The sequence below is a fragment of the Nesoenas mayeri genome, assembly GCF_963082525.1.
Source record: "Nesoenas mayeri genome assembly, chromosome: 16".
NCBI lineage: Eukaryota > Metazoa > Chordata > Aves > Columbiformes > Columbidae > Nesoenas > Nesoenas mayeri.
In genome coordinates, this window is record NC_137562.1 from 16,599,921 (window position 1) to 16,670,517 (window position 70,597).

General features: G+C 48.2%; 1 protein-coding gene and 2 long non-coding RNA genes across 5 annotated transcripts; 2 read left to right on the forward strand and 1 right to left on the reverse strand.

Annotated features, from left to right (window-relative positions):
* Positions 1 to 6,000: 6,000 nt before the first annotated feature.
* On the reverse strand, positions 6,001 to 17,631 carry LOC308046722 (protein-glutamine gamma-glutamyltransferase E-like; the record flags this gene model as incomplete). The annotated part of the gene is made up of 13 exons (XM_080354722.1): positions 6,001 to 6,148; positions 8,030 to 8,163; positions 8,373 to 8,530; positions 10,180 to 10,485; positions 11,766 to 12,011; positions 12,483 to 12,586; positions 13,463 to 13,598; positions 13,763 to 13,940; positions 15,410 to 15,538; positions 16,036 to 16,154; positions 16,707 to 16,949; positions 17,256 to 17,460; positions 17,626 to 17,631. The coding sequence occupies 13 exons, from the start codon at positions 17,629 to 17,631 to the stop codon at positions 6,001 to 6,003; spliced, it is 2,112 nt and encodes a 703-aa protein (XP_080210848.1).
* Positions 17,632 to 35,554: 17,923 nt separating this feature from the next.
* Positions 35,555 to 35,873, forward strand: LOC308046518. The gene is made up of 3 exons (XR_013922903.1): positions 35,555 to 35,615; positions 35,693 to 35,744; positions 35,836 to 35,873. It is a non-coding gene; the product is annotated as an uncharacterized lncRNA (long non-coding RNA).
* Positions 35,874 to 42,238: 6,365 nt separating this feature from the next.
* On the forward strand, positions 42,239 to 49,677 carry LOC308046668. 3 transcript variants are annotated; one of them, XR_013922913.1, is made up of 6 exons: positions 42,239 to 43,513; positions 44,981 to 45,587; positions 45,986 to 46,171; positions 46,734 to 46,900; positions 47,200 to 47,320; positions 47,736 to 49,677. It is a non-coding gene; the product is annotated as an uncharacterized lncRNA (long non-coding RNA). The 3 variants fall into 3 exon arrangements; XR_013922911.1 differs by having other exon boundaries at positions 45,986 to 46,900; XR_013922912.1 differs by having other exon boundaries at positions 45,986 to 46,900; positions 47,866 to 49,677.
* Positions 49,678 to 70,597: the final 20,920 nt, after the last annotated feature.

Here is a 70,597-nt window from a genome sequence, read left to right on the forward strand (position 1 = left end):
CTGCAGTGTAGTTTCCATCAGTTACACCTCAGGTGATCTTTCAGGAGGTTTTGGGAAGGGTTTTCTCTCAGGACTATCTATGCAGAGATAGTCTGAGTTTCTGGACATGCTTCTGTAATTATTCCTGTTTTCTGAGACAGCCTGAGCTAATTAGCAGCTTTTTTTCATCTTGGTTCTTGAGATATTTGTTGGTGACCCTTGACTAATGTATGTTCACAGAAGAAAACAGTGGATTATTTTGGTTACTTTCCTTCATAAACTGTTTAGTCACTTGGCTGGCTAAGAGCTCCCTTAACTCTAGAGTGGTATATTTTAAGGCTAATCTAGGTTTACGGATATTGCTTACTTGCACAATCTGTGCTTAGGAAATTGCATTTCTCCTACAATGTGCTGAGGCTGCGAAAATAAAAAATGGAGCAGCAAGAGATGCCCTTTTTCACCCGTGGTGAAAGATAAGGGAAATGCCCACTAGCCCTCCATCAGTTTTTATTAAGTTGAGCTGTTGTCTGCAGTTAACATCTACAAGAGTGGTCTTGCTTTGATTTAGGTGTGTCAAGGGTTTAGATTGGAGGGTGACGATAAAACCCTGGCAGATGTATTGTTAACCTCCTCTCCCCTCCCTTCCCCCTCTTACCTCTCCTTCTCCCCGCTTCCCACTCAGGAGAGGCAATTTGGAGGGTCCAGGGCTGTCATACACTGAGGACTTACATATTTCCTATACAATGCTGGATGCTGTTTTATCACTGGACAGGTGCAAATCAGTCATTTAATTGTCAGCACCAAATAAAGTGGCCTGTAGCCCCTCTACATTTTCAACATACATATTTTTTAGTATCCCAGAAATGGCTATTAAGACATCTTACTTTTCCTGCTTACCTCCTGATGCCATTTGGCCTACAGTAGGGAAGGATGCTTAGTGAGAGATCATCCGTCTTACATAAATGAACAAGAGGTATTTCAGGACATCAGTTGGAGCTTCTGGCAAAGAAATCAGTCTGACTGAATTTAGCTTGATTGAAAGTGACAACTGGACTACTGGGATTCTTGTTCTAGTGGGCACTACCCTCATGTCATAGAAGAATTCTGGTGACTTAGTGTGCTTGGAGTTCTCTGATGTCAAGTGACCTCCTGCACACATACTGTTATTATGGTCTGAGGTTTAAAACCTGTAAAGTGGCTCTTGCCACCTTAAATGCTAAACTACCTTTTTAGCAAGAAAATGTGGATGTGACCTTTGCAAGATTGTTTTTCCCTTCTATAGTTTGTGTTTATCACCACACTCGAACTTGAGCAATTACACCGTCTTTGGGAGCTCTGAGAGGCCCCGTCCTGTGCGGTTGTATCTGCCAAGGAGACTCCACAGAGAACACCCTGAGCGTTGCAGCCCAGGTTTTGGCAAATGCTCAGGGCAAGTATGTTGGTGAAGATTCTTCCAAGTCACCTTCATTAATGCTGGTATCATCAATACAATGAGACTGGGGGAAGTGTGGGACAGGATTGGGGGGTGTGACCACCACCATTAATGGTAATTTGAAAGAAAACAACAACAACAACAAAGAGTGGCATGGAAGAGGTGGACGAAGGCCTGTGACACCATGCACTCTTCTAGAATGGATCTTCAGACAGGCTTCTGTATAGCATAGCAATAAAATACTACGTCAGATCTGAAACAGTACAGCTGCATATTAAACTATTATTTACATATAACCTTTGGAGAAGAAACAAAAGTAAAATATAACTTACACAAAAAGGTGCCATAATTAAATTCCAGGAAGAAGAAATTGTTTGGTTGTAGTTTAAGACCACAAAGAAGTAATGTAAGCAAGCATTGATGGGCTGGATGAAAGAGAATCTTTAGCAGGAATACGGGACAGCAGTGAACCGCAGTAGGCTGCTGCTTTCCCTGCAAAGCAACATTTTAAGAACTGATTTGGAAGTGTTTGTTTCGTCACCAAATGAGAGAGAACCCTGCTTTGCAATTTCCCACTTCAATAGTCATCTTAATTTTAAACTTCAAAATGCAGAGATATTGCCATTACTGTTTTCCTTTGGTAGGGTTTTAATGCGTGTTTGGATTCCCATCTATAGGCTCCATGCTCACAGCTCCATTAGGATGGATTACATTAATTTTGTTAATGCAAAGCATAACACATCTCTGAAATAGCGTTTTAGAAGTTTTTAACAAGGGTTCAGGTGGACTGCTGCATGGTGCCTTTTGAAGTCGTGGGAATTTTGCTTTTTCTCTCTCCCCCGCCTCCAAGTGTCCTCTGCTGTGCTCAGAAGTTCATCTCAAACAGGTCTTAATACTGGCAACAATAAATCTTCAAAAATGAAGTGCAAGAACAAACTACAATATAAACTTTCCTTCAGATAAGAAATCTGAGCAGATAACTACAGGGCATGTATCTTAAGGCAACAGTCCTGAATAAAGTGCCTGCTGAAGGGAAGCAAATGATATGCAGAACTCACTTGCCATTCCCTCAGCTTATAAGAACTGTATACACCTCCTACTTTGCTCTTCAGGGATGTCCAGATGATATTAATCACAAAAAGAAAAAACCCAGCGATCTTTTTGTGCTGTCAGCTGAAATTTGAAAAAAGGGAGAGGTAGTTAGCAGTTGTTATTAATACCCTTAGACTTGTCAAATGAAGTAACTAGTTCCTATAATGTATGTATGTCTAATGCTAATGTTCCTACTCAATGTGGGTGTAATTATGGGAGGAGATACCAAAATTACTTACTCAGAGGAAATGGGTTCTCTTGAATCCCAAGAGAACAAGAACTTCCTACAAAGGAAAACAGGTGTGCCACGAATAACTTATCTTTAAGTATGAGGAAGTGGGGAGTGTGGCAGGATGTAAAAGCCTTATGAAGGAAAAGGGAGCATTTCCTGATTGTTTAACTTCCAGATTGGTCAATGTCACTTCAGGTTTTATTTAACAACTGTGAGTTGGCTTTATCTCCAATGTCCCCGACTTATGTGAAACTATAAACTCCCACCAGAAACAAGTATCCGTTTACCTGTTTTGTTAGCAGCTCCATACTCCTATTTCAGCAAAAGTTTTATTTAAAAAAAAAACCCAACCAAACTGTTAACCATGACTAGTTTTTATCAGGGCAAACTCCAAGCCAGTCTACAACTGATCATGTTTTAACACTCAGTAAAGACTTAAGAAAAAATTAGTCTGAATTTTAAGTTACAAAGAAAAATAAAAACTGAAAAAGGAGAAATTACACTCCAACAGCTGTTTCTAAGGTGGATGCCCCACCCCTGGAGACATCCCAGGCCAGGCTGGATGGGGCTCTGAGCAACCTGGTCTGGGTGAAGATGTCCCTGCCCATGGCAGCGGCTGGGCTGGATGGCTTTTAAAGGTCCCTTCCAACCCACACTGTTCCATTATTTTACAAAAAAACCCCAAACCAATGCTTCTTGTACCATTTTTAGAAACTTTGTTTTGATACCACAAAGACTAAGAGAGTGCTTACATGACATTCATGCTAGCCCTGTCCTGAAAGAGAAACACTAGAACTTTTCATGCTTGGCAGCAGTATATCTGGTATGGTATATCTCCACTTACATTGTAATTCAAAGGTCCTTCCTCCTCTTGGAAGTTTCCGGGATGTTCAGGCTGTTGAAACTTGTTCTGGGAATCGCCTCAAATGGATTTGGCTGCTGTTCAGAGCTGCTTTAGTTGGTCTTTTTCTCTTTTCCTTAAATCATATTCCTTGGAAACCATAAGAGCCACAAGCCTCTGATGTTACCTGATCTTCACACACAACCCTAGTGACAAACCGCATCAACCAGTTCTCAAGTTCAGGCATTCAGTACTTACAGTGATTGCTTCAGGCGTTACACGTTGCTCCCTCTGGAGCATGACTATTTCTTTTCTTCTTCCTTGCTACTCATGTAAGTAATTAAATCTCAGAACATTTTTCTGTGTGGGCTGCAGTCACCTCCTTTACCTACGTGTACCACATCCACAGTGGTGCTCACCAAGCCACCAGAACCTCTCAGACTGGCCTACGTCCTGAACTGGCACCCGCCAGTCCACACCTTCACCACGGCCAGGCGTCAGCAGCTGCTTTTGTAACCCCTTTGGAATGAAGCAGTTATGGTTCCTAAGTGACTAATGACTTCATATTGTCGTGGGTGTTTTTCCTAGCTCAGTTCTACCCACTCATTGTCCAAAATGATTCAAAATATTTTGTTCCTCCTTTTCCCTTGCTTCAGAGACTTGTAGTGCTGGTTGCTAACTTTCAGAGGAAAACATACTTTTATTTCATTCATCTGCTTAATAATTTTGCCTGTTGTTCAAGTATTGCACTGTCCTATCCTCAGGGTAACCCTCTTGCACTTTGCACTTTGCTGCTGCTCTTTACTAGAAAGAGATCAGTGTAACTTCCACAAAAAATGTTGCAGAATTCCTTTTGTGAGTCTATTTCCAAGTAGGGACACATTTAATTAGACACCCTAACTTCCTGCGCTCTGAAGTGTTGCAGGGGAAGGGTGTTGCCGTCCTTTTAGTTCCCCTAGAGGTGCAATTTACAAGCTTCTCTCATTTCTGTTCCTGCAGTTCGCTTGACTTTAGTGTAGTCTTGGTGGTTTTCACGCATACATGAGATGTAAAAGCGAGTCATTAAGGGCATATCCACATTCTAAATCCAAGGCTATGCTTGAGCTTCTGTTGTTTGGTCTCTGTGATAAGAGCTTTTGGCTTTTGTGACCCTTGAGGAACATCAGAAGAAAAAGAGAGGGTTCCACTGTGGGCTACTTGTGTGGCCTGTCTGTAGCTCATCTCGTTGTATGTCCAGTACGGTCTCGTTCTGCGACACCATGTGACTGGCAGTGGAAAACTGGGTGGCTGCGAGCGCCCTCCTAAAGCGACTTTGCACACTATAAAGACAAAAGGAGTTTATAGCCCCTGAGCTTGGGCTGCTCTTGTCACAGTGAGGAGTCCCTGGGGCAAGTCACAGGTACCCTGTGCTGGAAGCGGGGGCGCAGAGTGGACTCCGGACACTTGTTAAGATTTTAATGTCTTCCTGGCCCAGCAGTCCAAAGTTCAGTAGATCAGTAGCTGACTTTCCATTCACTTCATCTACACTGATCATTTTCAGTCGGAGATTGACCTACTGCTGTACAAGTATTGGCCATAAACCAAGTCACTCACTGGACTACACCTAGTTCACTTGTTTTTGGAACTCAGCTTTTGGCCTGTACCTATCCCCCTGTAAAGGGTTTAAGTAAGATTTACTAAATTTGAACTCTGAAAGATGATTCCTGACATAAAATCTATAGTGAGGAATTCCTAACTCTTCTCAAGTTAAAATACCCTTAGAGTTGAGATTACCTTCACTTCGATTCCCAAAGACGACTTTCAGCAAGTACAAAGTACCAGCATGGAAAAATACAATGTCTGTTGAGCTGAGCAGTTATCTCAACGCGTTTGTCAAATGGCTCTCAAACCGGACACTACTAAAATTCCTTTTGGAAGGTTTGTATGTCTCATTTGCTCACTGTGATTTACTAAAAGAGAAAAATGTCAAGACAGACTTTGCAGCAAAAAAGACAAAGTTAAATTCTATAAATCCTGCAACTCATCCTGGCAGCTTTCTAGTATATATGGTTGTGTAACAAGAAACACCGCTTTGAAAGTCTGCTGTATAAGGCTTCAAATGTGTAAAAATCAGTTCATTAATGTTTGTGTAGAGACAGAAAGAAAGATTTCCAAAGAAAACCAGATGAAAGTCAGTCTCTGAATAGAAGGTAAGATGCTCTTTTTAATAACATGGACATGCACAACAGTAAATGAAGAATCAACTATTCCTCAGTTTGTTTAAAATTACAACGTAAAACATTAATGATATGATGTTGATAACCCCTTATTACAGGAAGTGAGGATTTTGTTTTGCTGATTTTCTCATTGTCTTCCTATACAAGATTTCTTACGACGATTTGTTCAATTTGTACATGCACAGAACAATAATTGTATATCTTCCTGTTAGTCAATCACGTTTACCATCTTAAAGGCCTTGATATCTGCAAATTTATCACAGGAGAAATTAACAAGTAGATGTTTGGGACCCGTCTCAAAAGGGATGAGTTTAAACTTCGTACTGGATTTCTCGCTGGCTTTCAGCGGTGGCACACTAGAAATAGGAAACAAAAGGAAAAACACAAGCTGAAAACAGGTTTACGCATCATGCTTGAGTTTCACTAACCATCTCCCATCTTAAGGAAGAATTCTTATCAGCTCAGTGTAGGATGACCATGAAAAGACCATACAGGACCTGGCTATCTGCTAGGTATTTAGTCAAACCCGTGCGTTGAGATCCCTTATAAATACATTGTGCCGTGATCCAGATGAGCACACAAAATGGGACACACTAGTGTCATACAAGTTAAGACTTCATGCAGAACAAATGGTGTAAAACACATAAGTGAATTATTAAAAAAGAATAATCTGAGACCATGAAGAATGTTAATACATACTTCTGAATTACAATAGATTATAGCACCATTAAAACCAGTGTTTACACAGCAGGAAATGCCAAATGGAAATGAAAATATTTCATATCAGTATATTTTGTAATTCTTGGAAACTCATATTTATGGTTTTCCCAAACAGCCTTACTGTGTCATATTGTCTTGTCTTGCCTGAGGATAAAGTTGTAAGCAATAGACAGCATGGGGTTGCTAAATTCTCTCAGGAGGGCCTATGAATTATGGCGCAGATCATTCCTAGTTGCTCAAGTGCAAATGGCAATGTTAAGTTGCTGTGTATGTTTCTTTGTGTGTATGCATTCAGTTAAAGATCACGCTCCCATATCCAGAAATAACGGCATATGTCGAAATTCGTGTGCAATTTTGTATATGTACAAAGTAGGGGGCAGCCTGAAAATATAAGCTTTCTGTTTCACTTGTGAAGGAAAAATAGCAGGACAAGATACAATATCATCAAAGCATAAAAATAGGAACCTGGGATCTGTAGTGAAAGGAACCTACTTTATTCCAGTCTTCCCATTCACCAGCTCAATACCTTTTAATACTTTTTTGACTCTGTTTATTAATCTCATAATTATTTTGTAGACTTCTGAAAGTAGAGCTTGAAAATCAGTGGGCTTGTTGGTTGTTGTTTGTTTTTGTGTTTGGTTTTGTTTTGTTTTTTTAATTAAAAAACTCAAACAAAACCAAACTTTTACTGTAATATTCACCATTTTTCCTGTTCTCTTCCTGCCTGCCTCATGGATTTCAGCTCTGTTCAAGTTCCAGGCCTTAGTAAGGTAAATTCAGTCATCTAAGCAGTAGCTGTTGGTCATGGTTTAGTCTGTTCTTTAAAAGCTGTCCTCCTTAGTCGTGCTTTACTGTGTCTGGAATAGCTATGCATGGAGCATACTTGGGATTGTACTTCTCAGAGGTACCACCCTTTGAGATCACAACCCGTGTCTAAACGATCTGTGTTCATTTTTGTTCCCAAAGCTAGGACACTGATACATCTTCTTTTTACATTTATCTCTGTCCGTTTGATGTAAACGCAAATTGTTTGAACATCCAGATTGGTACCCACAGTCCATTGAATAAAGTGAAAAAAAAAATCCCAGTCAATATATGCTATAATTCGGGAATAGTATGGACAGAAACAGTCATGTATCCTGTTGTTAGCCCTGTGATTAGAACAAGAAGGTTCGACCCATCTGGCAGCATAGACAGCCTCAGCAAAATTTACTGCATGGGTAAGCATATATTTTTTGCTGGAACTGTGGGCTCCTGCTAGATAGGCAGGAAAACAGGTTCTGTCCAATTATAACAGCAATTATTTGCCGTCCCAAACTATGGAGCCCAAGCCTAGGTTAGATGAAAAGCTGTTTCAAAGCTGTGTGCTTCATTGTGAGATGTTACATTGACTGGCTTCCCAAGCTACAGCAAGAAGAAAATGCTCTCTTATGCCGCTCTTTGGTTCTGGGTCATCCATGCCTACATTCTTGCTCATGTATCTTTAATAGCAGGAAGGAGACATTTCTTGTACTTACTCTATCTCAAGGATTCCTCTGAGCAAGTCATTGCCTTCTACCTGCAGCACACAGTCCGTCACTTCCGTTTCAATAGGATTGGTAAATATCACTTCTACATCTACTTCTTTATTCACTTTTGCTTCACCAAGTACCTGTGCAAAGAAAATGCTTGAAAGGTCAGGTTCTCCGTATTCTTTTCTATCCAAGCCTTCTCAGTAATCAGAACAGGAGATTTTATGAGATGCTATGATGGATCATGGCAGGATATGAACAGAACGTCTTTCAGGGAAGAAAGTGCTTATAAGAGCTCATTTTCCTCTTTCTCTGCCACTGCAGTTAGAGCAAAGAGACAGCAATTTACCTGTATATCAATGGCAGGGTTGTCCAGGGTGATGTCTCTTTGTACTAGCACTTGAATTCCACCTTCTACGTGACATAAAGCTGTTACCTGGATTGTGTTGTCTGTAGTTAACTGCTGTTGATATTCAGTATATGGTATCCTAATGGGAAATTGTTTCTCTGTAGAAAAAAAAGGGAATTGATACATGTTTGTATAAGCCCACTGAGTTTCATACCTAACATTAGTATTTTCCTTTTATGCTGTGTCTGGGACTAGGAACGTCTTCAACCGTTCCTCCCAAGCTCAATTCATGCAAATCTCTCAGTTTGCTATAGAGAGAAAGTGATTACTTCTGTGTTAGCCCTTTACCACTCCCTACTACTGTATTGCCTGGCATGTTTTCTTCCCAGTTGCTCTGAAAGATGAGACAGCTGGAGTCTAAGGAGTTTACCAGTGCCACTCCATTTGTTGTGGGACATGCTCTGATAGGCCTCATCACTCCTGTTTGCTCATGATTTACTGGAGGAGCTGAATGACTTCTTTACATTTCTTTTATCTTTCTTGTCCTGTCTGCTTTCTATTACTGTGTGCTTTTACAGTGGTTTCCATGCTGTAACACAAATCTGGATGGGAAGGGATCTCATCTGTCTCTGAATCCAGGCAATTCCACATTTGTGGCCATTTGTACAATAAACATGAAGTTCAGAAGAACTGTAGAGTAGTTATGCTGTGTGAAACACTGTAAGCCATAAAGTGCTTTCCAGCATTATACAGCAGATGGAAAACCCAAGAAAAGATGACGAGTCACCAGTGCAAAGTCCCACAAAAGTAAGCAATAAAATAGGGGCAAAGTGGATTTCCTGGATTCCTTCAGTAGCAATAGATTTGTTAACTACAAATCCTGGCAAATCGAGCATACCTCCAGAAGAGGGCAAAAACCTCTTCACATGGTCCCTGCCATCAAACGTGGCGAGGAACCTCCGTGCTGACTATAAGTTCAGCCGGTGGTTTAGCACAGGCTGTGTGAGCCTGACGCACCGCGGAGTGCCGCTGTGACTGCAGTGCCATTAGGCAGGCAAACTTGTCTTCTCTGAGAGCCCAATTCCTAATGCTTTAGAGGAAGCTGCGAGATCCCAACTCCAGAAGTCAAATTACAGATTAAACAAATGAAACGTTATTTGTGCTTCTCACTAGTGACTCAAAGCCTAAGTTTAATACAATATAGTATCAGTTGTGAATCAGTGATCTTTCTGTTCACTTTAGAGATGCTGATATATCTATTTTCCCAAGCTCCTGACAATAACGTAGTTTCATCTTTCCAACAATATTCAGATTTAGGTAGAGAATTTCTTCTATAAGGCTATCAAACTCCATCTGAAAAAAAAAATTGAAAATCATAGATCCTTGCTCCTCAGCTGTTCTTCAATACACACTTTCTTTTCTGTGCAGCTTAGCAGGCTATTTCAACTGTTTCCATTCTTCACACTTTAATTCCATCCTAATGTGCTGATGGATTAGATTTCTTGTTTTCTGCTGTTAGCCGTGTCCTGTTACCTTTCAGTAAGGCCCCTTGTAATTGACCAGAATACATTTAGTTGGAGTTGATTTCTATGCTTGTATGTTGTCCTTTTTTAAATGCAAATTTTGTTAAATGAAACTTCATGTTTACTCACCATCTTCTTTTCAATCTTGAGATACATTTTCCAAAATGTGAATGGTACTTAAGGAAATGATGGTGTTAAACATGCCTTTTAAATACCAGCTTCAAGTGCCTGTTTACTGATAACAGAGTTGTACAATTATTATTACAACTTATTTGAAAAATTACCTTCCTTAGGAGACAGAGTGACAGATATAGAGTCCTTCCAGATCTCATGAATCGGTCTTCTAGTGTACACAGTGCTCCAAGCAGTCATATTTACATTAACAGCCTTAGCATCAGACTGTAAGTTTGCAAGAATCAGAATTAGATTGAGATCTTTGCCAACTTCTAAAAGGCCATCCACCTTGAACTTCCCTGAGATATCAGGCTTTTGATCAGTTTCCTGAGGTGTTGGTGCTGTAGGATCAAATTTGTCCTCAAGTCCCAGCTTCTTACGGGCTTTTTTAAAAATTTCTCTTTCTTTTCTAGAGCCTGTCAGAGAGAACCATGAAAATTATCCTCAACAGTTAACATGCATCTCTTATTGTACGTGACTGCCAGAGACAAGCCAGCAGAACATAGTGACTCTGCCTGTAGATGAACAGAGCCTCAGTTTTCCACAGCCATGCCTGATTTTCTGCATCTGTACTCAGTAATGTCACTGCCCTTCTATGGCATTTTTTCTAACACAAAAATCATAAGTCCAAAGTTTCTCACTCTTCTTATTCCTATCCCTTTTTGCGGTTGTAATATTTAGAACTACAAATTCTAACTAATACACATAAGGCCCCTAATATAAGGGACGGCTGACAGCACCATGCGGTGGGTGACTCTGGCTAGCAGCCAAGCAGCCCCCCAGCCTCTCACTCTCAGTTCCTGCAAGACGGTAGAAAACAGAAAGAAGATGAGAAGACTCATGGGTCAGGGTAATAATGGAATGGCAGTTCAACCAGGTAAGCAAAACCTGCGCACGAACAACACAAAAAGAGACGTGCATTCACATCGGCAGGCAGATGTCTGGCCGCTTCCTGGAAGGCGGGGCCTCAACACGTGTGGCAGTTGCTTGGGAACACATACGCCAAAACCAGAAACATCCCTCGCCCCTTTCCTCTGCCTTTTGCTGAGCTTCTATTGCTGAGCACAAAGTCACAGAATCATAGAATCGTTTTGGATGGAAAAGACCTTTAAGATCGAGTCCCACCATGAAGCTGACATTGCCAAGTCCACCCAACACTGCCATGGTGTGCAATATCCATTTGGTCAGTTTGTAATTTTTGGTCAGTTTGTAATTTTTGGTCAGATTGTAATTTTTTTTTCTGCATTATCAGACTCGAAAGTCTGATGAGTTTACATGCTGTTTGACTGCTTGAAAGAGTAGCTTTTCTTGGACCTAAGTGTTGATTTAGCTCATGTGTCTGTAATAGGCCTTTTGTCCGACTGTCAAACAGCCAGGCTGCGGACTCTCCCTGAGCGGCGGCGGTCAGTGTGCATTAGCAGTAGGCAGGCAGAATGGCGAATGCTTTTCTCGGAGATACTTGGACTTGCCATATTTAGGTCCCACAAAGCGGGTCCATATTAGAAAGGGCAAGGCAGTATATTTTACTCTTTGCATTCTCTTCCCTTTTCTGTTAGAGCCGAATAAACCAAGTATAAGTTTTACTCCTACCTTGTAGATGCCCAAAGTTGCCTACTAGGAGACTCATATTCTGAAGTTTATATACCTTTTGGAATGAAGCAGCTATGTAACCAGGAGAACCAGTGTTTTTATTTACCTTCTTCATATTTATAATCATTGGTGATATCCACACGATCATCTCTACCAACTGCCTTTGTGCTGATGAATTGGCCAATTGTGGTAGACTTAGAGAATATCAATGTTTTCTTTCCAGTTGTGAGGTCATAATTCCAGTACATACAGTCAGCATTCACTTCTGCAAATACGAATGGGCAGTCGTAGTCCAGATCTACATCTCCTTCTTTGATGGCGTTCCGTGAGGCAGGACCACACTGATAAATTCCTACGGCATCAAGAAAAAATAATTTAGACCTCATCAGCTCTTTGACGTTAAGCAGATTATTAGACAGATCTTTATCAATGACTCCCAAATTGCCTAGTGCTCTTGTCCCACTCTGGCCCTTTTTTCCACGCAGCCCCTCATACCAGGCCAATTGTCAATGTATCTTGTGCATTTTCTGAAGGTACACTTTATTTATTTTACACTATCCCTTGATTTTCAATAGCTCTGGATACCTACATTGGAAATAAAAGAATTGCCGCAAAAGACTGCTCCTGGAATTCTAGTTTTGTTTCTTGGCATCTGCAGCTTATCTGAGGCTTTTCTAATACGATGAAGTATTTTCTTCTGCCACTCTATTTCTGAGCAGGATGAAAAAGCACTTTTACAATAGTTTTACCTTTTTTCCTCTCTCTCTGAAAATGACTGACTTTATAATTTTTCAACATTATTCCTGAAATAAAATCTGTGTACCTCCACTTTCTTCTTGGGGAGTTGCATCCAGAACTTGCCATCCACTATATGAGGGGCCCAAGTCACTGCGGGAAAACCAGCTTTCATTCCAGACGTGGAAATTCCTGCATGCAGGAGTGAACAAAGTGAGCTACTATTATGTGTTTCTAAATTCCTTATATCCAGTAATCAGCCGTGTTAGTTAAATGCATTAAATGCCTCAATTTGAATAGGTTCTTACCTGAGACTGACCATTTTCGCTCTGATACTGACTATATTATCTAGGTGGGAGCTGAGGTTTGCATTGTGGAACAGACATAAATGCTCAAGGACAGAAAGCAAATTTGTAAAATAATATTTTTCTGGTTGTCTCCAGAAGTTCTGAGTGCGTGCACTGCCTTAGTTTTAGCTGTTTACCTTATAGCACAATGCTACAGTTATCGCTTGTTTTTAGAATGGGTCCAGAACAAGCAGGGGAGTAAAGAAGGCAACAAGTGAAGCACTGCATCTATTTTTTGCTGAATGCAGGCTTGTCTGAATTGCGTTTGATGCTTAATAGTGGCAACAGTTGAACTGTTTTCACTGCAAATGATGTCTCTGCAAAAAACGAGAAAAGGCAGGGAAGCTGGTTCTGTTGAACTTTTACAGTTTAACGTGATCTGGTTTTGAAGAATCATTCCAAATTAAGTCAAGTCTCGCTGTTTGATATTTCCAGTGTAATATCACAAATTTTCAGTCATCTGTGGCATCGTAACTGTAACTTTGCCTGCCCTGGCTTCAATTTGCTGTTGTAACTCACATCATCATTCTCTGTGAGAAAGAGCCAAATTACCAACTTTTGTAGTATTCTGCAGTATTTTTTAATTGCTCCTGTGTGTGTAGTTGTTTTTAAGGCATTTTTTAAGAAGGTAACAAAGCATTTGTCATTAGAATCTATACTGTGCACCTGAAAACTCTCTAGGCATCGGTAGGTCCCGCTATTCAATGTCGTAGAGCCTTACCATATGCTGTCAGCCGCCCTGTCCAAGTGATTTCCAGAAGCATCATAAAACTCATCCACACGCAGATTTCCGTCTGCATCGTGGGCAGAGCTGAAGTTCGTAATTGTACGAGTGGGAATTCCCAGACATCTAAGCACTGAAGAGCAAATAGAGAACCATAGTTAGGAAGCAGTATTTCTAGAATATGAAATTTCATATAAGATACTAATATCTTGATAGACTTTCATGTAGGAAGTAGTATTCGTACTTCTTTTAACAGAATCTGCACAGTGTCAGTTAAGTGCATGACATAAAACATACCTGTAGTCAATACAGCTGCAAAAACCCAGCATTGTCCATATCTGACTGGTTTGAATCCTGATTTCTTCCAGTTTTGCAGGATTTCACCACTTCCGGTCCAGCTGCTCGGACTTTTCCCACCCTCATAATTTCCACTCCAGTTTCCTAGCAGCACCCCTTGATCGTCATTGGCGTTGACCTGTAAAAATATTGACTAAATTTACGAGGAGATAAATTAACAGTTTACAGCAGATGTAGTAGTGGCAGGGGTTTGGGCAGGAGAAAATCCTTGAATGACATTCTAGTGGATGAAAGTCACTGCTTCATGCAGGTGGCCTTCAGGAAGAAGCCTTAGCTTTTCAGGGAAGTGAAATATGAGTCCTCTTAATAAATGGAGAACATTTAAACACTGTTTCTCCCACCCAAGCACAGTAGCACCAGGCAAGAAGGGAAATGCCAGTTTTCAGTGAACCTTCCTGACATGAGGTGACAACTTCACCACTCTATGATTGAATGGCATCATGAAAGCATATAATGCGGCTGAACTTTCGGAATGTGCCCGGATCATGATGTAGCGAGCCCTCACCAATTTTACATTGAATTAGGGGAAGTGGCTAACACATAAAATGGGGCACAGTCACCCTGAAAATCTTGCGTACTGTGTCAACAGAAACCTCATAAAGTTCAGGAAGAAAAGGTGTAGATTTCAGAACCTGGGACAGAATAACCCTGTGCGTTGGAGCAGGCTGGGAAGCAGCTGGCTGAGCAGCAGCTTGTCTGAAAGAGGAGTTACAGCAAATGCCAGATTGAATTTGAGCCAGCTATGCACTCCCATCATAAAGGAAGAGCCCATGCTAGGCTACATTGGGAAAAGTGGGATCAGGAGGTTGAGGGAAGCTGTTAACACTCTTTAATTGTCCTTAGCAAGGCTGTGCCAGGAATCCTGTCTCTAGTTTCAAGTCCCTCAGTTCAAGAGGATGTTGGGACACTGAAGAGGGCCCAGGAGGGACCACCAAGATGGTCAGGGGCCCTGGAGCTCACAGTCTACAAGCAGAAGTTGAGAGTGCTCAGCTAGTTCAGTCTGGTTAAGAAATGGATAAGTGGAATGTAGTAGCAGCTTACAACTACTTGAATGGAATATACTAACTTGTCAGAGTCCAACTTTGTTCTGACAGGTTATATAATGATGCAACAGCAGAAACTTGTAGCTTGGGAAAATCGTATTTGACATAAGAGAAAAATTCCTCACTAAGAGGGTAGTGCAGATCTGGACTCGTCACCCAGAGAGCCAGTGGAGCCTCCATCCGTGGGGATTTTCAAGGCAGTCTGACAAATCCGTGGCAGAGCTGACCTAGTGCCACCATAGTTCCACTTCAAATGGGAGGCTGGGCTAAAGACCTCCAAGGAACTGGTCCTCAGCATGCCACCCCATGTTCTGTACTTTCAGTTTGACTGCTGGATATCAAAGTAGTAAGTATCAGAGATACCACAGATGAGATAAATCTAGCAAGCTCAAATCAGATGGGCACCTAGGTGTTTCTCTGGCCCAGGTTTCTGGTGCATGCGAGCGGTGGCCTAAAATTTTCGGAGAAGTGTCTTCGTGCTTACTATCAATAACTGCTTTAAAAGAACAGTTAGTAGTTTGGACTTTTTGAACGTGTTGCTTACCATTGCACTGAGAACGCGGCCCAGATATTTGGGGTCATTGCGGTGAGATACATCTGTGGCAGGATCCTGACGATAGTTTAAGCTTCGATCCAGCATGGAAAGGCAAATATTGAGAATATCTCCTTGAAACTGTGTTACAGAAATAAGTTAGTGTTTGGAAACACAGATTACCAAAAATCAGTAGGGCCATGTTAGGTGTTTTTTGTTTATTTGTTTGAATCACCAAACTAAGCGCTGCAGCTCAACCAGGAATTACCATATAAAAATGCAGTGTCAACAAACTGAAGATTAGAACTCAAAATGCTTTTCAAAGCTTGGCATCTGTGGACTTAAGGCCAGGATTTTGCCTCTGAGCATCACTACGGTACTTCACTACCCAGCAGACACTACAGTTTCTGCTGGCTGCACCTCGGAGTCCTAGGTCATATCACTGACTAGCCAATTACAAATCCTCGTATTAATCAGTATAACAGGGCTTGGCACAAGTTGTGATTTCAGTATCAGACTCATGCTCTACAGAGGTATATGACTGCAATGAGCTGGAAAAAGCAAACAATCCCTAGTCATCCAGTTCATACGACAGCCAGAGCACAAAACACTGTGTGGTGTTTCAGTGCCGCATTTACCTGGCCGAAATTCCATCCAAAGCTGCTGATACGATTTTTATTGCCCGCAAAAATGATGCCAAATTCTTCTAGCACATATTCTTCACACTCAGCCTTGTTAGGCATGAACACGTCATCACCTGAAAAGTCAAAACAGGTATGTACAACCACAGCAGGCAAAATAAAACCAAACCTCAGGAGTCTTGGTCTCCATCAGTAAGAATGCTTCCAGATATCCACCCTTTGCTGTTCTTGCTGCTATAAACAGATCCTGAAACTTGGGATTTCCTATAATTAGAGAAAGAGGTGGGGAGTGTCTAAGTGAAAACAGAGGTATGACACTGTCAGATCTGGGAGAAGAGGGCAGCTGGTAGATACGTGTCTTTCCTTGGTTCTGCAGAGACCAGACATTCTTCTAAACTCGTGCAGAAGTAGGGAAGCTTTGGCAAAAGCGAATCTTAATCTGTTTAAGCAGAACTTAATCTTTTAGGGCAAGGAACTGTCCAGAAAGTACATGATACAGAACTGATTTTATGCACCAGAAGGTCCTAAGAAAGTTAAACCCTTTTCTGACTGTTACATTATGTGGTGAATGCTCAGCCCCTGTGTTAAAAAAGTACAGATCAAATGGAGAAGCTTCAAATGCTAATGAAGCTACAAGCAACTTAGTTCTTTCAGAACTAATTTCATACCTGAAGACCAAGGGTTAAAGAGCAAAACAAAAGTGCCGAGGCTTGCTGGAGAGGAGGTACCACTCAGAGTACTTTGAACACTCAGCTTGTAACGTCCAATGACAGCATCAGGTGGGCTGGAAATGGAGATGCTCACGGAGTTGGAACTGGTGGACTGTAGAACTGCACTCCAGCTGTCCTTGCTCAATGTGCTGGAGATACCAAATGTAGCCTGGGTCTTAGCCAGCTTTGAGGGTTTTGGACCTTTTAAGGAAAATAACAATTTTTTCCCAAGCTTGCTAAAATACAGATTTATTTGTCAACAAACTCAGCAGAGATATAATCCTCCCCTCAGTTGGATTTGTGCCATATGTTGGAAACTGACCGAAGCTATCATTGCTAGCAAAGACGGGAGCAGTACAACAAACGCATCAAATGGTTCCATGGCTGTGTGAACCAGCATGTTGACTCTGAGGTATTATCTTGCTGCCCTGACATCAATGCATATCAGGCCAAAAGAATGCTACATGGCAGCATTACTCTTTGTGTGAAAGAAGTTGGGAGCCATACCTGTTTCTGCGATGAATATTAAGTTTTGCTCAGGCTGTTCTGTTCCATTGAAGGAGACAATGAAGGCCTGTCCTCTCCTCACAATCAACTCTTTGCTAGAAAATTTACTTGTGTGGTGATCTCTTGCATTTTCTTTCAGGTGCCAGTTGGTACTTGACCGCGTTGCAGCTATGAAGAAGTGAAAAGAGGAAGAAAACTTGAGGGTCTGTCCAAGGAGGAAGGATCGCAGACACACTCTCAAGAACTGTGTGTTACTTTCTACAGGTAACTAGTACCCATATGAGGTTTCCACCAAATCTAGAAATAATTTATTTGTGAGCTTTGTTTTGTTTTGAGAGACTCCACCTTGCATAGACTGTTAAGAGATTACCTGCATGATTAGATATAGAAGGATTAGTATATCTGGTACTAAAGAAAAATCAGAAAGGCGTCGAAAAGGAGGGAACCCTGAGCAAATTGAATCTTTTTGAGTTCCTTGGGTAAAGAATCTGTCTGAACTCCGTTAATTCTTTCAGGGTGTCATCCATTCCAAGAGATGGTGTTATACTAAGAGAAGCAGAGCCTCACTGCTTCTGGATAAGAAATAAAGAAACCTGACTGAGCTGAGAAACACTTCTGGATTTCAAACCATGACGTGTGATCTCTAGCCCCATTTACATGTCCGATATAACTGAAAGGTGCTATCTTTTGGGGGCACCTAGGAAAAATATGTTGATGGACACTGAGCTATCATTTGGCATTGAGAGACATGGCAGAATTGGAGAGACATCATTACTAAAATCATATATGTGAAATAATATATTGCAGAAAGCTCTTGCATGTGAGCTATGGCTTCACTCAGAGGCGAAAGAATAAGCATCTGATATTGGTTTGGCTCTGGCACCAGAGCCTACGGAGTGTTCTCTAGTAGAAGACAGCTTGGTGGTTTAAATTAAGTGCAGAAGTAACAGAGGTTGGGTTTTTTTTGGTTTTTTTTTTTGTTTTTGTTTTTTTTTTTGTTTTTGTTTTTTTTTGTTTTTGTTTTTTTCCCCCTAAGGACACTGTGAGCTTTTTGAAGATATTTTTATTATTCTCTATTGCCCACTCCCCAAAGAGGGAGAATAGGAAAGAGTAAGAGTGTAGTCCTTAGTAGTGGAACACAGCTACCAAAAAATCACTATTCCATGTTCAACCAGATTTATTAGTGTTAAGATTTTTTTACAGCATTATCTTAAGCTTATCAAGCTTAGGTAAGGCTTGAAATAACTACATTAAGAGTTTTAGCGATGTTCAAATCAGGAGAATGTTTTATTACGGTATTGAGGTGAGCAGCAAGTACTTTGATTTTTCAAAAACATACTTTAAAAAACATTTTCTGAAACTTAGCAATGAAGCATATCTATTGTAGGACAAGCTGAGGGGTGGGGGAGATTTGTCTTCAGAAAGGTAGGCTGTAAGGTTGGAAAAAGCAGCATGGGACTGTTTATAATAATTATTAAACTGGTCAGTTTGCATATGTATAAATATTAGCATGTAAGCAAAAGATACCCCACTGCAACATACAAACTGCAAAAAAAAATCCCCTAATTTTTTGTATCCTCTCTGCCTTAACTTCAGGTTTCAACCTTCTCTGCTTATTGTAGCCTCCCTCGGTCTTTGCAATGATACCAAGTTCTGCTTTGCTTCTTTCTCTTACGTCAGACTTGCCAGTCTCTCATTTGCACCTGTCTGACAACTTCAAATAGCTGCAGATGTTCCCCTTCTTCCCATTTGCAAAATACATTTTTACATCAGATAATATATGTGTTCTCCCAGATCTCATTCAGATAAGCTTGCTTCTTGTATGCGCACCGTAAGTGGAAAAAAATGCAATTCCTGGGAAAATCCTTCTCCTAACTCTTGATGGAATAATTTTCTCTTCCTTTTTTTTCTTGGATCAAAACTCCTTAGAGAAGTAGTGATCTTTCAGTGTCCATTACAGATCTGAAGAGGAGGTATGGATGTAAGAAAATAACAAACAGCACCACAGAAGGGGCTTCCCCCTTGCTCACCTTGGCCCATATCTGCTCAGTACGTCCTGTATAAGCAGCTGCTGGAGCTTTCCTCTGAATGGCCTTCTCTGCTTCAGTGGACTCGAGAAATGGCTGGTGCCTTTCACTTCTCTTTAAAAGTCTAGATGTAAAGTTGGCTATTTGAAATCTTTCCTGTTGGGGTGGAGCTTGAATGGCCGCCTTTGCTCCCCAGCCTTCATCTCACCAATGGAGCTCAGGGATTAATTTGATTCACTTTTTTCTCTCTTAGTCTCCACATCCTGATCTCATTTCCTTGGAACTTAACATCTGAAGATTGGACAATATTTATCTCTAATAGGTCAGGCCACTTTTTAAGAGTTTCTTCATGTACTTACATCTATAAGAATCTCAGCATTTGGTTGCTTTTCTTTATGTTATAAAGATGAAATTATAGGAATAGCATAGTGCCTTCTTGCACCACACTTTTTAATTTTGAATACTTCATGAGCAATGTTTACAGTGACTTTTTCTTTAAGTTAATTCACCGAATCCATTATTTTCCTGGACCTGACTTTTTTTTTTTTTTCCTGCTGCATTGTAGTAATTGCAAAATAATGAGCAAGGTATTGCCTCTGCCCCACATTTAAGCAGGCCAAATTTAAAGAACCAATTTTTCATTTATCACGTCATTACTGTTTGACAACATTAAATAGACAAAGACTCCGTGCTATGTTTGCATGACGTGCTACAGACATGATAGTACATTTGTGACTTGGGATAAAATAGTGATAATTGTTTTCAGCTGGTACACTACTGTTTTTTATAGGATATCTCTGAACATGCAGCTGGCAATGCCAGTTTGTGCGCAAAAATCTTGCACTTAATTTCAAGGAGAGTTATCTTTGCTTGTGTTTTGCAGATGGCTCCACTTTCTGATACTTTCATGAAACGACCTGTAAAATGTGATGGACTCAGTGGGCAGTCAAGCACCCTTCTGCGTAATGCCCGTTATGCTGGACTGGCCACAGCCAGTTGCCTTCCCAAATGGCGTTTTAATTTGCTGGGCTCAGTATTCAGCAGCCCAAATTGTTCTGCTTGGATCATGTTTGGAAATTCTAGAACTGGAACTTGCTCAACCCATTTCACATACAGACATATTTTATTCATATTTCCTATCAAAAGGTGTTACTAGAAGAAACAGTTTTTTTCTGGGTGTAATTCAGATGGCTGCTTTGAATCTCTGTTCATTAGTAATATTTAACTTAGGAGGGACCATAGTTTTATTACATGCAAAGTCCAATCGTGTTTTTTAAATTATAAGACTTTAATTCTTACATTTAAAATTTCTTAGAATTTTATTTTAAAATGTTAAGTCCAGACTTTAGAGGCTTCAGATGTTAAGCCATGCTCTCCTGCCCATACTTTTAAATTCTTTTAAATGACATCTTGAATTTTCAGAATAAATTTGCTTTAAGATTTCAGCCTGTCCTTGGATATATAGCAAACCATTTATCTTTGATAGAAAGATTAGTTACTGTTGGAAGAAAATAAAAAGTCAGTGATTATTCACCACATAGCTGCTAACGATTATTTGGTCACGTGTTTCACCTTTTTTGTGTGACAGAAATAGTGTGCTGGATGGAATAATTGGTTTTGGTATTTGGGGATATGATAGTACGTTCCAAAAGAAAGGTACAGTCCGTTTATTCTGAAAGGCAGTACAGCAGGGAGAAAAAGTTGCGTCTGTTGCATCAGCTTCCGGCGTTTATTCCCAGCTCTGGCTGAGCTGCCTTGCAGGCCCCTGCGTGCTTTGTTTGTAAAACAGATGAATGATACATACCAGACCTTTGGATTAAAGATTATGGGCGAAGCTTGAGAATGAGGGTTGAATTAATGAGAAATATGAACACTAGTCAGAATACCAGTCAAGCAGAATGCTTCTGACCCAGGCAGCTTCCTGTAAGCTAAGTCATATTTGCAGAGGCTGTATGGTGGTTGTACATGTAAGGATGAAAGCTCTGAGCCATCTTAGTATTTTGTTTCATGTACCCAGAATAAGCAATATCAGAATAATTTTTTGCAAACCGGTTCAGTCATATAACTCATGACATCCTTTTCCAGCGATACCCTGATTTCTTCACTCATTCCAGTAGCTGTGTTAAAGAAGTGAATATATAGGAGGCAGAGTTCAGCACTGAACAGTGAAGGACATCTTTTGTAGTAGACTAATTACCCTTAGTATTATTTCTCTTTCTTTGCGTTGTGGTTCTCTTCCCTACCAACTCTGTATTAGTTTGCAGTGACAGTTGAATTCTGTTACATGTCACCTATTATTAATAGTGCCTCTGTTTCAGGATGGGAAATAGCCTATGTGCTCCTTTATTCTTTCTGAGCGTAGGTCTTCCTTACATACCCCCAAAGCACCGTGCTGCGACCGTGTGGCCGTGACTCATTGGAGACCACCTCAGTACCGTCAGAAGTTTGGGCCGTTCTGTCTCCCCTCCCGTTCCCTCTCTGGACAGCAGAGCAAGGAATTCCATGAGCAAAACCCACTCCTGCTATTCTCAGTACAGAAAGTCAGGCGATTTTCTACAGCGATACTGTATTTGTGAACCACGTTGAGGGGAGACCTGGGCCCCTGAAGCAGTGGTACAGACTGACTCGCATCAACACTCCTCAGGACTGGAACTCCCTGAGGTAGGTTAGTCAAGTCCATATGGAAAAGCGCCTGACTGAGATCTCTTCTGGGCCCTAGAGGCTGTCCAAGACATACTTATTTTCTGTGTGCCTCTTCCATTCACGTGCCCCAAATAGCAGGAACATTTTGAATGGAAACCTGCAGGCTGAAGCATTCCTGAAGTTCCTCAACAGCCAGACTTTGAGGTAGCCAAACTTGGCACCCACTTGGGCCCTGGGTATTTCACAAGCAAGTACTGACTATGATCAGCGAATACCAGTTTGTCCGTTAAATATTGCTATTGCTTCTTGCAGTGAGAAAATTGTGGTTAAGAAGGATAGACTAGTGTATGACACTTGAAGAGGAAGTTTTTAGGGATCACCTTGCTAAAATGTCTTGGCTAAGTTATTGGCAAATTGTTGCTTAAGAGGAAGTGTTACAATACAGAAACAATTGGTTTGTGTTTTTTTCCCCATTGCTATAGATGAAGGTTTTTACTGTCCACTTTACCGCATTGTTCTTTTGTTACAAAAGAAGGATTTTTCTACCGAGTCCAATCTTTCAGCTTGACCTACCAAATTGTGTTTTGCCATTTATTTAAACTCCACTTGGCGAAGGAGATTTATGAGGGAATCAACAGCTTTATGCCCACGTTATGCCCCTTATTCCCTTCCAGCCTGTGTTTGGCTCTTAAACAGGTAAACGTTTAGATGGTATTGCACTTAGCAGGTGTATTGACACAGTCATTAACTGGGCACCATCAGGCCAAGCGAACGGCAGACGCTGTTGAGGGATGCTAGCACAAGTAGATCAGGTCATTAACATGAATTATTTCAGATGAAAGTATATAGATAAATGCTTGTGTCCTAAGAGTTCATGCAGTGAGTTCTCCTAAAACTGTGAGTGGGATAACCGTGCCTCTTTTAACCTTCCTGAGGGGAAAACAATGCCTATCATTTCTGCACTCAAGCCTCTCGTTGTTTTTTATTAGTTTCCTGAGTTTTTCAAGCCTGTGTCACATAAAACCAGCACAGCATCAGCTCTATGCCTGGAAGAGGTAAAGTGGCATCATCTGCACCCAGGCCTCATTATACATTTTTACAGAGGTCCCAGCAAGTCAGGTCTAAGCGAGAACATGGCCAACCTTGCTAAAATGTATTGATTCAATATCTTTCCTCCTAAGCCCTCACTGCTGGACATCTGCTTGCTTTGTCTGCATTTTGAAGTGCCTTTGCCTTTCAGACTAATTTTAACAAACACTTAAAGTGGCATTGTAGTTTACTGACTCAGAATTTACAGGAAGGTAGATATCTAGCCCAGAGACTATTCTTGGCAAAATATTCCCATTAACACAAGATTCATTCGTATCTGAACTGCTCTCCAATTAATTAAGTTTCATACTAAAAGATAGTTTGCAGTTTGCCATAACTACTTCTTCTCCATTCACAATTTTATAATATTCAGCTCCAGTATGGTAATAGATATATTATCTTCTTTTCCTGTTTGTGTCTTTGGAAAATTCAGGAAAGAAAAATGTTGAAACAATCTATTAATAATCTCAAATTGTAGTGTACTCCAACAATTCAGAGTCCTTTACAAAACATTAACATTAACAGCTAACATTATTCAGTTGCCTGTTCCTTATGCACAGACTTTTTTTGACTTACCAGCCATGCGTCCTTGTTCGTCTTTGCCTTGGACTTTGTATTTCTGTGAGCAACTGTAGGCCTATACAATAAGGTTTCAAGTTCTGGTTCTGTGGCAGCATTTATAGAGAAAACTTAAGGCCTCTCCTTATGTCCAAACCAATTATAATTCACATTAGGTGGGTGAGGCAGGTAAGTCATACCAGTGGTCATGTAAACTTCCTAGTGACCATATATTAGCTCATGGGTTTTAACACATTGCACTTATGCAATTCAGGCTATTTATCCAGAGGGCTGACTGAGATGCTTAGAAAAGTTGAGCATTTAATTGCATACGTGGAATCCAGAATTTCACATACAATTAATTATGTGTCACTTGGGAAGGGATATTTTTTGAGTCAGTATGAATTAATATATTTTTGCTGTATGATCCACAGATGAGTATTCATGTAATAAAAGTATATATTAATAATAAAATTGTTAGGGTTCCCTCTTTGTACTCATAAGCCTGAAAAAAAACCCAAACTTTTCATTTACCTCATCAGTCCTTTTTTGGGGATCACCACAGTAATGCCTTTGTGTCAGCCTCTCCTTAGAGTTTATGTGAATATAGTAATGGTATCGATGCTGTAAATGTAATGTAAGCTACTATTAACTTGAAAAGCACTGAATGCTTAATAGCTCCAAGGAGTGGATCTCAAGCGGTAACTCTCCCTTCATCCTCGTAAAATAAAACACTCATTTTGTAGGAGGTACAAATTACAACTCTAATTTTCGCTTCTATCGTGGTTACTCATCTAGTTTCTGACTATAAAGGAAGAGCAATAAATGTTAAAATACTTTGATCTGCACATATGTGACATTTTATGGATACAAAGAAAATGAATTTGTTAGCATGATCTCACAAGATTTCTTTTTTCCAGGCTAATTCTTCGTTTTCCCGTCAGCTCTCTAGCAGTGTGAGCATGGGTCTCCCTCCCTCTGCCTCCCCGCCTTGCCTCCCCTCCTCACCATGCAGGAGTTCTATTTCCTTACACTTACACAGATGTGAATAAGGTATTTTGTCTCATTTTATTATTACTTAATTTCACTTATCTACAGTGAGGAGAAGAGACTGAAGCAATCTCAGGAATGTTGGTACTTATCTTGAAGAACTTGAGGGATGGAAATTTTATAAGATCAGAAATAGGCAAGCAGAATATCTATGTATAAAATTGAGTAAGAGGCATGAGAAAGAGCTGAGAAAATATAGTTGACAACAACTAGTTTGATGTCAATTTCTGGAAAATACTGAAATACATAAACCTGTTAGCATCTACAAGATGATTAGCAGCTAGCATGGAGTTGCCAAGAAGTCAGTCAACCCCATCTTATTGTATTTCCTTGACAGATCAGTACATCAGAGGACAAGTAAAAATCAGCAGCTATCATACACACTGACTTTAATTTGCAACAAGATCCCACACGGTATCTTCATAAGTACACTTTTGAAACACTGATTATAGAAGATTTCTATTAGTTAACTGCATTAACTTGTTGTAAAAAACCACGTGCTGCATTCTTTCAGTGGATCACTGTCAAACTGGAACAGCATAGTGACTGAAGCACCACTAAAAGCTGCCTTGGATCTTTGATGTTTGTTAAATACGCTCTTTCTGCTGTTAGTAAGACTTCAGCTGAAGTACTGTGCTAGTCCTGGGCTAACTGCAGCTGGATAATGTCCAGAATACAGAAAATGGAAATATAAAAAAAAGTTAGAAGGATCACTTTGAATCAGTCTAAAACAGGCAACTGCAGAGATATGATTATGACTTTTTAAAAAGGTGAAGAGTGATTATGGAAAGAGGAGGCCAGCTGACTAAAGATGCTGAAGTGAAGCATAAAGTAAAAATGTTGGCAGTGAAGAAAAGTACTCAGCTAGACCCTCTGGGTGTGTTGTAAAAATGTTAATATTTTTTTCCAGCAAGCCCCACAGCAGCCTTTCCTGAGCATCTGGTGTAGGGAAAATCTATTCTACCATCAGTCACTGGAGTACTCGCTCCCCGAAAGAAGGAATTTACATAGGTGGCCTGAAAATAATAATGTATTTTTCTTGTGCAAAGAAAAGCTGCCTCCTTTTCAGAATACATTATTTTTTTTCCTGGTACCTTAGAGTGATTAGTTTCACACGCTAATTGTGAGTTGTGTAAATAGTGTGCTAAACATTTCCTTTCCTCATTTAAGATCCACTAGTTCTTACATTGTGGGTTAAAAAGTACCCATGCTTCTGCTTCACTTTATTTTTCGGTGCTTTGTATTCCTCTATAATATCATGTCTTACGATACGATTTTGTAATACTCCAAATTTTAAAATGTCAGACCTTTCAGTCTCTTTGCATGCTGATATCTTAGTTTGAATATGTTATGCATTTCTGAAACTAATTCAATTTATTCTGTATACTTTTTGGTATAAAGCAAAAAGAACCAAACATGGTGCAGCAGGGAGAATGCCATCAACAAAATAGTGACAATGACTTTTTGTATTTCCTGATCTGTTATTTATTAACGCAATTTTTGTTTGCTTTTTTGTTTGTTAGATAAACATCTGCTTAGCTCATCCCACGAGACTGCATTTGTTCATCCTGTGCAAAGGAACAGTGTCATAAAGAGATACAAAATAACAGGACCCTGGAAAATATCTTTATCTGTGTAGATGGATAAAAATGGGCAGATTGGAAATGTTGCAAAGAGAAGCTTCAGAACAATCTGATGAGTGGAATCCTTAAGAAGAAAGAATAGGACTGGAATGTATGAAATGAACTTGCAAGGGTCTTGTAAATAGCATGCTCAGTGAGCTGATAACCACAAGGAAAATGCTGCAACAGATGTAAAGGCAAGCAGAATCAATAATTTGAGATGGAAGAGAATATTATTATTAGAAAGAAACCAACAAGCGTGGAAGACTGAGAAGCAGAATTAAGGAGACTGGGTATTGTGATGGAGCACAGTGGGAAGTGGATAGCAATACGAAAAATTAATACGTCTGAGACAAAAGAGAATAGAGAAATTAAAGATGGAAGGTTAGGCAGAAGTACAGCTAAGGGGAAGAGGAAAACCACACCTTCTGGTATTTTTTTCATGGAAGAAGTATTCCCCTACAAGAGGAAAAAATGTGACAGAAATGAAGGAAACAAGAGCTGAGCCAAAGATGGAGAAAACTCAACCGGAATGATGGTCAGGTATTTATTAAAGTGCAAGAAGAGTAGAACTGAGGAAGGGGGGAGAATGAAGTTTGAGGAAATACCATTAAGTGACAGGAGGAGGTATTGGGGGCATCTCTAGCCTGGGGACGATTGGCAGGGCTAGAGTAAGAGAGAGAGAAAAGATCTGGGACAAAGGAAATGAAGTTTTAAGAGAATCAAAGACCGAATCAAGCAAGCAAGAGAAGTGATGACATGGTGAGTAAAAAAGTACATCATCAGCATATATATAAATACTGTATTTCAATTCCTGTACTGAGATCCAACATGCTCTCTAAAATAGAATTAGTAAGACCTAGCATAAGAAATCTCACGTGCCTCTAGCTTTTTTATGCTTTCCAGTCGCATCTGCTGGCCTAATAAGTGACTGTTTCACCCTGCGAATCTTGTTTGTTGTGTGACCTTGGACCATTACTGCTACAGCAGCAGTGCCGCTAGGATGGCATTGGTATTTTGGCAATGCTGAATTTGTCCTAAGAATTTAAAACAGTACTTCATCTGGAACTAAGTTCTTGCATCTCTGTCCACAAATCCTTTGACTCATAGCTAGACGTTTTCTCCTTTTAGCAGGAAATCATGTAGCACTATACACTGTGGCTGTGCATAACTAGGATGTTGTAGGTAATGTTCCACAACTTGTCAGCTCCTTTGGCAGCTGACTGATGAGAGCTGGACTTGAGGTCCAGCTCTAATGGTCGGAAGAGTAGGAAACTGACGGGAACAAGGGACACGGGTCGGGGGACAAGGGACAGGGGACAAGGGACAAGTGTCAGGGGCTGCTGAGGAAGCAGCAAGATGTCTTCCCTTTTCTTTTTTCTTTTTCTTTTGTGCTGGAGTGCACGAACGTCCCAACAGTCGTCAGAGCGGCAGGCAGGACGCACCGCTGCGGGAGAAGGGGCCGCCTGTCCCGGGTGCGGGGGTTACCGCCCCGTCACTCCGGCAGTCCCTCTTCTCCTTTGCGCTCCCAGCAGCTCTGCCGTGCGTCCCTTTCCTTATTCTGTTTTCTCACGGCAGAGGCAGACAGGCGCTTAGAAGGACTGCAGGTAGATAGTTAGGAGTTCACTGTCTATTCCGTAGTGGATGACTGTGTCTGACGCTGTCTCTGAAAGAATTCTTCGGAATCTGTGAGTGCCAAGGAGCAGGTCCTGCCCACAGTATACTGTGCTACAAACACCGTATCATGGTTTTGAGAGGCTTTTTCTCCCCAGTCACTGGTGTAGCATTACCCTAAAACAGCCAGATCTGTTCTGCAGAATCTAGCGCTGTACACAGGTGCTGCCTCTGTAGTTCATCTTTACTCACAGCCACACACCTTTTCTCAGTTTCAAATCAGAATGAAGAAATTTCTGGCCACCAATATGGCATCTTTGCTTTGAGGCCGTCCTGTCCTTGTTTGGAGTTCCTCCAGCAGTAAAGCATCCAGTCAGCTGGGAATGTATGACTGTTAGTAAAACAGAGCATATAATTCATTCATTTCCCAAATGACTTAATCTAGGAGTCTGACTGGCGTCAAGAGAGCAAACAAGATTTGGGGAGAGACTGGCGAGCAAGAAACACAACCATCAAATCAAGGGGCTTTCTCAGGATTACTTCCAAGGCACTAGATCAGCCTGTATTTGCATTTTAGAGAGTTAAGCGAGTCTCACTGCAGATTTAAAGAAGCCTTAAAACATGAAAGAAGCTGCCTTGTTTGTTTCTTTTTATAGAGGAGGCAAATGAAACTTCTCTAGCTGTGTGAGAGGGCAGGTGCTTTCCACTGTGAGAGGATGGTAGCTGCTGTCATTTGTAAGCTGAAGTGGTTCAACAGTATGAACTTATTGTTTTGGACAGGATTTACCTTTGAAAATCTGAAGCCACTTTTAATTCTTTCAAGGGGAAGGGACGTAGGTGTAACATGTTCTTATTTGCAAACATTATGGCTTTGATATTGTCCATTTTGTGTCCCTGGAAACATAATAATTTAGTAGCAAGGACATCCATAACACCATCAGCTTCCCGTGAACACTTTAAAAAAATAATTCTTTTGAAGTAGTATCTGTAGTGAACAGTGATATGCCAAGTCTGACCCAGCACATACTGTCAGCCCTTTGTCCTATTTAATAACGTCTTTTATGACAGAAATATTGGAATAATATTTCCCTTTGGAAATTGTTTCAAGCAAATAAACTCCTAATAAATGATGCTGTGGCAATTTATCCTTTGTGTTTAGCAGAATAACCATTGGCATGACTCAGTGGCTACATAGGGAAAGAACGGGTCACTATTACAAAATATCCGACAATTTTTAAACTACCGCTGTTGGTATTAACAATACCAACCCTGAGTATTGCAAATGATTCTGCAATTGATTCTGGCTTTTTTCTTCCCATTCAGTTTAAAATAACCAGTAGTATTCTGAGAAGCCATGAAATCTGCAGGTCTTTTTAAACTGCAGTTATTGTTTTACATCTGAAAACTGTTTTCTAAGCCTTGACATATCCAGGTAAACAGAAATGTACATTTTACTGGCCCTGCTTCTGTTTGGGTTGCTCATATTAGCACAGTTGTGCATGTGTCACTGTACAAAAACGCAAAAATGTTTAGGACATTTCCTAACTTGTTGTAACAGTTATTTCTTCTTTCTGAACTGTGAAATAAGAAGTTATTGGTGTAATAGCAGAAACTGGAAGTGTGTCAAGTCTCTTCCTTTGGGCAAAAGGGTGAAAAAAGTGTTGCCTCAAAAAGGCAAGCTATTTCAAGCTTGCTGTGTCCTCACTTCTCTTAATAGCTCACTCTCCTTTACATGCTTCTGTAACCACACTCTGTCAGGTTTTATTTAAATTTTTAAATAATCAGTTGGGAGCAGCTGCTGATGTAAAATGAATACAGCAAAGGTAAATGTGAGACTGTGTAGAAGGAGAAGGTGATTTTATTTTAAACAAAACTGAGTTAAGTTGCTCATGCTCATTCTCCTATGGATTTCGTTCAGTCACTCTTTCATACTTGTTTTCCATACTCATATTTTTACGAAGATGAAGATGGGCATGTCTGGCTAGCCCACCCAGCACTGTTTGTGGTGAAACAGGGGACAAAGTGTGCCAGATTTGAAATCATCATCATGGTTCCTGAGTTGTTTTTGCAGGGTGACCATTTGGCTCATTTTGGAGGTACCGTTTGTACCCTTCAGGGACCCAGGTCTGTGAGTCATTAAGCAGTGTTGTTGATTGACTGCCTGTCTTCTGGTCTCCTCTGAGCAGGCTGTCTTTAGTTGTGGGCTGTCCTTTGTTATCCCGGTCTGTGTGTTTCAGGACTCTGACCGTGCTGTCAGGTCACACCATTCTTTTTTATTTTTTATTTTTTTTGTAAAATCTTCCTGTCATTTCTTCTGGTGCTTTCATATAAATCTTTCTGCATGTATTTTATTCATTTCAACCTTAACTTCAACCTTCAGGTGACCCAAATGAGCTAGACAAGGGACGTATAGCGTCTCAAACAGGTGACAAGCTATAGCGAAGATCCTGGGCTAAGTACTGTACTTATCACACTGAAATTATATTCGAAGGGACTCTCGCGCTGGCCATTCTGACAGAATAGCGTTCCTTACCAATGGAAGTCCGTCGGTGTAAACTAACTTGTTAAGGCATGAAGGGTACTTTTTTTTTTTTTGTGACCATGTAGTCATCAAACTCAATCTTATGAACACATCTGGACAGAGGACAGCGAGGTGAACCCGCTGGAATGACTTTAAGTATATCAGTGCTGTTTCTGATAGTAATACTTCATTGAGCATTACCTAATAATAACGACAGTGCTATACAAGCTTTTGTAAGGGGAGTTCCTCAATTTAGGTGCTACTAGCTTTGTGTCAGAGGGTTGACATTGTTCTTTCACCTACAGAACTGGTTTTGGTCGAACAATGGCCTACGGTTCCTGGAAGCTCATTAAATGTTACTCATCTTGTAGGTAAAGATTGAGAAAACTAGGAGTCGAGCATGTTTATATGAGGTTTTGAGAAAGAAGAGTGAATAGTATAATAATACTGAACCTGAATAAAACAAATGTTTTATGGAAGATGTTGCAGGTGAGTATAAGCTTATGCTCCTACCTGTCTAACAACCAAAGTTTAACTGTTCTATTTAATGTTTCCAAAATTTTAACCCTGTAGTGCATGATGGTGAGTGACGTATTAGGACCTTTCCTTTGAGGGAAGCAAAACAGAAAAAAACCCACCACCACAGTGCGTACATTTCCCAGCATCTCAGATGAAATGAAGCAAAGTTTATTTGTTTTAGAGATGGAGCCAATGACAAGTGCTAAAAGGTAACAGGCAGAGTTATCTCTGAATGGGTTTAGCAGACGGCTGACATCTTCCTACAGAAGGAAGCATCCCAGCCTGGTTAACTAAGGTAACTATTGATAACAATTGTTCATTATTTCTGGCTCCCACTTGCACCCTGTTGCTATTGTTAACTGCATCTTGCTTAGCTTTGCTTCAGGTGGTTCTGCTTGTTATCTTATGTGAATATGTTAAAACAGATGCCGTGCTAAGTTTTCAGATTGTCATGGCTGAAGTTGAAGACACCAGACAAATATACACGAACTGAAGTAATAAAATCAAACAGATCGACTTGCAAGCTACCTCCATCTCCAAAGAAGATATTCTAAGTTTCTCCTGGTGATTAGGAGAATAGCTTACCAATTTGTACTGCAAAGTCCATATATGTTAACACAAAGTATGATACAGACACATGTGTTTGTGTGTGATCTTTTAAAAGCTACAAGGCACCAAGTTTTATTTTCCGAGGTAGATGGTTGTCAAGTGACCGAGGCTACGGAAGAGGAAGTGGGAGAACTATCTAAATTATAAAGTTGAGAGATCAATTTCAGTAAGGCTCAATTAGTGTTAACCCAAAAATTATAGTTGGGGAAAGGGGAAGACAGGTAGAAGAAAGATTAAAACTTTATGTGTAATAAAAATCTTCCCAACTCCAATTTAAAGAAGCTTTAGGAGAAGTTAATGTTTTGCAGCAGTGCAAGGTGACTTTGCCGGTATTAGCAGACCACAATGAAAACAACTGGAAAGGACTGGAATGGAGCTGTAACAAGAACAGTGTTGCTGCTTTCGCTAAATTTAAATAAGCAGTTGTAAAAAACTCCCACCTTAAACTTCCTGGGACAAGGAAAGCCTTTCGCAACAAGGAAACACATTCACTGCTACCATGAGAGTGGCAACAAAGCTCAGAACCAAATAGAGTCAAAACGTTAGTGGTTTTTTTTTTTTTGAAAAAAAGAGGAAAAAAGGAATCTCTAAATAGTGGCTGTTTATAAATGGAGGTATTAAAAAGTTCCCAGGCAGTAATGATTTCCAACAGAACAGTAAAAGATATTTAGATGTAAAATAAAATTAGAAAACAGTGAGTTATGACAGTCTGAATTTAAGCACAGCTTTTCTAGGGTTGTGCAAAAACATGACCGGTATTAATTACCTCTGAGTTAAAATAAAAAGACAGCAAACTCGATGTGGTTAACAACAGTTAATTTTAATTTTTCAGTGTGCTATTCAGTTTGGCCTCTCCCTCCAAGGGCGTGGTCTGAGAAAGCCACACCCCCAACTCCACCCCGTCCAAGCTCCGCCCCTGCCAGTCTGTGCCCTCCCCGAGGCGCGTGTCCCTTACAGACCCCTCCCCTTTCATCGCGCCCACCCCCCAGCAGCATGATGCATCGAAGCCCCGCCCACAGCTCCACCCCCAAACTCAGCCCCTGCTAACCCACGCCCCCTCAGAGCACGTGCTGTACAGAGCCCACCCTTATCTCGGCTCCACCCCTCCCTTCCTAAGCTACGCCCCCCTCGGGCGTGTCACTCTCCCGACCCCAAGAGGCTCCTCCTATGGGGGCGTGACACACGGAGGCTCCACCCCCTGCCCCTTCCTCAGGTGGGCCTCCCAATGGGCGTGTCCTCCCAGTCCCCGCCCCTCAGCACTGACCCCACCCCCGTGGGTGGGGCCACACTCAGCTGCGCGCGGGGCGCCCCCCCCTTCAATAGGTGACCCCCAAAGTAACTCCATGGCAGCCCTATGGCAGCCCCACAGGTACCGCTATAGCAGCGCTGTTCCTGCCCCGTAAGAGCTCCAGACTCGCCTCTGAAGAGCCCCTACAGCAGCCACTTAAGTGCCCCACAGGTTATCACCACAGCCGCCCCATCCCGCCCCACGGCCGCCGCTGCGGGACCCCTGGAGCCCCCGGCCCCACAGCGAGCGGTCTCGCGCCCCCGGTGCCGGTGAAGCCACGTCCTGGCCGCGACCGGAGCAGCCGCCGCTTTCCGCCCCCCACATCCCCCGATCGCTGCTGCTGCCGCGGCCGGAGCAGCCGCCGCTTTCCGCCCCCCACATCCCCCGATCGCCGCTGCTGCCGCGGCCGGAGCAGCCGCCGCTTTCTGCCCCCCCCACATCCCCCGATCGCCGCTGCTGCCGCGGCCGGAGCAGCCGCCGCTTTCCGCCCCCCCCACATCCCCCGATCGCTGCTGCTGCCGCGGCCGGAGCAGCCGCCGCTTTCCGCCCCCCCCACATCCCCCGATCGCTGCTGCTGCCACGGCCGCAGCAGCCGCCGCTTTCCGCCCCCCCTACATCCCCCGATCGCTGCTGCTGCCGCGGCCGCAGGAGCCGCCGCTTTCCGCCCCCCCCACATCCCCCGATCGCCGCTGCTGCCGCGGCCGCAGCAGCCGCCGCTTTCCGCCCCCCCCACATCCCCCGATCGCTGCTGCTGCCGCAGCCGGAGGAGCCGCCGGTTTTCGTACCCTATGGGAGGTAGACCTGGGGGCCCTATGGGAGGGTCAGGGTCAGGTTAGGGTTAGGTTTAGGGTTACGGTTAGGGTTAGGGGTAGGATTCGGGTTGTTTTAGGGTTAGACTTAGCATTACAATTAGGCCTAGGTTAGGGTTAGGTTGAGGGTTAGGGTTATGGTTAAACTTGTTAGGGTTAGGGTCAGGGTTAGGGTCAGGGTTATGGTCAGGGTTTGGTTAGGGTTAGGATTACAGATAGGGTTAGGATTAGAGTTGGTTTAGCGTTAGACTTAGCGTTACGATTAGGCTTAGGTTACGGCTATGGTGAGGTTTAGGCTTATGGTTAGCATATATTAGGGTTATGGTCAGCGTTAGAGTCAGGATCAGGGTCAGGGCCAGGGTTAGGGTTAGGGTTAGAGTTAGGGTTCGGGTTAGGGTTAGGTTTAGGATTAGGGTTAGGGGTAGGATTCGGGTTGTTTTAAGATTAGACTTAGCATTAGGATGAGGCCTAGGTTAGGGTTAGGTTGTGGTTTAGGGTTATGGTTAAACTTAAGTTTGGGTTAGCGTCAGGGTCAGGGTTTGGTTAGGGTTAGAGTTAGGTTTGGGATTACAGTTAGGGTTAGGATTATACTCGGTTTAGCGTTAGACTTAGTGTTAGGGTTAGGCTTAGGTTACTGCAACGGTGAGGTTTAGGCTTATGGCCACTGCCCACCCCACCCTCCTCCCAAGCTCTCCCCAACGTGCCTTCCCGGAGGTCTGTGCCCCAACCAGGCCCCACCCCCTTTCCAAGCACCCCTACCCTCCCAGCTGGGCTCCTCCCCCTTGACCCACACTTCCACCCCCATTGGTGGGCTCCCTGCAGGGGGTGTGGCCTACAGACCTACAACTCCTTCCCCTCCCCTGCTGAGCCATGTACCCGACAGCATGACAGGGGCAGACAAAGCTCAGGAAAGACCAACAGAGCCAGGCAGGGACCGAGAGAGCTTGAGAAAGTCCGACAGGTCTCGACACTGCCTGACAAAGCCCAACAGGGCCCGAGAGAGTTTGACGGATCCTCATAGAGCCTGACAAAGCTTGACAGAACCCAACAGGACCCGTCAGGACCTGACAAATCCTGTCAGTTCCTGATAGAGCCTCAATGTGTATGACAGAGTCCTGGGGGCCTCAACAGAGCCTGAGAAATCTTGACGGGCTCAGCAGAGCCCAACAGGTCTCAACAGAGCCCTACAGAGCCCATCGAAGCCTGATAGAGCCTGACAGACCCCAAGAGGTCTTGACAGGGCTTCACAAAAACCAACAGTGTCTGACAGAGCCCAACAGGAGTGCAGGTGCTGTCATTTCCAGTGAGGGTCCAGGTGATTTGATAAGGGATGGGGCCTGGGGTGATTGATCCCTCCCCTTTCCCAGGGGATTGTGGGAAGGAGTGGGCGGGTCTCAGGGTATTTGAGCCCCAGCCCCTGGACAGGAGTTGATGCTGCTCCTGTGCTGCTTGGGTGCTGGTTCTCTGCTGCTCCTTCAGCAGTCGGCAGCTTTTGGGCTGTTTAAGCTATGTGGGCAGTTGTGTTTGGAGAAGTGGAGATGCCTGTTTGACGCAGGACCTTCAGGAGCAGCAAAGTTTCAATACCAGCTGTAGTCGAAAGTATATTTGTAACTAGGTTTCATTTATTGAATTAATTCCAGGTTCTTTGCGTTTTCCTGAAATTCCTGAGTGCAATGAAGATGAGGTGTTAATTTATGGTTTGTATAGGGGTGTAACAAGTTGCTGATATAATCTCTCCTCCTAGGACTGATGCTTTGGTTATCTAGCAGGGGTTAAAATGAGCATCTCATATCTAGAAGTAGAGTTCTAGCATTTCAGAAGGAAGCAGCAGGACCATAAGGCAGAGTGTCTTTCAGGCTGCTCTGCCCAGAGGTGTGCATTCAGGGATGGGTGGAATGCCCAAGCTGTTGATGAGCTGCTGGGTGACTTGCTGAATAACTTGATTTCAGATGCAGAGGAACAACTGGGCATGAAAGAGTGATGGTGGAGGTGAACCGCGTGCCGTAAGCAGGTGGGTCGGTGCGTGGCGCCAGAGGGAAGCTGTGCCGTGTAGCTCTAGCTAAGTTTGGTCGTTTCTCTGTTTCCCAGGTGTGAAGCAGAGAGGAAAGTTGGGTATCGGCAGCGCAGCTCCTCGGGCAAGGTGAGCACGGAGCGCTGGGCTGAAGCGGCAGCTGGTTTCAGGTCCTGTGTTGCTGGTGCAGGTCTGAGCGTCCTTTGGTTACGTTTTACAGGCAGTAGCTGAAGGTCTTTGTGGTCAAAAGCAAGGGCGCCCAGGTGGGTGAGCGGCCCAGGTAAGGGAGGGCGAGATGGGACCGTCTGCGGGCAGGCTGTGTTTTCGAGCAGCGTCTGAGCATGTGCCTCTGGTTTTGCAGGTGCCGCAGACAAGCTCGGAGGGGCGAAGGCGCACGCCGGCCGGCAGCCGAGAAGGTGAGGCGACGGTGGGTGTTGAGGAGCCCAGTATTGCCCGGTGATTGGGTTCAGCGTTTCCTTCTCGCTTTGCAGGCTTTTTGTGGGCCCTTTGGACTGGGAGGAGCATTTGCGGTGAGCCGGGCTAGGGGCGAGGAGGAGCGTGGGGCCGGGGACTCGTTCCAGGCGCTACAGGTCTTTTGCTTCTCACCGTCTTAGGTGTCACGAGCAATGGGGGTCTGTGACGGCGCGGGCGGCGGCCCCGTCTACCCCGCGCCGGGGGCGGCCCCGTCTACCCCGCGCCGGGGGCGGCCCCGTCTACCCCGCGCCGGGGGCGGCCCCGTCTACCCCGCGCCGGGGGCGGCCCCGTCTACCCCGCGCCGGGGGCGGCCCCGTCTACCCCGCGCCGGGGGCGGCCCCGTCTACCCCGCGCCGGGGGCGGCCCCGTCTACCCCGCGCCGGGGGCGGCCCCGTCTACCCCGCGCCGGGGGCGGCCCCGTCTACCCCGCGCCGGGGGCGGCCCCGTCTACCCCGCGCCGGGGGCGGCCCCGTCTACCCCGCGCCGGGGGCGGCCCCGTCTACCCCGCGCCGGGGGCGGCCCCGTCTACCCCGCGCCGGGGGCGGCCCCGTCTACCCCGCGCCGGGGGCGGCCCCGTCTACCCCGCGCCGGGGGCGGCCCCGTCTACCCCGCGCCGGGGGCGGCCCCGTCTACCCCGATGTGTGGTCAGCGAGAAACTAAACGGTTATAAGTAACCTCATGAAATGAAGTAAAGAACGCGGCTTAGCCGTGGTTTTTGACTATGCACTGGAACGGCAATAACTACAGCAGAAGCTGCCGCGGCTTTAACGCGCAAGGGGCTTGTGAGGGCAGTATGTGGTGGGTAGGCTTTAGTATTATGCGTGGAGCGGTGCTGTAAGCGTTGCTAGTTATTGCCTTTGTTCCAAGATGAGCCGCGTCGTTCTGCGTGACGCGTAACGGGAGGACGGCGTAGGAGCGTCATTCTGAAAAAGAGCCCGTTGGGGGGTATTTTAGCTGGCAGGAAAGAGACTGGGGAACCGCCCGCTGATAATGCGAGTAGAGCAGCCTCGATGAGATGTGATGAGCAGAGGCCGTTGTATAAAGTGGACAAGGAAGGAAAGGCTGCGGGCAAAGCGCGGCGCTGCAGCCGGCCGCCCCAGGGCGGTGCCGCGGCGCGCCTCAGTGCTGCCGCCCTGTGGCGCAACTCGGGTACTGCAGCGCACGGCCAGTGGGAAGAGCCGCTGTTTGACCCGCAGGGTTCGCAGTCAGGTCTCTGCGTGTCAGTGTCCGTCCCCGCGACGGGGGCCAGGTCCCCATTTGTGTGAAAACGACATCCCTCCCTCGATGGCTCCTTAGAAGGGTTAATCCCAATCCTGTTTTTTTTTTTGGCAGCGGCGGATCTGTGACCTCGCGGGAAGCCTGGGCTGCTGCGCAGAGCTCGTGGGGAGCGGGAGCTGCGGAGGCGGGGCCTCGACGAGCCAGAGCTGCGGCAGACGGACGGGGCGCGCTGCCCGGGGGCCGCGTCAGGCGGAGCCGAAGTGACCCGCGGCGGCAACGAGCGGGAGCCGCTCGGAGCTGGAGCGGCCGTTGGCCGGGCTGTCCGCGGCGAGGTGAGCGCGGGGAGCCCGGCCTCTCTCTCCCTCGGGGGATCAAACCCGCGCCCGTCCATGCCCTTCCCGGGGGCAGCGGCGAGGCGGGGTCCCCCGGCTCTCCCGGGGTGGCCCCGCTGCGAGGGGGCACGGGCGAGGCGGCAGCGCCTCCTCGGTGCCGGGGGGCAGAGGGGAGAGAGACCTGCCGGCCGGAGCTGCGGGGTGCCCGGCCCCTCAGGCAGGGTGCTCCCGGTCTCTTGGCCGCAGGCTAGGGGCGGCAGACGGGTTCAGGCGCTTTGGCCTGCTTTTTTGGCAGCGTCGCCTTCTGGGTGCCGTGAAGAAAATCCCGCGCGGTTGATTCCGCTCGCTGCTCAGGAGATTGCGCGTCTGGGGCCGTGGACCGAGGAAGAACGTTTGCGAGTTGGAGGACGCTACAAGATATTCCCCGTGGAAGCCGGAGAAGAGGCAAATTGGCTGCCAGTGGAGTTGTGTTCCGTGCAGTCTCCAGTTTAGGGCGTTCAGTTTGTCCTTCCAGAAAAGGAGCAGTCATTGGTAGGACTGGGAGAGGCTTTTAAGTGCGTGATCAGAATTGAAGCCAGATTGCACTCGACGTTGCTGCTGTGGGTCTTGGCTTTCACTGGTTTCCCCAGGGCTGCCTAGTGTGTGGGAGCGCGGAGTGGGCGTTTTCTCTTCCCCAGGGAGAGGCTGTGCTTCAAGAAGAATTTGTTTCCTCAGGGAAGTGCAAGTCCGTGTGCGTAAGACAGCCAAAAACCCCAGCCTGGTCAGATTCTGCGTGTGCGTCTGTCAGACGGCTGCTTGCCGTTGCCGAGTTCCCAGCTGTGCAGTTGTACTGGCGAAGGGCAATGCAAGACGGAAGGGTTTTTTGTGGTGCGGAAAGCCAGAGGAGCGCGGTTTCTTGTTCCCTTTGAGACGCGGCTGCTGGAAGCCGCACGGCGAGCAGGGGGGGGAGGTGAGGATGCAGAGCGGGCCAATCAGATGGCTCGGGAGGGCTGGAGGGGCGGGGCGCTGATAGGCGGGGAGAATGGCAGTTGATGGTCGTAGGCAGCCAATCAGGATGGCGGGAGGGCGGGCGTTGAGGTGTCCGTCGTGCGCATGCCCAAATTGCGCAGTCCTCAGTCAGGTCCGACGCTGAGGCGGGCACCTGGGCGCGGCCCGCGGGAAGGCGCATCCAATAGGAGGACGGCGCGGTGGGCTGGAAAGCAGCCAATCAGAGCGCGCCGATTCAATCCGGTTTGAACAGCTGCCTGCCTGGCTAAGGCGTCCGCGGTGTCTCGGGGCGGGTAGCGGGAGTTAACGGGGAAACGGGGGTCGGGGCGAGGGAGGGGAGGCTGTGGAACGCTCATTTTGGCCTCTCCGTCCCTTTTGCCTCTCTCCCCCTCTCTCTCGGTCACCTTGTCTTGCTCCCTGTAGCTGTCTTTCTCTGATAAGCTGGCCTGCTCTTTGCCCTCCTTTTTTTGTGGAATCACAGGCTCATTCTGCTTGGAGAAGACACGTGCAATTTTAAATTTGGGTTTGACCTCTAGGGTTTTTTTCCCCCATTAGTGTAAATCGATGGCACGTTGTCCTGTGGCTCAATCCCCGTTCTGTTCCGTGGAGTCTTCAATTTAGGATGTTCAGGTAAGAAAGGTTGTCCTTCCAAAAAAGGAGCAGTCATCGGTAGGACTGAGAGAGGCTTTTAAGTGCACGATCAGAATTGAAGCCAGATTGCACTCGACGTTGCTGCTGTGTGGGTCTTGGCCGTTTTTCGCTTTGAGAGGCGGCTGCTGGCGCGGGAGGGCTGGAGGGGTGGGAGGGCGGAGCGCTGGTTGGCTGCTAGGCACGTCAGTCGGCACTCTGTCCGCCTATCAGATTGCCAGAGGGGCGGGCGTTGAAGTGTCCGTACTGCGCATGCGCCAAAGAGCGAGCGCTGATAGGCGGCGAGAGAGGTGATTGACGTGTCCTAGGCAGCCAACCGGGACGCGGCAGGGGGCGGGTGCTGCGGGCTCCCTCCTGCGCATGCTCAAAGCGCGAGCGCTGATAGGCGGCGAGAGAGGTGATTGACGTGTCCTAGGCAGCCAACCGGGACGCGGCAAGGGGCGGGTGCTGCGGGCTCCCTCCTGCGCATGCTCAAAGCGCGAGCGCTGATAGGCGGCGAGAGAGGTGATTGACGTGTCCTAGGCAGCCAACCGGGACGCGGCAAGGGGCGGGTGCTGCGGTCTCCCTCTTGCGCATGCTCAAGCCACGGGCGCCTCGCGGCGTTGGCGGGGCGGCGGTAACCGGGAGCGAACGGGACCGGGGCGGCTGCGGAGCGCTCGCTGCGGCCGGCGGCCGGGCATCTGGAGGCAGGCGGCTCCGGGCCGCCCTTCGTGAGGCTCCCCGGAGGCGGCAGAAGGGCAGAGGGGAAGGAGGCGACAGCCGGGGACCTCCCGCCGCGGGGGTCTCCGGGGCGCGGCGGGTGTCGGTGCCCGCGGAGCCCGGCGGGACGGCGGGAGAGCGCGAGGGGAGCGGAGCGGAGCGGCGAAAGAGGCGGCAGGTGAGTGCGGCCGCGGCGGGGGTGACCGGGGTGCCATTCCGCTTCCCCCCCCCGCCGAGCTGGCGAAGCTGGTGGGAGGCGTGTGTGTGACCCTGCGGGCAGGTGCGCTGAAGGCTGGCGGTCTGGAGCCATGTCTCCCTCCGGCGCAGCGCCCGTGCCCGGTCCGGCGGTCCCTCTGGGAGCGGCGCAGCCCCCGTCAGTCGGGGGGACGTTGAAAAGCAGAGCTAAGGCGCGGTTGCAGGCTCGGTGGCGTGGCGAGCGGGGCGCCGCTTCGGCGGGAGCTCGGGGCGCGGCGCGGCGGATTCTGTGTCCCGGTGGCGCGGCTGTCGCGCCGCGGCTGTCTGTGCGCTTTTTTGTGTCGTGGCGTTTGTTTTTTGGGTTGTTTTTTGGGGATTCCCGCGCCACGCGGCACGAGCGCTCGGCCGGGGCTGCCGCGGCGGGTCTCAGTGTCGCCGTCCTGTGGGCAAAGCGCGGTACTGCAGCCGGCCGCCCCAATGCGGTGCCGCGGCGCGCCTCAGTGCTGCCGCCCTGTGGCGAAACCCGGGTACTGCAGCGGACGGCCAGGGGGCAGAGACGCCGTTTGACCCGAAGCGCTCAGAAGTGCCAGGTAAGTGCCAGATAAGAAACACAAGCAGTCCGAGGTGCCCGATAAGAAACAAACGTCAGAACCGGTAGGAGCTGCGGCTTCACAGCTCTTTCAGCGTTGATCGTATGACGCTGATTTTGATGCTAGTCATTCTTACTTGCATTATGCTACAGTGTTCTGTTTGGTGCTGCTCTTGCGTAACAAATTAGTTTATATCTATAGTAAAAAATAATGTGTGCTACTTAATCCGCCTGGTAGTAATGTAATGATAAAACTGTTAAAGTGGAAAGAAATGAAATTATTTAGGCGTGAGCAATAACTAAATTTAATTTCAGCTATTACTTGGTGAGCTAGGCAGCGGTTATTCCCAATCTGAATCCTAGTTTAAAAAGCACATTGTTTGGAATTCCTTTTAAATGATAAAGGCGGAAAACTAATGTGGAGTCATTGGTAGCTACATTTGAACAACCTGTACACCCACAGTACTGCCCCACAGCACCATATAGCTCCTGTACTCTGCCCCATACATCCACAGCAGTGCCCCACAGCACCCCATAGTGACTCTGTTCTTCCCCATAGACACACAGTGCTGTCCCACAGCACCTCGTATCTTGTTCACTCTGCCCTATAGACCCACAGTGTAACCCCACAGCACCCCACAGTTCCTCTGCCCTACAGATCAACCGCACAGGGCTTCACGAAAACCAACAGTGTCTGGCAGAGCCCGACAGGAGTGCAGGTGCTGTCACTTCAAGTGAGATTCCAGGTGATTTGATCGGGGTGGTGGGTGGGCCTGGGTTGATTGATCCCTCCCCTTCCCAGGGGATTGTAGGAAGGGGTGGGCGGGGCTCAGGGTATTTGAGCCCCAGTCCCCGGGGAGGGAGCTCATTCAGCTCCAGGACCGCTTGGGTGCTGGTTCTCTGCTGCTCTTTCGGCAGTCGGCAGCTTTTGAGCTGTTTAAGCTACGTGGGCAGACGTCTTAGGAGAAGCGGAGGTGTCCATTTGAGGCAAGAGCTTCGGGCGCGGCAAAGGTTCAGTAGCAGCTGTAGTAGAAAGGTTGTTTGTCGTTATGTTTCATTGGCTGATTCAGTTCCGGGTGCTTTGCATTTTCCAGTAATTCCTGACTATGATGAAGATGGAGTGTTGTGTTTTGGTTTGCATTGCTGTATTAATAGCTGTTAATATAATGTCCTCTCCTAGAAGAGTGTTTTGTTTCCAGGACCTTTGCAGTGTGCAGCGGCCCCCGGTAAATCATTCAAACGTACCTCCCGGAGCTCAGCCAAGGCGAGCAATGACTCGTAGACTGCTACCGATAAATATTATTCGGGTGCCTAATCGTAAGCATGTCCTTGCTTTCCTTATTGTAGGTGATGATGGAGAAAGTGAGAGCTGCAGGAAGATCCCCGTTAGCCCACGTCGCGTTTTCCTCTGTTGAAGATGGATCTGGTCCCTTGTCCCTCTAAAAGTTAAGTGGAGGCACGAGGGCTGGAAAGGGGCTGGGAACTGCAGGGAGGGTTTAAAGTTCTCAGGCAGAAAAGGGCAGTCCAGGAGCAGTCCCCTTTGGGCAGATAAACGGGGTCAGGGAACTTTACAGCGCCACGCCAGCGTGCGCCGGGCAGGGCAGCTCCAGCCCGCGTCTGTTGTCGCGTAGTTCGGGAAGCGCGCCTCGCGCCTGTCAGACGATCCTGGGCTATCGTTGCGCTCCAGGGGCACGAAAGCCATTTCAAGCGCCATCCCGGGGTCTGGCAAGCCGGTGCCGATCGGGGTAGCACCAATCGGGTGCTGGTTTTCTTGTATCGACAGCCGAAAGGGTGCACGGTTCTTGCATCTTGAACGTTTCCGGTCAGTTGTGTTTTATGGTGTAGTTCTGGGCTGCGACAGCAGCTCTGCTCTCTACCCATCCAGTCTAAGGGACTGGCACTTCTTCCCAGCATCTTGAAGGTTTTACGTCTTGCAGCAGCTTCTCTGTGCGTTTACGCCAGAGCTGCCGTCTCATAAGGGGCCCTCACCAAGGAGGAGCAGTAGATGTGGTGCCCCCCCCTGCGAGGTAGACCTGGGGGCCCCCCTCCCCCCCCCCGCGAGGTAGACCTGGGGGCCCCCCCGGGAGAGTTAATCCTCAGAAGGGTTAATCCCAATCCTCGTTTTTTTTGGCAAGCTGGCCCTCGGCACGTCTCTGGTGGCCCCTGCGCAAGGAGCAGGCTCAGGCAGGGGTGAGCTACGGTGCTAACGGCCGCTGCTGCTTCTTTCCCGCTCCCAGAGGCCACGCTGAGGATGTGGCCGTTCGCTGCCCCCCCGGGGATGCCGTGGGCTGCGCCCGCCTTGGGCTGGCGAGGCTCGTCTCGCAGCGCAGAGGGCAAAGGGACGGGGGAGCGCGTCCCGTCCGTGGACGGGTGCTGGCGCGGCTGGAGCCGGAGAGGTTGGGGAGAGGTCAAGAGGAAGAAACGCGGGGCCGTGGGCCCGACGTCTGCTTCCTGCGGCGGGCAAGAGAGAGAGCCCCTCTCTGCGGAGGGCGAAGGGTCCCTCTGCGTGGCGTGCGGCAGGCCAGGCCGGCAACGCGCGCGGCAGGGTCCGTGCGCGTATCCTGGAGCGGGACGGCTGCGTGGCGAGCGAGCCGGCGAGGCTGCGTGTCCCCGAAGCCTCGTCTCGTGGGAGCCCTGACACCCCACCGTGTTCTCCTAGGCTGAGGACGGCCGAGCGCCCCGAGGGAGGAGAGGAGGAGACAGGAGCGTCTGAGCTGTTAGAAGCCTCCTGGCAGCCACGGAAAGCGAGAGCCGCTGTGAGTCCCTGGCCCTCGGGGCCTCGTCCCCGGCTTGTGTGTCCTGGTGCCTCCCTGCCCCTCAGTCTCCTTTTTCCCCACGCTTTCTCTGGCCCGTTGTCGCCCCCGCTGCTCTGCCGCCCCCGCTGCTCTCTTCCTCTCTGCGTCTGTACGTGCTGCTCTGTCCCCCGACCTTCCTGTCTTTCTCTTTCCTTCCTCCCTCCCTCCCTCCGCCTTGTCTCTCTGTGCCTTTCTCGTGCTCCGCGTTGCTGGCTTTCTTCATTCTGTACGGCGCTGTTCCCGTCCTCGTTCCTGTTCTGAGCCTTCGTGCTGCCCCCCGCCCCGTTTTTCTCTTGTTTTGTTGTTTTTTCCCTGCCCTCCGTCTCTCCGCGGGGCTCCTCGTTCCTCTCTTTCCTCCTCCAGCCCCCTGTGCTCCCCGCTGTCTCTCTGGCTCTGCCATCGGTTTTGCCTGTTGCTCTCCCTCTTGCTTCCCGTTGATAGGAGGAGCAAAAGTCTTTTAGAAAGCCCTCGGCATGAGGTAGCAAGACTAGGCCTAACGTAACAGAAACCTAACGGAGCAAAACTAGCTCTGTAGGGACTGGAGGTGGGGCAAAGCGGGATGTCCTTGGCTCGCAGGCTGGGAAGAGGGAACGTTCCACTGACTGGAGAAGGAGCTACTGGAGTAGCAGCACCAAATGGCAGTGGGCGTGCTCAAGAGATGAGGTCGAGAAGCCGACACCGGGGCGGGGGGGCACCGGGGACCACTGGAGACCCTTGATGGACACTCTGGCGTACCGACGATGGACTGCCAGCGGAGGGTGGCGTTATGGAAAGCGCTTCTGTTTAAGGCATTAACTAAGCGCTAGCAGCAAATGAACGTGCAATAGGTGTATGTCATAAATACCAAGGAGCGTGAGTCACGTGCACGCTCGATGACAGGGGTGATCCTCTGAGCATGCGGCGCGCTGTATTGAAATTGCCTGCCGTTTAACGCTTTCAGAGCAGCGTTAAAGAGTCTTTTTTGCCGCCTTTTTGGTATCTCCCCGCGTCCCGTGGCTTCTCGCTGCGTCCCCATGTCCCGCTCCCCGCCCGTGGCCGCGTTCCTCTCTGTCCCGTTGGCCGTGCCGGGCTTTTTTGCCCCGTCTCCGCCCCGCCGCGCCGATTTGTTTCTTCCTCTGCCCTGTTCCTCGGTGCTCTTCCGGCCTCTTTTCCTCTGTCCCCCCCGCTGCTCTGTTCTCTGCCTTGTTTTTTCAGATGCCTGTCCCTGCTTTCTCTTCTCGCCTTTGCAGAGAAGCTGCCGGGGGGCAGAGCCGCTGTTTGACCCGCGGGGTTCGCAGTCAGGTCTCTGCGTGTCAGTGTCCGTCCCCCCGACGGGGGTCAGGTCCCCGTTTGTGTGCAAACAACATCCCTCCCTCGGTGCCTCCTTAGAACGTTTAATGGTGTAAATATTGCTACTGCTAACGTTGTCGGTGCGGCTTCTTTCCTCAGCGGATCCGTCTTGCGGTCGGTGGCCCACGAGTGCTTGGCAACAGCAGAAGCGGCTTGAAGGGACCGGCCGCTGGAGGATGCCGAAGGCTCCTGGGTCGCTGACGGCAGCGGCTTTGCGTAAAGCCAGGGGTACGCGAAGCCGGGCGTGCGGTGACGGCTGCCCAGCGGGTAATGGAAGCGAAACCTTTACCTGCAGGGACTTCTGCCCAGAAAGCTGAAGAAATTGCTCTCACGCGAGCTTTAGAATTACGCGAAGAGAAGAAGATTAATATTTGCACTGATCCTGAGCAGGTTTTTCGAATGGTGCGTGCCCTTGAAGCCATTTGAAAAGAATCAAGTTTATTCACAGCACAAGGAAGGCGGATTGAACATGATGCTCCAGTTGCTGGAAGCTGTGCTGTTGCTAGAAAAGCCGCCGCCACGCGTTGCAAAGGGCCTCAGAAGGGAAACACTGATCAGGAAACTGTAACAAAGAGGCTAAGAAATGAATAGGAGATTTCTAGCCGAATTAGAATTAGGGTCCAAAGAAGCTGTCACCGGCGACGGGAGGGCAGCGGTGCCTCGCGGCGTGAGGAGCTGATGCGCTCTGTCGAGATTAGGCGAAAAGGTAAGAGTGAATTTATAAACTCTTTGCGAACGAGTGACCCGGCAATGTGAAACGTGTCTAGAAAACCACCTTAGTACTGGATACAGGGTACAGACAAGAGCAACTGGACGAGGGAAATGTAGCAGGGCAACTCTGGCCAATAGAGTTCTCCAAAGTGCCTGGAAAAGGGGGGGTATCGATGTTGGCCGGCACGAACAGGTCGCTTCTCAGGCTGGCCAGCAGCATTGCCGTGCCGGGGGGCAGCTGCCGGGCTGTGGGCCCGGGGCTGCGGCTGTTTGGGGCGCTGCCCCCCCTTTGTTTTCCTAGGGGAGCCCCCCCCGTTTTGGGGGGTGGTGGTACGTGCATGTGTAAGTGACGCGATGTTCCCAGCCGCTTTGTTCTCTGCCTTGTTTTTTCAGACGCCTGTCCCTGTTTTCTCACTTTTGAAGAGAAGCTGCCAAGTTAACGTATGCTGCGCTGAAGTTATAGAAGATGTAGCCCTCCTTAACCGGTTGACGTGCGGGAAAGACTTTCTGACCGCCTGCACAGCGAGGGGACGTTTTTCGCCTTTCAGATCCTTCTGCACGACAAGAGGGAGACGGAAGGTTAAGTAACACGTTGTTTAGAAGCTGAGAGCTTAGTTTGTATTTAACTAAGAATTCACAGATGTGTGGTCAGCGAGAAACTAAACGGTTATAAGTAACCTCATGAAATGAAGTAAAGAACGCGGCTTAGCCTTGGTTTTTGACTATGCACTGGAACGGCAATAACTACAGCAGAAGCTGCCGCGGCTTTAACGCGCAAGGGGCTTGTGAGGGCAGTATGTGGTGGGTAGGCTTTAGTATTATGCGTGGAGTGCTGCTGTAAGCGTTGCTAGTTATTGCCTGTCTTTGTTCCAAGATGAGCCGCGTCGTTCTGCGTGACGCGTAACGGGAGGACGGCGTAGGAGCGTCATTCTGAAAAAGAGCCCGTTGGGGGGTATTTTAGCTGGCAGGAAAGAGATTGGGGAACCGCCCGCTGATAATGCGAGTAGAGCAGCCTTGATGAGATGTGATGAGCAGAGGCCGTTGTATAAAGTGGACAAGGAAGGAAAGGCTGTGGGCAAAGCGCGGCGCTGCAGCCGGCCGCCCCAGTGCAGAACTCTGCTGTGGAATTTCTGTGTTTCAGAGGGGGAGCTGTGACCGCCCCATGCTCAGCAGAGCCCCCAGCCCAGGTCGGGGGAGCAGGACTCGCGGCACCGTCCTCCGTCCCCAGCGTGCCGGGGGGCGGCTGCCGGCCTGTGGGACGTGGCTGCGGCTGTTCGTGGCGCTGCCCTCCCGTTTTTGGGGGCTCTGGTATGTACGTAGGTAAATGGCATTTTAAAGTAATGAGCTGCCAGCTGGGGCTGTTTTCCTTTTCTACCTTTTTTTTTTGGAGTGAATAAATGGGGGGACTCGGGTCGTGACCATGATGTTACTGGAGGAGCAGGCCAGTGAGAGATGGGGGCTTACAGCCCCAAAATGCCTGAAGATTCATGGGCGGGGTGTTCAGTGGTACTGTGGGGAGGAAAAATTACTCCCCATCCCCTGCAGGGTAAACAGAACAATCCCACATCAAAGCCGTCCTAGAGAAATACTCGCTGTTTGTCATTCAGGTTCTAGAACCGCCCAATGTCCTGTTAAAGGTTGTGGTGGTGCGGGTCAGGGATCCCCAGGCTGTGCCAGGACCACAGGACGGCTGCTGGTGGAACCAAAGTCAAGGACAACTTCTCAGAGGTAAGAACCTTTCGATTTCTTCCCCTCAGGACACATCCCTTTGCCTCTGGACCCCTCACAAGCTTACTCGCCCCCCTGGTTCCCTCAGAAACCCATTTCCTTCCAGTTCCTCTGCGATTACCCTGCCTGCCTTTGGGTCCCTGCAGGCTCTTTGGTGGCATCACGGTGCCTGTTTGACCTTTGCCCCATTAAATTCCTTTCTTTTCTCTCTTCCCCTCAAAACGTGCCCATTTGCTCTTGACACATCCCAGAGGCCTCATTTTTCCCTCTTGTCTCCTCTCAGGACCCCCCATCTGTTGGCCTCTGTCGAGGGTTTAGATTGCGGGGTGACAGTAACACCCTGGCAGACGTATTGTTAACCCCCTCTCCCCCCCACTTCCCCCTTTTGCCCCTCCCTCTCCCCTTTCCCACTCAGGACAGGCGATCCGGACGGAAAGAAGGACAGAGAGAAGAGAGTTGGAAAAATTAACAATGTTTTACTAATGCTACTAATAAGAATAGAGAAAATCATACAAAATATACAAAACCAATCTTGAATGTCTCAGCACCTGCAGAGCCGGCACCTGAAGTCCTGGACTGGACTCTGCAGACAACCGGAGCTGGATTCAGTCTCTCACTAGGCCTCAGTTCGCAGGGATGACTAGCAAGGTCCTCTCCGAATGTCGCCATAAGCAGAAGGGACGAAAAGGGGCCAAGAGGACAAGATCCTCGTGATCTCCCACTTTTATATGAAGTATTCACGTGAATGGGATGTTATACACCGTTGGTCAGTTTCTTGGTCACCTATTTCTTGTTGCCCCTCTTGCAAGATGTGAATCTGCCCTTAGCAACAAGTTAGCATTCCATTGCTCTGTTTACCAAAACAGGTATCTGGTTCTCCAGGAAAATGCAGCTAATGTGAAGCTTTAGCTGACAGGCAAATTCACTAAAAGAGAAACTTGTTTTTTAATAAAACCAGGACAGCCCCCCACTGTGATCCTCTCAGAACTCCTCTGATTCCCATCTGCTCCTCTCAGGACAGCTGAGCTTGTCTTTTGGGGCCCCTGAGAGCCCCCATTTACCTTCTTTGACCTACCTTTGTTGTCATTCCCAGCCGATCCTGGTGTTTTCCGTCCTTCGGGACTTACTTATTACTGTTGTGAGAGTCAGAGAGAAAATGAAATGAGGAGTCTCTGTGACTTATAACTGTCATTGTTGATCTACAGTATTTTAGAGACGGATTCTTGCAGGATTTATTGCTGCCTTGTCCTTCGCTCCTCCCCAGAACGTAGCGCTGGTGCGAGTTCCCCAGTACACGTGTGTGTGTCCAGCCGGGTATGTCTGCGGGTGAGCGCGTCAGGGTGGGCAGACGGCTGGATGGACGCGCAACTCAGAGACAGTGTTGCTGCACAGCTGCTAAGGACAGCGCGTGTCCCGTGCAGAATAACGTCCTTTGCGCTCCGTGTGCGTGTTCCTCCTTTGAAATGAAGTTGCGCTGCCCGGTGTTTCACGTTGCGTGCGGTACCTGCTGGGCTGAGTCTCCTCCCCGCGCTCCGGTCGGTTCCATGCGCTGCCGCAGCCTCGGCAGCACCATGGGGTTCGTTGGACGCGTTGCTGGCGGAGCCGGCACCGACAGTCTCTGGACACGTCGAGGCGCTGCGGTGGGTTTTCCTGGAAATTCCAGGGTCCTTGTGTTTTATTATTGTAACTGCTTACTTACTGTAAGACATTTAGAATTAAAACTTAAATAAGAGTAACCAGAAGAGTCTTTGGGAGTAAATAATGCCTCTCATCTACTCTAGCTGTTACTCAAAACTCTGCAGACAATAATTATCCCCAATTTATATGGTAAGATTTAAAAGAGTGGAATATAAATACTGGAGCACTAATTGGAAGTAATACCTGTAGAGAAGAAACCTCTAGTTTATATCTATAATAAAAAATAATGTGTGTTAGTTAATCTGCCTGGTAGTAATGTAATGATAAAAATGTTAAAGTGGAAAGAAATGAAATTATTTAGGTGTGAGCAATAACTAAATTTAATTTCAGCTATTACTTGGTGAACTAGGCAGCGGTTATTCCCAATCTGAATCCTAGTTTAAAAAGCACATTGTTTGGAATTCCTTTTAAATGATAAAGGCAGAAAACTAATGTGGAGTCAGTGGTAGCTACATTTGAACAACTGTTATGAAATAAACTGCAGGCACGAATGACTGCATAGGAAACAAAGTAAGGAAGCTTTAGATGTTAAACAGCATTAGAAAGTAATTGGGAGTGTTTAGTATTTAAATTATAACAGAGACATGAGATTGGAGGCAACAAAGCTCAGAACCAAATGGAGTAAAAATGTTACTTTAAAAAAAAAAAAAAAGTTAAAAGGAACCACTAAATAGTGGCTGTTTATAAATAGAGGCATTAAAGAGTTCCCAGGCAGTAATGATTCCCAACAGAACAGTAAAAGATATTTTAATGTAAAATAAAATTAGAAAACAGTCTGAATTTAAGCACAGCTTTTTTGGGGTTGTGCAAAAACATGACCGGTATTAATTACCTCTGAGTTAAAATAAAAAGACAGCAAACTCGATGTGGTTAACAACAGCTAATTTTAATTTTTCAGTGTGCTATCCAGTCTGGCCTCTCCCTCCCAGGGCGTGGCCTGAGAAAGCCACACCCCCAACTCCACCCTGTCCCAGCTCCGCCCCTGCCAGTCTGTGCCCTCCCCGAGGCGCGTGTCCCTTACAGACCCCTCCCCTTTCATCGCGCCCACCCCCCAGCAGCACGGTGCGTCGAAGCCCCGCCCACAGCTCCACCCCCAAACTCAGCCCCTGCTAACCCACGCCCCCTCAGAGCACGTGCTCTAGAGCCCACCCTTATCTCGGCTCCACCCCTCCCTTCCTAAGCCACGCCCCCCTCGGGCGTGTCACTCTCCCGACCCCAAGAGGCTCCTCCTATGGGGGCGTGACACACGGAGGCTCCACCCCCTGCCCACTTTCCCCAAGCAGGCCTCCCAATGGGCGTTTCCTCCCAGTCCCCGCCCCTCAGCACTGACCCCACCCTGGTGGGTGGGGCCTCACTCAGCTGCGCGCAGCCCCCCGCCCCCCCCCAATAGCTGACCCCAAAGTAACTCCATGGCTGCCCCACAGGTACCGCTATAGCAGCCCTGTTCCTGCCCCGTAAGAGCTCCAGACTCGCCTCTGAAGAGCCCCTACGGCAGCCACTGAAGTGCCCCACAGGTTATCACCACAGCCGCCCCATCCCGCCCCACGGCCGCCGCTGCGGGACCCCTGGAGCCCCCGGCCCCACAGCGCGCGGTCTCGCGCCCCCGGTGCCGTTGAAGCCACGTCCTGGCCGCGACCGGAGCAGCCGCCGCTTTCCGCCCCCCACATCCCCCGATCGCCGCTGCTGCCGCGGCCAGAGCAGCCGCCGCTTTCCGCCCCCCCCACATCCCCCGATCGCTGCTGCTGCCGCAGCCGGAGCAGCCGCCGCTTTCCGCCCCCCCCACATCCCCCGATCGCTGCTGCTGCCGCGGCCGGAGCAGCCGCCGCTTTCCGCCCCCCTCACATCCCCCGATCGCTGCTGCTGCCGCGGCCGGAGCAGCCGCCGCTTTCCGCCCCCCCCACATCCCCCGATCGCTGCTGCTGCCGCGGCCGGAGCAGCCGCCGCTTTTCCGCCACCCACATCCCCCGATCGCTGCTGCTGCCGCAGGAGCCGCCGGTTTTCCGCCCCCTACGTCCCCCGATCCCTGCTGCTGCCGCCGGTTTTCCGCCCAGCCACAACTCTCCTCCTTCCTCCTCAATCGCCGCCACATGCCGCCATGACGTCTCCTCTTCCGCCATCTTGTCTTCCCCTTCTGTTCGCGTTCGCTATTTTATACCGAGGGAGGGAGGAGGCGCTCGCTGATTGGCTGAGGTGTCAGCCGCGGAAGTCGCCCATTGGCTCATCCCCACGTGGCATTCCCCGTGAGGGTGGGAGAAAGGCGCTGATTGGTCACCCTGTCGCTGAGGGGAGGAAGGCACTGATTGACGTTCCCAGTACCAGGCGCTGATTCGCTAGCACCCCTGAGGTAGAAAAGGCGCTGATTGGGCGCCGTTTTCCCGCCGACGTTCGCCCACAGCAACGAAGCGCTGATTGGGCAGCGCGGCTGAGGGGGGCGGTTCGCCCCTTGGCCGGAGGGCGGGCGGGGGGCGGGACCGGGCGGGACAAGGAGGTGATAAAGGGGGCGGCGCAGAGCGCGCGCAAGACTGGAAACGTGGAGGCGGCAGCGGCTGAGGGAGCTCCTGAGCGCTGACGAACCGGCCGCCCCCCCGCCCCCCCCCCCCCCCCCCCCCCCCCGCCCCGCGGCGGGAAACCCGGGAGCGGCAGGAACGGCGGCCGGAATCAGTTAACGGGGCGGGTTAGGGCGGTAATTATCGTGCGGGTGTTAATTGGGGCTCGGCGGGTTGATGAGTGACCGGCGGGCTGGGGTGTATCTGGGGGTTTTGATCGAAATTGGAGTTTTAAAGCCGCGGGTTTGTGATGGGGGGGGCGGGGGGCGATTAAGGCCACTGGAGCCGCTTTAACGGTTTAAATCGTTGTGTTGAAAGCGGGAGGAGCCGGTTCGGGGCTGGTTTGGGTCGAATTCGGCTTTTAAAAGTTTTTTTAGCGTATTTTTTGGGTGCCGATTTGTGCCAAAAGGCGCCTTTAAAACCTGTTTATTGAGGGTTTATCGGGAGAATTAAAGTTTAAAGCTCGGGGAGATTTGGGGCTTTCCCCCGGGATTTTGAGTCCAAATCGGGTTTTTTAGAGCCCTTATTTATTTAAATTGTTATGTTTCAAGGGGCTTTTTGCGGTTTTATTTCGTTGAGCTGGGTTCGGGCGGTTCGAGGCTCCTGAAGACGCTGAGTTGTTTTAATTATTTAGAGCTGTGAGGAGCCATTTGGGGCCGTTTGGGTCTAAATCGGCTTTTTAAAAGGTTTATTTAACGCGTTTAAAGTTTGAGGGGCCGATTTGCGACTTTAAAGCTTTTTGAATCTACTTATTGATAAGAATTTATACACTAGATTAGTATTTAAAGCCCGGGGGAGATTTGGGGCTGTTTCCCAGGACTGCGACTCCAAATGCGGGTTTTTATTTTAACCGCTTATTAATTTAAGTTATTGTATTTAAACGGGGCTTTTTGAGGTTTTATGAGGTTTTTTTGAGCATTTTGGGCGGTTCTGAGGCTCCTAAAGCCGCTTAATTGTTCAAATTATTAATTGTTAAAATAATTTAAATAGTTGTTGAAATAAGTGTGTAAATTATTGTATTTAGAGTCGGGAGGGGCATTTCGTTGCTTTTTGAGGGGGTTTTAGGGCTGAATTCACTTTATTGAACGTGTCCAGAGCTGGGGGTCCTGGATCTGTGCTGATTTGCGCCCCAAAAAAAGCTTTAAAAGTCTTTTTATTTGTAATTTACTGAATTAATATTTAAGCGGGAACAAATTGGGCTTTTTTAACCCGCCGCCATTTTGTCTCCCCCGTCCCGTTCTCCCCTCACGCTGGGGGGGCCGAGGAGACGCTCGCTGATTGGCCGGTGCCGTCTGGCGGGAAAGCCTCCGGCGGGCTCAGCCCCGCTCGGCTGTCGCCGAGGGACAGAAAGGTGCTGATTGGTCGCTGCCTCTGAGGAGAGGAAGGCGCTGATTGGTCACCGCCTCCCTGAACCCACTTAATTGTTTACACTGTATTTTTAAATTTATTTATATATTTTAATTTAATTTAACTTAATTTTAATTTAATATATATTATTTAATTTATTAAATAATATATTAATATTAAATCTATAGTTAAAATCAATATAGTAATATACTACTATAAATGATATAATATGATGAATAGTAGAAATATATATAATATATAATCTGATATAATTAACTGATCAACTAATATTCATTGATATTACTTAATGTAATTTATAATTAATATATAATGACATAATATAATGATATATAACGTAATATTGTAATAATAATGATATTCATTATATAATATTAATATCTATATTTATATAATTACTATATAATGTATCTAATCTATTTTTACATATATATCTTATTATATAAAGCTGTGAGGGACCATACTGGGCGGGTTTTTGAGATTTTTAAGACTGTTTGGTCTCAAATTCAATTTACTTCATTTTGGGGCTGTTTTTAGGATAATTTGTGCTCAAAGAAGCTTTTAAGATCAATTTTTTTGGCAGTTAATTTGCTCACTGGGTTAATATTGAAGCGGGGGGATTTGGGGCTGTTTCCCAGGACTGTGACACAAATAACGGCCCTTTCCTTCCCTTTCCCACTGCAGCTCCTGCTCAGAGAACAGTGAAGGCAGCCTGGCCGCCCCCCAACTTCGGCTGACGGCGCCCCCCCCAACTCCGGCTGACGGCGCCCCCCCCAACTCCGGCTGACGGCGCCCCCCCCAACTCCGGCTGACGGCGCCCCCCCCAACTCCGGCAGACGGCCCCTCCAACTTGGGCTGACCGTGCCCCCCCCAACTCCGGCTGACGGTGCCCCCCCCAACTCCGGCTGACGGCGCCCCCCCCAACTCCGGCTGACGGCGCCCCCCCCAACTCGGGCTGACCGCGCCCCCCCAACTCCGGCTGACGGCCCCCCGCCCTCCCCTCTCCAGCTGACCATGCGCCCTCCCCACCCCCCCCTTCAGCTGGCTGCGCCTCCACTGCACACCATGGCAGGGACGGGAGGGGGGATCACAAGGGTCTATGGGGTGGTGTGGGGGTCAGGGCGGCTGTGAGGTCAACGGGGCCGTTGTGGGGTGAAACACCCCTGAAGAGGCTGAAAGCCCTGCAGATGAGTGCACCACACGCTGACACACAGTGCCCCACAGCACCTCCATTCTGCCCTATAGATCCACAACACTGCCCCACAGCACCCTATAGCTCCTGCTTGCTATCCCACAGCACCCCATAGCTTCTCCACTCTACCCCATACATCTACAGCAGTGCCACAGAGTACCTCATATGTCTTGCACTCTGCCCCATGGATGCAGAGTGCTGCCCTGCAGCACCCTATAGCTCCTGTACTCTGCCCCATAGATCCACAGTGCTGTCCCACAGCACCCTATAGCTCCTCTGCCCTATACACCCACAGTACTGCCCCACAATGCTCCATAGCTCCTACACTCTGCCCCATAGACCCACAACACTGCCCCACAGCACCCCAGACATCCTCCACTCTGCCCCATAGATCCACAGTACTGCCCCGCAACACCTCATTGCTCCTGCACTCTGCCCCATAGATCCACAGTACTGCCCCACAACACCCCACTGCTCCTGCACTCTGTCCCATAGATGCCCAGTACTGCACCACAGCACCATATAGCTCTTGTACTCTGCCCCATACATCCACAGTAGTGCCCCCCAGCACCCCATGGCTCCTGCACTCTGCCCTCTAGATGCCCAGTACTGCCCCACAGCACCATATAGCTCCTGTACTCTGCCTCATACATCCACAGCAGTGCCTCCCAGCACCCCATAGTGACTCTACTCTTCCCCATAGACCCACAGTGGTGCCGCACAGGACTCTACTCTGCCCCTTAGACCCAGAGATCTGCCCCACAGCAGCCTGTAGGTGCTGCATTCTGCCCCATTGGTGCAAAGTGTTGCCCCACAGCACTCCACATCTTCACCTGACCACCCTTCCCTCCTGACCACGCCTGCACTGCCCACTATGGGTGGGTCACAAGGGTCTGTGGGGTGGGTGTGGGGGTCAGGGGGGCTGTGGAGTCAAGGGGGTTGTCGTGGGGTGAAACACCCCTAAAGAGGCTGAACCCCCTACAGGTGACCCACACAGTGACCCAGAGCAGCCCATAGCCCCTCTGCCCTATAGAGTCACTGCACCCCATAGCTGCTTTTACTCTGCCCCGTAAATGGACAGCACTGTTCCACAGCACCCTGTATCTCCATTCTGCCCCATAGACACACAGTGCTGTCCCACAGCACCCCATATCTTGTTCACTCTGCCCTATAGACCCACAGTGTAACTCCACAGCACCCTACAGTTCTTCTGCCCTATACATCAACAGCACTGTCCCAGAAAACACCATAGCTTCTTCACACTAGCCCATAGGCCAGTAATGCTGCCCTACGGCACACTGTAGCTCTTGCACCCTGCCCCATAGACCCACAGCAGTGCCCCACAGCGCCCCACACATCCAGGCTGCCATATACATCCACAGCACTGCTCTGCAGCACCATATAGTTCCAGCACTCTGCCCCATTGATATGTAGCACCCCGCAGCTTCTGCATTCTGCCCATAGATCCACATTCCTGGGTCCCCTCACCCCACCAGATGTCCTGGGTTGCGATGCTGCACGGGGCCCTGTGCACAACAGAAAATGAGGACAGCGTGGCTGCTGGGCTCCACCCTGCTTGGAATCCAAGATGGCTGGGGGGGGCTGGCAGCCATGCTGGCACTGCCGGAGGGGCTGTTGATCTGGGCTGTGCTCAGGTGGCAGCTCCCGGCTGTATCGGCCGCTCCCATTGGCTGCCCCTGTGGCCCTGCACCCTGCCCGTGGGACCAAGATGGCTGCCCTGATGGGTGGCCCTCTCGGCTGCTGTGTCCCTGCTGGTGGGTGGGGCCATGGCCGTCATGTGCTGGAAGGGTGGGGCTGAGGTGGGCAGGGCCTGCCTAGGGTGGCCATTTTGGGATGGGGCCCAAGGTGGGTGGTGGGACCTGTGACTCTGTTTACCCCTGATGGCCATCTTGGAAAAGGGCAGCGCTGTGCCGCTGCCATCCTGACATTGCTCCCCCAGGGCCATGCTGGGGGATTTTTAACCTGGTTTTCGGGCCAATTCTCACCCAATAAAATTAAATAATGTAAAAAAACCTTAAGCATGTGGTTTGTTCCATTTCCAGTGTGAGATATGGGGGTGAGGTTTAGGGTTGAGGGTGGGGCTGAAAGTGTGGGCGGGGCCACTGCCAACCCCAGCCCCCTCCCAAGCTCTTCCCAATGTGCCTTCCTGGAGGGGTGTGCCCCAACGAGGCCCCACCCCCTTTCCAAGCACCCCACCCTCCAAGCTGAGTTGGTTTAGCATTAGACTTAGCGTTAGGGTTAGGCCTAGGTTACGGCTATGGTGAGGTTTAGGGTTATGGTTAAACTTAAGTTTGGGTTAGGGTCAGGGTTATGGTCAGGGTCAGGGTTTGGTTAGGATTAGGGTTAGGATTACAGTTAGGGTTAGGATTAGAGCTGGTTTAGCCTTAGACTTAGCGTTAGGGTTAGGCTTAGGTTACGGCTATGGTGAGGTTTAGGCTTATAGTTAAACATATGTTATGGTTATGGTCAGCGTTAGGGTCAGGGTCAGGTTCAGGGTTAGGGTTCGGGTTAGGGTTCGAGTTCTGGTTAGGGTTAGGTTTAGGGTTATGGTTAGGCTTAGGGGCAGGATTCGGGTTGTTTTAGGGTTAGACTTAGCATTAGGATTAGGCCTAGGTTAGGCTTAGGTGGAGTTTTAGGGTTATGGTTAAACTTAAGTTTGGGTTAGGGTCAGGGTTATGGTCAGGGTCAGGGTTTGGTTAGGGTTAGGGTTAGGGTTACAGTTAGGGTTAGGATTAGAGCTGGTTTAGTCTTAGACTTAGCGTTAGGGTTAGGCTTAGGTTACGGCTATGGTGAGGTTTAGGCTTATAGTTAAACATATGTTATGGTTATGGTCAGCGTTATGGTCAGGGTCAGGGTCAGGTTCAGGGTTAGGGTTCGGGTTTAAGGTAGGGTTAGGTTTAGGGTTAGGGTTAGGGTAGGGGTAGGATTCGGGTTGTTTTAGGGTTAGGCTTAGGTTTAGGATTAGGCCTAGGTTATGGTTAGGCTGAGGTTTAGGGTTATGGTTAAACTTAAGTTTGGGTTAGGGTCAGGGTTATGGTCAGGGTCAGGGTTTGGTTAGGGTTAGGGTTAGGATTACAGTTAGGGTTAGGATTAGAGCTGGTTTAGCCTTAGACTTAGCGTTAGGGTTAGGCTTAGGTTACGGCTATGGTGAGGTTTAGGCTTATGGTTAAACATATGTTAGGGTTCTGGTCAGCATTAGGATGAGGGTCAGGGTCAGGGTCAGGTTAGGGTTAGGGTTCGGGTTAGAGTTAGGTTTAGCGTTAGGGTTAAACTTAGGGGTAGGGTTCGGGTTGTTTTAGGGTTAGACTTAGCATTAGGATTAGGCCTAGGTTAGGGTTAGGTGGAGGTTTAGGGTTATGGTTAAACTTAAGTTTGGGTTAGGGTCAGGGTTATGGTCAGGGTCAGGGTTTGCTTACGGTTTGGGTTCGGGTTAGGGTTAGGTTTAGGGTTAGGTTTAGGGGTAGGATTCGGGTTGTTTTAGGGTTAGACTTAGCATTACAATTAGGCCTAGGTTAGTTTGAGGGTTAGGGTTATGGTTAAACTTAAGTTTGGGTTAGGGTCAAGGTTATGGTCAGGGTCAGGGTTTGGTTAGGGTTAGGATTACAGTTAGGGTTAGGATTAGAGCTGGTTTAGCCTTAGACTTAGCATGAGGGTTAGGCTTAGGTTACGGCTATGGTGAGGTTTAGGCTTATGGTTAAACATATGTTAGGGTTCTGGTCAGCGAAGCCTGATAGAGCCTGACAGGCCCCAAGAGGTCTCGACAGAGCCCTACAGAGCCCATCGAAGCCTGATAGAGCCTGACAGGCCCCAAGAGGTCTCGACAGAGCCCTACAGAGCCCATCAAAGCCTGATAGAGCCTGACAGACCCCAAGAGGTCTCGACAGGGCTTCACAAAAACCAACAGTGTCTGACAGAGCCCGACAGGAGTGCAGGTGCTGTCATTTCCAGTGAGGATCCAGGTGATTTGATAAGGGTGGTGGGCGGGGCCTGGGATGATTGATCCCTCCCCTTTCCAGGGGTTGTGGGAAGGGGTGGGTGGGGCTCAGGGTATTTGAGCCCCAGTCCCCAGGTAGGGAGCTCATTCTGCTCCAGGACAGCTTCAGTGCTGATTCTCTGCTGCTCCTTCAGCAGTCGGCAGCTTTTGAGCTGTTTAAGCTATGTGGGCGGTTGTGTTTGGAGAAGTGGAGATGCCTGTTTGACGCAGGACTTTCAGGAGCAGCAAAGCTTCAATAGCAGCTGTAGTTGAAGGTATGTTTGTAACTAGGTTTCATTTATTGAGTAAATTCCCGGTGCTTTGCATTTTCCTGATGTTCCTGAGTGCGATGAAGATGAGGTGTTAATTTATGGTTTGTATAGGCATGTAACAAGTTGCTGATATAATCTCTCCTCCTAGGACTGATGCTTTGGTTATCTAGCAGGGGTTAAAATGAGCATCTCGTATCTATAAGGCAGAATGTCTTTCAGGCTGCTCTGCCCGGAGGTGTGCAGTCAGGGGTGGGTGGAATGGTGAAGCTGTTGATGAGCTGCTGGGTGACTTGCTGAATAACATGATTTCAGAGGGACAACTTGGCACGGAAGAGCGACAGTGGAGGCGAGCTGTGCGCCGTAAACAGGAGGGTCGGTGCGGGCGGCACCGTCTACCTCGCGCCGGGGGCGGCACCGTCTACCTCGCGCCGGGGGCGGCACCGTCTACCTCGCGCCGGGGGCGGCACCGTCTACCTCGCGCCGGGGGCGGCACCGTCTACCTCGCGCCGGGGGCGGCACCGTCTACCTCGCGCCGGGGGCGGCACCAGAAAATCGTATCCGTTCATGTTCAGAGTTCAGTGATTCATCTGCTGTTTCAAAACAAAGTTTTCTGAGGCTTACTTCTTCAGCAAGAAAGGAAATTTGCTGTTGCATCAACAAGGGATTAAGTTCTGACGTCTGGAGCTTGCTTGAACTGCCCTCACAGCCGGAGCCACGGGGGCTGCAGGGGAGGGAGGGAGAAGGTTATGGTTCTAACCATGGTGCAAAAACACCAAGCGGGGAACAGACAAGGGCTCAGCGGGTGAGGGATCTGGTGTGTGATGGAAAACGTGTGCACTCAGCAGCACTGCTCGGCTCAGATGTTTTCTCCTAACATGGGACTCAAGTCCAGCCTCGTGCTCCCCTGTGCAACCAGGTCACAAGAGCTGCCTCGAGTGTTCAGCAAGCTCCATCTCAGAAGGAATTCAACTGGTTGGGATGCTGCTAGAGTTACTGGGAGGCTGTCCTAGGCAGGGCACCCATGGAAAGCAGTCTGGGGCAGGGGAAGCTACTGGGTGTATTGCTGTCTTTGTGGCAACATTGATGCTACTAAGTACTCGTGCATCTGGAGCATGGAAGAGTTAGTGGGCTGGAGAACCCCACGTTCCTGCTGGAATGGTTGGTATGCTGCCGCACAGGGTATTCTGTTATAGAAACTGGTAGATGAGCAGCAGCGAGGCTCAGGCCTTGCTAGTCTCAGGACGAGGTTTCCCTTGTGAGGAGGTGTCTTACAGGCAGCTCTGCAGTGCTTTCCTGCTCTTGGGGTTGTTAAAGTCTGTGCATGCATTATGTCACCATTTACTTTGGCTGCACTGGGATGCTCAGCAACTTCAATCTCCCAAGGGACTAGAGCCATAAGAAGTCACTTGAGCTTTGGCTTAAAGGGAAGCATTTTGCTTGGGTCTGGAGACCAAGAAATAATGACCTGCAGTTGATACAACAGAGAAGCACAAATAAGATGTGGCTTCTTGGATTGGTGTGTATTTCTGAGTGACACCCTGTGGTCTGGGTGCAATGGGTTTTTCTAGTGAAAGCTGAACCTTGGTGACATCTCCCTGGAGAGAAAATCCTTTGAGAAAAATCATCCATCAAGTCTGGCCTTGCTTCTTGCTGCTCAACCCCAGCATCTGTCCCTGCAAGCTGCTATTAAAGCTCTCGTCAGCTCTCACCCTGTGGTCGTTGTTCTGCAGATCTCTGTGTTAAGTCCCACCTTAGAGGAAGAATGTCAGGGCTGGCACTGGCGCTCTCATTACATTGATAACCCTTGGTTTTATTTGATGCCCTTTGTAGGTTGCAGTCGTGGAGAGGGAGACTTGAATAAGTGGTTTTGTCTGCAATCCCATTTCTCTTAAAAAGAGAAATTAAATTTCTGCTTTGTGGGTGGGTTTGCTGAGACCTCAGAGTGTGGTCTCCAAACTGGAGCTGAAATGGTGACTTGTGTGTGTCGCATGACACAGCAGAAGGAGATGCTCAGTGTGGAACCAATTCCCAGGAACCAGTTCTCTGCACAAAGGTCTCTGTGTCACCTCCCACTCCGGCTGCTACTGAAATGGCTGAATATTTGCCCCGTGAGTAGAAGGGCCCGTGACACCCTGCTCAGGGGGCTGTGAATGATTGCAAAGGGCTCAGACGGGGCAGGAGGGGCTGGAGGAACCGTTCTGCTAGAAGGGGCATGGGGGGTACTTCTAATGAGCTGTGCAAAGAGCTTGTTCCAACAGCTGCTAATGAACTCAATGTGTACAGTTCCTTGGCTGGGTAACAGCTGAGGCAGCCAAATCTGCTAAAAGGAGCTCTGAGCAGGCAAATAGGGCCCAGTGCCTTCAGAAAATAGACTTGACTTCTTCAGTGGCCATAGAGCAATTTAAAATTAACTTGGATGTAATGAGTCCTCCCAATTAGAACAAGGAGACTTTAAAAACTTCCCGAAGGAAAATGACATTGCTTACACCTGAAAGCAAAGAAGAACAGTCTCCAAACAAAGGTGTTGTGGGGGAAAGGGGCGACGCCAGCGCGGGTGAGCGGGGCGGTGGGCCGGGAGCTTGGCAGGAGCTCAGCAAGGGGTGCCGGGCAGGAGAGCAGCCGGCAGGTGAAGTGAGTGATTGTAGCCTGATGATACAATTCGTGCACAAAGTCCATCTCTACTATGTTTATGCTTGGTGATTTGGAAAGGCCAGTTCCACAAGGCTAGAAGCAATGGTCAGTTAAAAGAAGTGAAAGAAATTCAGTGAGGAAAGAGGGGTGATAACTGGAAACAGGGTGACCATATTTTATCACGTGCACTGTGAGCTTCAGCCTGGAGAAAGGGCAGGCCTGATGAAGAGAAGGCTGGCACAGAGACGAAGGTAAAGCAGCAGTACTTGGGGGAAAAGGGAAGTTGACAAGGGTCAGTTGGAAGCTAAGAACCACAGAACACATGAAAAGGTATGTGAAAGAACTGAGGGAGAAATCCCTGGGCAGGGTGTTGAGAGCAAGGAGCGGTGTTTCAAGTGTGTGGCACAAAAGGAATCTGACCCATGGTGCTCTGTTGCCAGATGGACAATGCAGAAAAAGCCATATTTAATGAAACATTTTTGTTCTGTACTCAGGAAAGTGCTCATTGTGTAAAGTCAGGTTGATCTGCTGTCCCTCCTAGGAAGCAAATTCTAAAAAAAAGTGTTTGAGATGTCAATTAGTTGAACAAGGCTACTGAACTGACTGCCCTTAGCCAAGAGGGTTAATGTGATATCTGTGCGTATGGATGCGTGAAGTTTGAGCAAGAGCAGTGAGGATCCACCAGGCTGCTGTTTGCTGAGGTTGTGGCTTTCACCAAATTGCCCTTCCAGTCTGGCTCCAGTGTCTCCAAGCCATTTCCAAGCTGTGGAAGGTGTCTCAGAATGAGTAAAGGACTGGAAAACAGTCCATGTGATGAAAGGCTGTGGGAGCTCAGTATATTTTTCAAAGAATAAAAAGGCAAGGAATAACCTGGTTGCTACTTTGAAGGCACATCCATCATGAGCAGAGTTTGGATAAGGGTGGCCCAGGCTAAGAGGAGCACATAGGAAGATGCAGAGGATTGAAGCTGGCAGATTCAGATATCACAACATAATTTTAACAGTGAGATGAATTAATCATAGGAACTGCTTACTAAACTTGTGGGGGGTTCACCATCACAGAAGATGTTTCTTCTAATCAAATGTGTTGGATCTATCTTAACAACAAAACTAAACTCTGATGCTGGAATGCGCAATCAAAAGGGGAGCGCTGGTACCTGGCACAGGGCATCACATCGTCACGCTCTGCTGTTTTTGTTTAATAGTCCATCAGTGTTTCAAGTTGTAGGAGGTATCGCTGCTCCGAGAGAAGGCGTGAGCCTCGGCCACTGCCCCAGGGAAGATTTTCTCCAAGATGCTCATTTCAGTTTTGTAATTAGTTTCCTACATGGTTTGGGTCAATTTGCCCACGTTCTCTGAGCTTCAGCTGTCCTGTTTGTAAAATCGAGAAAATGATTCTGTTTTTCTGCCAACAACTAAATACTTCAAGAAGTTTCAATAAAAGTGTTTAATAAGCTTTATGTCTTTTTAACATAGCTCCAGAGCAAAATACCTTCCCTGCAGCTCTTTCATCTTGTGTCTCTGTGTTACTGGCCCTTCTCTAGCCACTCTGCAAATACCCGGAGGGAGCAAAACAACTCTGTTAGACAGGGCTTGGTTTACATCCAGATTACATAATGTTTGCAGGAGCTGGGTTTAGCAGAAATCAGATTCACACACCCATCCCGTTGGTGAGCAGGCAGTGGGAGTGAGACGGCCAGTAGCACAGTGACCGCTGCAATGTGAAGACAGTTTGTGAGCAGGATGGTAAAAGCCACCAGTACTTTTTGTACTGAGTAGTTCCGAATATCACAGGTAGGATGTTCTTTTGATGACAGTGTGATAAAAGGGCTTGGAAAGCTCCAGTTCCAGCCAAAATGTCTTGATGTTGGGACTGAGGTCCTGGAGGAGCCCTGTCAGCTCTCTGGCACTTGTTTGCCTGGTCGTAGGGTGGAGAGGTGGTGGGGGAGCCTGCGGAGGGGTGATGAGCAGCTGCCAGCACCTCCTTTCTCTGGGGCGCCTCGTCTGCCCTTCCAGCAGACCTCGTGCTCCCTGGGGCTCCCCTGCCCACGGGGACCGTCTCGTGGCGTGGCTTGCTCTGCTGCAGCTCAGCAGGTTCCCGGGTGTGGAAAATTCCCGCTGCTGTCAGTGCAGCAAAGGCAGGATCTGTGTCTGGAGGGGCAGAGGTTGTTCCCAAGGCTCTTGAGCAACAGACAGGAGAGCTGCTGCAGTTCAGAGCCACCAATTCCCTGGAAATCATTAAATGGGTATAAAATTAACCCAATCACAAGACCCATTTTGAAGTTTGTATGTGCCACCATTTCCCCCCCTGAACCTTGATAGACTTTTTTTGAAAAACAAATAAAAACAAAGCTGCAGGGAGGTGAGGGAAGTAGAAGGAGTCTGATGCTGACAGAGCAGAGGGATTGAAGGATAAAGCTTGTGTGAGGGTGATGGTGCTGCACACAATGGTGTGGGCGGTTGTGACCATCTCCCTAAAAAGCCGTTCTTCTGACATTTGTTAGCAGTTGCTGTTGGCATACTAGTCAAACTTGCTGGGCACTGGGAGCATTAATTAATTCACATGTGCAAGATGTATTGAAACCAAAACCCTTTCAATTTTATATAGACTTTAGTTCAATTTCATTAATGGTTTTAATTTTTTTTTAATGTTCTGTGGAATGCTTGTTCCAAATCTAAGTTATTCTGACGTGGTCTTGTTTGGGTTTTTTGTTCAAAGTTTCTCCTATCTTACCTGAAGAACTTGTTTAATATAGGTGCAATTTGTTCTCTCTTGGGTTAAATACCACACTTTTCTTTTTGAAGTGATTTGCTGTTGATCCCTACAGGTTTCAAAATTTTGGGAAAACCATCCACAAAGTAGTTTTTTTGCCCTATTTCAATTTTGCCCCTTGGCTTTTGATCTTGCACTGAAGATCAGTTATTAGAAGTATGCTGTGTTTCATTGCAATGCTTTCCAGAATATTTTCCATACACCAGAAAATAAATTTCCCTTGGTTTATAATTAGCTTTTTAAAATCACACTTCTAGTTCATCAAGTCAATTAAAGCCTTCACTGGTACACTCTTGTATCAAGGTGTTGCTAAATATTTTCAGTTGCTTGACCCCTATATGAGGCAAAGTGGGTTTATTTGAAGTCCACTTTGCTGCAGCTTTCCTGAGAAAACCAAAGAATATTTTGCCAGTGGGAGAAAAAAATGATTTATGTGGTCTTTAGAGATTAAAAAGAACAGGGCTTAATGAGAGCAAAGCTATTTCTTTGGTGTATAAAAAGAATCAGAGTAAAGAAAAATTATCAGTTGCCATGGAAAAGAATTGCATTTTCTTCTGGACACTTGATGGTCAAGGATATGGTAAGTTCTTTTAGATACAGAAAATGCTGAAAACAATCAGCCTGAGTGTTAAAAATGGTAATTTTCAGAAGTGTTACCAGTTCAACTTGTGCTAAAGTGAAAAGGCTGAAGTCTAATGCCGTTCTTGGCAGTATTTGAAGGTACAGGTATGCAGAAAGAGCCTGTATAAAGTCTGGCCCTTTGAAATTTGGAGCCACTGTGGCTCCAAATGGTGACAAAGCTGGTCTTGAATGTGCTCAGCATCTCCCAGACCCTGCTCCTGTTCCTGCCCGTGGCAGCAGCTCAGCTCTCATAGGTTTCTAGATGCAGGAAAAGTTCCCCAGCGCAGAGAAATCTTATGAGTAAAATTAGGCTCAGTCCCAGCTCCTGCTCACATTCCTGAGGCTAAACAGATGGTAATGTTTTTGATGGATCAAAGCTTGGTAAGCATCTGCAGAATGGCCTTTGGCTTAAGAAAGCCCACTTAAAATGTTGCTAAAATTAGCGGCAATTAAGCCTTCAGTTTTTAAAATGTTTATATTCAAATACCTTCATGCTTCATGGGCTGTAGATGTCCAGTCTAAACAGTTGTCTTTGTGTTTCTTTTGTAGGCAAGAACTGGGTTGCTCATGAATCTTATGGGAGTTCTGCTTCTTAGCTTGGCTATGAACACATGGGCCAAGAGCATCTTCCAGCTGGGGACCTTCCCTGTATGGGCCAATATCCATGCACAAAATGACACCTCACTCTCGACAGCTGTAGAAAATGTCACTTTAAGTGCGCTAAATAAAATATGAACAAAGCCATCCCTGGGGAAGGACTCGCTCACTTAGGATTTGGGCACTGGAATCATCAGAGTATGCACAAGAGGAAAGCTATGTGGCTGCTCACACTGTATGGGACCCCCGGTTTCATTTTATTTTTAGAAATACTGGTCAGTGTCACGACATCCATTTGCTATTTTCTCTGAAGATCTTTCTCCACCTTCCACAGGTACCAATCAGACTCTCCCAGAGTCGATCTGCTGTGGGTGGTTGTTAACTGGACAGCCCTGTAAGCGTCAGGCACCTTTGGGTAGATGCCTCTGCCCCATGAGAGCTAGTGAGCTTTGCTGCTCTAGCTTCTGATACCCTGCCTCATTTTGAAGGGGGGAGACAACTGGATTCGTTATGTGCAACCCAGTGTGAGTGAGTGTATCGGAACCTGGCTGGGCAGTGCAGTTGGGTGCTTCTGACAGGATGTGGAGGTTGGGGGTCTCCTCACCATCTCATGAGTAATTTTCTCATGAAGCGATGATTCAGATGTGTTGGTAGGACTCAGTGCATTACTCCGTGCTTGGGAAACAGGAAGACAACAGTTTGTTTCCAAACTCATTCCATGTTTTGAAAACCTGGGACAGTAATTGCTACCTGGTTCTTTGTGCTGAGTACACAGACAGGTGTTTGAGACCATATTAATTTCTGATGAAACTTTGGACGTGGCCAGTGTTTCACCGTTGGTGAATGAGGCCAGTCAGGTTTGTGAGATTCACTTGTGAGTCACAGGTCAGTGGACAACTTGCCTTGGAATATCATTGACATTTCTGAAACACAGGCTTTGATTCTTAACATCTTTCAAAATCACATTGCTTGGGTACTTTCAATGAAAGCATTGCACATAGACTGTGATTTTAGTCACCACTTTATCTGATTTATATTATTTCCTGTAAGAATCTAAAATATTTAATTTAAAAGATCAGTCATTTGAGATAGATGGATTGAATGATAAAGGGTCTGATTCTTGGTTTAGGGAAGGTGTATGACTGGATCTCAGTGCTGGGAGAGATTTCTCTGACAGTGTAAACTGACGGAACTGGCAAGACAGACTGGCCCGGGGCAGGGACCCAGCACATCTCCCATAGCCCAGCTGGGAGAGCGGGCAGGGTGATGCTCACCAGCCGCAGATGCTGCTGCGGGGGTTACCCCCGGGCTGCGTGGGAGGTGGAGACTTGTGGCGTTTGAACTGAAACCACCAAAACCAATTGAATGTGGAACTCCTATCAGTCAAGTTTAAAAAATAAAAAAAAAATCCTAATGTTCAACAAAATCCTCAGCGATTGTGGAAAACATACAATAAAGCACAGTTGTTAGCATGTCACATCGTCCTGTTTGCGCTGTAGGCTGAGAGGAGAAAAGCAAAGCCCAAACCTTCTCCGCCCTTAGCTTCACCCCCTGATGTGGGCAGTGGTTCCCCGGGAGGAGTGGGGCGGCAGCGGGGTCTCCCTCCGAGTCTGAGACAAAACGGAGCCTTGTTACGCAGAGGAGTAACAACACTGGAAAGGCTCCCAGCCCAGTGTGTCAGGGCTGCTGTGCTAAAGAGGTGCGGCCCCGGCAGTTGGCTTTGCTGGGGACACCCCGTCTCACTCCGGCCGTACTCGGCTCACCAGCCGGGCTCTGCTCTCTCCGGCCGGGCTCGGATCGCTCCGGCCGCGCTCGGCTCGCTCCGGTCGGCCTCGGTTCTCTCCGGCCCCGCTCGGCTCGCTCCGGCCGGCCTCGGTTCTCTCAGGCCACGCTCGGCTCTCTCCGGCCGGGCTCGGCTCTCTCCGGCCGCACTCGGCTCTCTCCGGCCGGGCTCGGCTCTCACCGGTCGGCCTCGCTTTTTTCCGGCCAGCCTCGGTTCTCTCCGGCCGAGCTCGGCTCTCTCCGGCCGGGCTCGACTCGCTCCGGCCGGGCTTGGCTCTCTCCGGCCGCCCTCGGTCCCCTCAGGCCGGCCTCGGTCCCCTCAGGCCGGCCTCGGTTCTCTCAGGCCGGCCTCGGCTCACTCCGGCCGGGCTCGGTTCACTCCGGCCGGGCTCGGCTCACTCCAGACGGGCTCAACTCTCTCCGGCCGGCCTCGGTTTTCTCAGGCCACGCTCGGCTCTCTGCGGCCGGGCTCTGCTCTCTCCGGCCGGGCTCGGCTCACTCCGGCCGGGCTCGGCTCTCTCCGGCCGCCCTCGGTCCTCTCCGGCCATCCTCGGTCCTCTCCGGCCGGGCTCTGCTCTCTCCGGCCGGGCTCTGCTCTCAACGGCCGGCCTCGGCTCACTCCGGCCGGGCTCGGCTCTCTCCGGCCGCCCTCGGTCCTCTCCGGCCGGGCTCTACTCTCAACGGCCGGGCTCTGCTCTCAACGGCCGGCCTCGGCTCACTCCGGCCGGGCTTGGCTCTCTCCGGCCGGCCTCGGTTCTCTCCGGCCGGGCTCGGCTCGCTCCGGCCGCGCTCGGCTCTCTCCGGCCGCCCTCGGTCCCCTCCGGCCGGCCTTGGTTCTCTCAGGCCGGCCTCGGTTCTCTCCGGCCGGCCTCGGCTCTCACCGGCCGGGCTCGGCTAACTCCGGCCGGCCTCGCTTTTTTCCGGCCAGCCTCGGTTCTCTCCGGCCGGGCTCGACTCTCTCCGGCCGGCCTCGGTTTTCTCAGGCCACGCTCGGCTCGCTCCGGCCGTGCTCGGCTCTCTCCGGCCGGGCTCGACTCTCTCCGGCCGGCCTCGGTTTTCTCAGGCCACGCTCGGCTCGCTCCGGCCGTGCTTGGCTCTCACCGGCCGGGCTCGGCTCTCTCCGGCCGGGCTCTGCTCTCTCCGGCCGGGCTCGGCTCTCTCCTGCCGGCCTCGGCTCTCTCCTGCCGTCCTCGCTTTTTTCCGGCCGGCCTCGGCTCTCACAGACGACCTCGGCTCTCTCCGGCCGGGCTCGGCTCGCTCCGGTCGGCCTCGGCTCTCACCGGCCGGGCTCGGCTCACTCCGGCCGGGCTCGACTCTCTCCGGCCGGGCTCGGTTCTCTCCGGCCGCGCTCGGCTCACTCCGTTCGGCCTCGGCTAACTCCGGCCGCCTCGCTTTTTTCCGGCCAGCCTCGGCTCTCTCCGGCCGCGCTCGGCTCTCTTGGGTCTAAATCGGCTTTTTAAAAGGTTTATTTAACGCGTTTAAAGTTTGAGGGGCCGATTTGCGACTTTAAAGCTTTTTGAATCTACTTATTGATAAGAATTTATACACTAGATTAGTATTTAAAGCCCGGGGGAGATTTGGGGCTGTTTCCCAGGACTGCGAGTCCAAATGCGTTTTTTTCTTTTAACCGCTTATTAATTTAAGTTATTATATTTAAACGGGGCTTTTTGAGGTTTTATGAGTGTTTTTTGAGCATTTTGGGCGGTTCTGAGGCTCCTAAAGCCGCTTAATTGTTTAAATTATTAATTGTTAAAATAATTTAAATAGTTGTTGAAATAAGTGTGTAAATTATTGTATTTAGAGTCGGGAGGGGCATTTCGTTGCTTTTTGAGGGGGTTTTAGGGCTGAATTCACTTTATTGAACGTGTCCAGAGCTGGGGGTCCTGGATCTGTGCTGATTTGCGCCCCCAGAAATGCTTTAAAAGTCTATTTATTTGTAATTTACTGAATTAATATTTAAGCGGGAACAAATTGGGCTTTTTTAACCCGCCGCCATTTTGTCTCCCCCGTCCCGTTCTCCCCTCACGCTGGGGGGGCCGAGGAGACGCTCGCTGATTGGCCGGTGCCGTCTGGCGGGAAAGCCTCCCGCGGGCTCAGCCCCGCTCGGCTGTCGCCGAGGGACAGAAAGGTGCTGATTGGTCGCTGCCTCTGAGGAGAGGAAGGCGCTGATTGGTCACCGCCTCCCTAAACTCACTTAATTGTTTACACTGTATTTTTAAATTTATTTATATATTTTAATTTAATTTAACTTAATTTTAATTTAATATATATTATTTAATTTATTAAATAATATATTAATATTAAATCTATAGTTAAAATCAATATAGTAATATACTACTATAAATGATATAATATGATGAATAGTAGAAATATATATAATATATAATCTGATATAATTAACTGATCAACTAATATTCATTGATATTACTTAATGTAATTTATAATTAATATATAATGACATAATATAATTATATATAACGTAATATTGTAATAATAATGATATTCATTATATAATATTAATATCTATATTTATATAATTACTATGTAATGTATCTAATCTATTTTTACATATATATCTTATTATATAAAGCTGTGAGGGACCATATCTGGGCGGGTTTTTGAGATTTTTAAGGCTGTTTGGTCTCAAATTCAATTTACTTCATTTTGGGGCTGTTTCCCAGGACTGTGACACAAATAACAGTCCTTTCCTTCCCTTTCCCACTGCAGCTCCTGCTCAGAGAACAGTGAAGGCAGCCTGGCCGCCCCCCAACTCCGGTTGACGGTGCCCCCCCCAACTCCGGCTGACGGCCCCCCCCAACTCGGGCTGACCGCGCCCCCCCAACTCGGGCTGATGGTCCCCCCGCCCTCCCCTCTCCGGCTGACCATGCGCCCTCCCCACCCCCCGCTCCAGCTGGCTGCGCCTCCACTGCACACCATGGCAGGGACGGGAGGGGGGATCACAAGGGTCTATGGGGTGGTGTGGAGGTCAGGGCGACTGTGGGGTCAATGGGGCCGTTGTGGGGTGAAACACCCTTGAAAAGGCTGAACGCCCTGCAGATGAGTGCACCACACGCTGACACACAGTGCCCCACAGCACCTCCATTCTGCCCTATAGATCCACAACACTGCCCCACAGCACCCTATAGCTCCTGCTTGCTATCCCACAGCACCCCATAGCTTCTCCACTCTGCCCCATACATCTACAGCAGTGCCACAGAGTACCTCATATGTCTTCCACTCTGCCCCATGGATGCAGAGTGCTGCTCTGCAGCACCCTATAGTTCCTGTACTCTGCCCCATAGATCCACAGTGCTGTCCCACAGCACCCTATAGCTCCTCTGCCCTATACACCCACAGTACTGCCCCACAATGCTCCATAGCTCCTACACTCTGCCCCATAGACCCACAACACTGCCCCACAGCACCCCAGACATCCTCCACTCTGCCCCATAGATCCACAGTACTGTCCCGCAACACCCCACTGCTCCTGCACTCTGTCCCTTAGATGCCCAGTACTGCCCCACAGCATCATATAGCTCTTGTACTCTGCCCCATACATCCACAGTAGTGCCCCCCAGCACCCCATGGCTCTTGCACTCTGCCCTCTAGATGCCCAGTACTGCCCCACAGCACCATATAGCTCTTGTACTCTGCCTCATACAGCCACAGCAGTGCCCCACAGCACCTCATAGTGACTCTACTCTTCCCCATAGACCCACAGTGGTGCTGCACAGGACTCTACTCTGCCCCTTAGACCCAGAGAGCTGCCCCACAGCAGCCTGTAGGTGCTGCATTCTGCCCCATTGG